Below are 52,538 nucleotides of genomic sequence, written 5' to 3'. Positions count from 1 at the left end.
AATAAGCAGAGAGAAACAACAGTCCATCATTACTTTAAGACATGACGGTCATTCAATCATGAAAATGTCAAGAACTTTGAAAGTTTCTTCAAGTGCAGTCGCAAAAACCATCAAGCGCTATGATGAAACTGGCTCTCATGAGGACCTCCACAGGAAAGGAAGACCCAGAGTTACCTCTGCTGCAGAGGATAAGTTCATTAGAGTTACCAGCCTCAGAAATTGCAGCCCAAATAAATGCTTCACAGAGTTCAAGTCACAGACATAAACATCAACAAACATCAACGGTTCAGAGGGGACTGTGTGAATCAGGCCTTCATGGTCGAATTGCTGCAAAGAAACCACTACTAAAGGACACCAATAATAATAAGAGACCTGCTTGGGCAAAGAAACACGAGCAATGGACATTAGATCGGTGGAAATTTGTCCTTTGGTCTGATGAGTCCAAATTTGAGATTTTTGGTTCAAACCGCTGTGTCTTTGTGAGATGCGGTGTGGGTGAACGGATGATCTCCGCATGTGTATTTCCCACCGTAAAGCATGGAGGAGGAGGTGTTATGGTGCTTTGCTTGTGACACTGTCAGTGATTTATTTAGAATTCAAGGCACACTTAACCAGCATGGCTACCACAGCATTCTGCAGCGATACCCCATCCCATCTGGTTTGGGCTTAGTGGGACTATCATTTGTTTTTCAACAGGACAATGACCCAACACACCTCCAGGCTGTGTAAGGGCTATTTTACCAAGAAGGAGAGTGATGGAGTGCTGCATCAGATGACATGGCCTCCACAATCCCCGACTTCAACCCAATTGAGATAGTTTGGGATGAATCGAACGGCGGAGTGAAGGAAAAGCAGCCAACAAGTGCTCAGCCTATGTGGGAACTCCTTCAAGACTGTTGGAAAAGCATTCCAGGTGAAGCTGGTTGAGAGAATGCCAAGAGTGTGCAAAGCTGTCATCAAGGCAAATGGTGGCTATTTGAAGAATCTCAAATGTAAAATATATTTTGATTTGTTTAACACTTTTTTGGCTACCACATTATTCCAAATGTGTTATTTCATAGTTTTGATGTCTTCACTATTATTCTACAATGTAGAAAATAGTACAAATAAAGAAAAACCCTTGAATGAGTAGGTGTGTTCAAACTTTTGACTGGTACTGTATATACAGTTGAAGTCGGAAGTTTACATACCCTTAGGTTGGAGTCATTAAAATTCGTTTTTCAACCACTCCACAAATGTCTTGTTAACAAACTATAGTTTTGGCAAGTCGGTTAGGACATCTACTTTGTGCATGACACATGTAATTTTTCCAACAATTGTTTACAGACAGATTATTTCACTTATAATTCACTGTATCACAATTCCAGTGGGTCAGAAGTTTACATACACTAAGTTGACTGACTTTAAACAGCTTGGAAAATTTCAGAAAATGTCATGGCTTTAGAAGCTTCTGATAGGCTAATTGACATAATTTGAGTCAATTGGAGGTGTACCTGTGGATGTATTTCAAGGCCTACCTTCAAACTCAGTGCCTCTTTGCTTGACATCATGGGAAAATCAAAAGAAATCAAAAAATTGTAGACCTCCACAAGTCTGGTTCATCCTTGGGAGCAATTTCCAAACGCCTGAAGGTACCACGTTCATCTGTACAAACAATAGTACGCAAGTATAAACACCATGAGACCACGCAGCCGTCATACCGCTCAGGAAGGAGACGCGCTCGGTCTCCTAGAGATTAACGTACTTTGGTGCGAAAAGTGCAAATCAATCCCAGAACAACAGCAAAGGACCTTGTGAAGATGCTGGAGGAAACAGGTACAAAAGTATCTATATCACCGGGTAAAACAAGTCCTATATCGGCATAACCCAAAAGGCTGCTCAGCAAGGAAGAAGCCACTGCTCCAAAACCGCCATAAAAAAGGCAGACTACGGTTTGCAACTGCACATGGGGACAAAGATCGTACTTTTTGGAGAAATGTCCTCTGGTCTGATTAAACAAAAGTAGAACTGTTTGGCCATAATGACCAATCGTTATGTTTGGAGGAAAAAGGGGGTGCTTGCAAGCTGAAGAACACAATCCCAACCGTGAAGCACGGGGGTGGCAGCATCATGCTGTGGGGGTGCTTTGCTGCAGGAGGGACTGGTGCACTTCACAAAAGGAAGAGGAAGGAAAATTATGTGGATATATTGAAGCAACATCTCAAGATATCAGTCAGGAAGTTAAAGCTTGGTCGCAAATGGATCTTCCAAATAGACAATGACCCCAAGCATACTTTCAAAGTTGTGGCAAAATGGCTTAAGGACAACAAAGTCAAGGTATTGGAGTGGCCATCACAAAGCCCTGACCTCAATCCTATAGAAAATGTGTGGGCAGAACTGAAAAAGCGTGTGCGAGCAAGGAGGCCTACAAACCTAACTCAGTTACACCAGCTCTGTCAGGAGGAATGGGCCAAAATTCACCCAACTTATTGTGGGAAGCTTGTTGAAGGCTACCCGAAACATTTGACCCAAGTTAAACAATTTAAAGGCAATGCTACCAAATATTAATTGAGTGTATGTAAACTTCTGACAAACTGGGAATTTGATGAAAGAAAAAAAAGCTGAAATAAATCACTCTACTATTATTCTGACATTTCACATTCTTAAAATAAAGTGTCAGGAATTGAGTTTAAATGTATTTGGCTAAGGTGTATGTAAACTTCCGACTTCAACTGTGTGAGTGTGTGTATATACACACTGCTCAAAAAAATAAAGGGAACACTTAAACAACACAATGTAACTCCAAGTCAATCACACTTCTGTGAAATCAAACTGTCCACTTAGGAAGCAACACTGATTGACAATAAATGTCACATGCTGTTGTGCTAATGGAATAGACAACAGGTGGAAATTATAGGCAATTAGCAAGACACACCCAATAAAGGACTGGTTTTGCAGTTGGTGACCACAGACCACTTCTCAGTTCCTATGCTTCCTGGCTGATGTTTTGGTCACTTTTGAATGCTGGCGGTGCTTTCACTCTAGTGGTAGCATGAAACGGAGTCTACAACCCACACAAGTGGCTCAGGTAGTGCAGCTCATCCAGGATGGCACATCAATGCGAGCTGTGGCAAGAAGGTTTGCTGTGTCTGTCAGCGTAGTGTCCAGAGCATGGAGGCGCTACCAGGAGACAGGCCAGTACATCAGGAGACGTGGAGGAGGCCGTAGGAGGGCAACAACCCAGCAGCAGGACTGCTACCTCCGCCTTTGTGCAAGGAGGAGCAGGAGGAGCACTGCCAGAGCCCTGCAAAATGACCTCCAGCAGGCCACAAATGTGCATGTGTCTACTCAAACGGTCAGAAACAGACTCCATGAGGGTGGTATGAGGGGCCGACGTCCACAGGTGGGGATTGTGCTTACAGCCCAACACCGTGCAGGACGTTTGGCATTTGCCAGAGAACACCAAGATTGGCAAATTCGCCACTGGCGCCCTGTGCTCTTCACAGATTAAAGCAGGTTCACACTGAGCACATGTGACAGACGTGACAGAGTCTGGAGACGCCATGGAGAACGTTCTGCTGCCTGCAACATCCTCCAGCATGACCGGTTTGGCGGTGGGTCAGTCATGGTGTGGGGTGGCATTTCTTAGGGGGGCCGCACAGCCCTCCATGTGCTCGCCAGAGGTAGCCTGACTGCCATTAGGTACCGAGATGACATCCTCAGACCCCTTGTGAGACCATATGCTGGTGCGGTTGGCCCTGGGTTCCTCCTAATGCAAGACAATGCTAGACCTCATGTGGCTGGAGTGTGTCAGCAGTTCCTGCAAGAGGAAGGCATTGATGCTATGGACTGGCCCGCCCGTTCCCCAGACCTGAATCCAATTGAGCACATCTGGGATATCATGTCTCGCTCCATCCAACAATGCCACGTTGCACCACAGACTGTCCAGGAGTTGGCGGATGCTTTAGTCCAGGTCTGGGAGGAGATCCCTCAGGAGACCATCCGCCACCTCATCAGGAGCATGCCCAGGCATTGTAGGGAGGTCATACAGGCACATGGAGGCCACATACACTACTGAGCCTCATTTTGACTTGTTTTAAGGACATTACATCAAAGTTGGATCAGCCTGTAGTGTGGTTTTCCACTTTAAATTTTGAGGGTGACTCCAAATCCAGACCTCCATGGGTTGATACATTTGATTTCCATTGATAATTTGTGTGTGATTTTGTCAGCACATTCAACTATGTAAAGAAAAAAGTATTTAATAAGATTATTTCATTCATTCAGATCTAGGATGTGTTATTTTAGTGTTCCCTTTATTTTTTTGAGCAGTGTATATATATATATATATATGATGCAGACAATTACATTGTGGCTTCTATCAGTCTATCTGCAATATTAAAGCTGATCTACCCCCTATTTTTATTTATTTTGAATTAATACAAAGTTCAGCCTGCCGGCCAGATAGGATACGTTTAGCTGGATGGACAGATTTTACAAGTTCGGCCTGCCAGACAGGACAAGCCGGATAGATTGGATATGTTCTGGCGGCCCAACAGATGGGTCAAGTATGCTTTCTGTCCGGCCAGCTGAACTTGTCCTATTTGTCCGGCTGGCCATACTTACAGTGCATTCGGAAAGTATGCAGACCTCTTCCCCTTTTCCACATTTTGTTACATTACAACCGTTTTATAAAATTGATTAAATTATTTTTCCCCCCTCATCAAGCTACACACAATACCCCATAATGAGAAAGCGAAAACTTTTTTTTTTTTTTTTTTACATTTTCTAATTTATTAAAAATAAAATACAGAAATACCTTATTTACATAATATTCAGACCCTTCGCTATGAGACTCGAAATTGAGCTCAGGTGCATCCTGTTTCCATTGATCATCCTTGAGATGTTTCTATAACTTGGAGTCCACCTGTGGCAAATGCAATTGATTGGACATGATTTGCCTTTATTAATTGCGTCACCCCAGAAATAACCCCATTGATAGGCGCCCTGCTACAAAAATCCATACAGGAAACATTCCATGCCGATATCTTTTTGAGTCTTAAAACACGCTTCTTCTGCTCCGCAGACACACAAACATCTAAATAAGACCGCTTCTTGTGACTCACCAACTCCACAATTTCCTTCAACACATTCCAGATTTTCCTTGAGACGTTAAACAGATTTCCCAAGTAGCATTGATCCAAAACCCTTACTCCGACTAAAAACGAGTCTAGTGGTTTCCTATTTTCCACCACAGCTTTAATGCTCGTTTCCCTTTTTCTTCGCAGCAGTAACCCACTTATTCTCACTTGCTGTACTATTATCTTCACCCGACTCACTAGCAGTTAACAAAACCTCAGTTTCTTCCGAGTTTTTTTTGGCAGTCTACACTCATAACGGTGTATTGCCGCCACCTACTGTACAGGGTAGTAAAAAATACCCCAAAAACTAAAAAAGTTTTGGATGAACAAGTCGTACTAATTACCTAGAAATAACTAAAATAAACACGAACCAAATTCACGCTACTACACTGAATTTCAAACAAAAACTGTACTATTCAGGTCCCTGCTCAGGAACCTCTTCATTCAGTACTCCCTGTATCATTTCGGCTGTAAAGTCCTTGTTACAATTGTAACACTGCAACCGCTTCTGTACATACGGTCTCATCCCCAAGTTTGACATAAATTGGGAGAACCACTTCACCAAATGACAGTAAAACCGATTAGACTTTGCTCCTTCCGTCCAGCATTCGATTCAATCGACGTCAGTCTACCACTCCTGGAATGATATCCCTAAACCACACAGCCTCTACGTCCAACGAAACACCTGAGATGACACCTTTAACCGGTGCCCTACTCTAAAAATCATAACTTTCCACATCATACGTCGACATCTTGTTGAGCCACAGAGCTTTCTCCTTTTACGCTGTTGGCACACACGAAACCAGCATCATACCGCTCCTGGTCACTCGAACCGATTCCACTTTACCCAATTCATCCTTCACCATCTTTGAGACCGCAAACGGGTCACCAAAAAAACATAATTGCTCGTGAATCGCACTCCAACCATAAACTGCTTTTTCATTTCCAACTTTAGCCCTTTTCACTCCATTCTTCTTCATATTCCGCCATCTTCCTCACCTATCAAAGTTGTTCAAGATGTATGTAGTTTTAACAAAGATGTTATATCTGTGGATGTGCTGCTAGCGCCGTCTCTGGCCCACACTCCAGCACAGTAAGTGACGTTAATGCGCCAACGTTGGATGCCAATTGCCGAAAAACACCCCCGAAGCAGGCTGCTAGCTTAGTAGGCTAGGGGAAACTGGTACACAGTGTCCTTCTCCCCCGCCTGCCGAGTACTGCAATCCCGCAGTTATGTTAACTTTTCAATAAGGATACAGCTAAACATCTAGGACCTGTAATGTTGCTATGCACACTCCAGAATGTAACAGTTGACGGTAGTAAACAGGGTGGGAAATTAACACCAGCCAGCCACATGCTGGTAGATTTTGGCATTGGCTGGTAGAATGTCTGTTCTTAATAGCCACATTTGCGGGTAGTCGTACTGAGCATTTGGGAGCAGTTTCTTCTTTCTCAACCCAAAACCCACATGTAAAAAATAAAATAAAAAATGGTGTGCGTGTCAGCTCTGGAAGAGCGCATCTCAACACTGCAGTGTTGAAAGTGGGGTACAATGTTTTCTGTGGTTTATCTTAATTATTATTATTATTATTATTTTTATTTTTTTGGGGGGGGGGGGGTGCGGATATGGCTCTTAAAATATTTGAATGGCTGGTAAAATTAGGGCATCCGGTTTTGGTCAGGACTGTGTTCCACTGTGGCAACACAGGCAGCCCAATTCTGATATTATTTTCACTAAATTGGTCTTTTGACCAATCAGATCAGCTATGGAAAAGCTCTGATGTGAAAAGATCTGATTTGAGGGTGAAATGACCCAATTAGTGGAAAAAAATATCAGAATTGGGCTGCCTGTCTAAACACAGCCTGTGAGGTGTAAGTCATGCAACAGAGGAATCCGGTTGTTATTGCCCCAAGTCCTCTGGGTTTATTCCCCATTCTTCATGTCTTAGCAATACTTATGAAAGGTCTGCAACTTTTGGTTTTAGTATGGCTGCGTTTACACAGGCAGCCCAATTCTGGTCTTTTGACCAATCACATCAGATATTTTTCAGAGCTCATCTGATTGTTCAAAAGACCAATTAGTGAAAAAATGAACATAATTGGGCTGCATGTGTAAACGTAGCCTAAAGGCCTCCAAGGCTGGCACAGAGCAGCCCGAGACAAGCCAAAAAAACAGCAACGTCTTCCTCCAACCTTATTCGTCTAGTAGGTCATATCCAACATTCAATCCACTTGTTCTTGTTCTCACGCCGCCTCACATTTGCTTGATGAACTTCCAAGTATTTATAGTTGTCATGCAGCCAGTAGGTCTTGTGAAACAGACAATGTGGTTATTTGGGCCTGAAATGGTACACAAGTAGAGCAATGCAGAAAGCGTGGGTTATAGGAGTGAATAGGTGGTTTATGTCAGCAGTGAGGTACTTTAACATTTGGAGGAGCATAAGGACAAATGGCTTTCTAACAGCGGCATTGGCTTTGAATCGTTACTGTAAATGCAACAATATCATTAGAAATGTGGCAGGAAAATGTGTATATACACACACCCCATTTTCATTAAACTGCAAAAGTATTTTTTAAATTGTATTTATGTGCAATATAGTGAATGATAAACATTCCTACATGAAGAGTTTCTTTACAGGAGCATTCAATTCCTACAAGAGATCTTCCCTAACAGTTCCTTGTCATCCTGGGTGATGACACACAACCCCAGGTGTCCCAATCAGCTTGTCCCACTTCTCCCAAAGCGAGAAGAGGAAAAGAAGGGGAGAGACACGAGGAGCATGTTGCTGGCTCACATAGCCGGTGGGCAGTGCCCAGCTGGTACGCAACCAAAGTGTTGCCGGGTGGTCTGGTAAATCCCAGGCCTCACAAAGAAGCCTTTCTCCAATTTCTCTCAGGAGGATGGCTCTGGTCACGTGACGCGTCTGTTCTCCTGGCATGGTGAGCCTGCCAAACCTGCAGTCGATGACCAGGGTTGCGTGCAGGGCAGGAAGAAATCCTTGTTGCAGCGTTGGACAATGGTGCTATTGTGATGGTTGTAAAAGCAGAGAGGGAGGGATCTTATGAAGAACATGAGGAATTAGGGTTTGGTTTAGGCAAATTATCTTTGATAGTAAAGGAAACTGGTTGATGGACATGACAGTGGTGGGTTAGTTGTGTTCTTTTAAGGCCTGTTTCTAACATGAGACCTTTGTCCTGATCTTCTCCACATTCCGATTGTGTCCACATTTTTGGACAGGTGTAGATGATTGATGCTTTAAAACAAAGAGCTAGGGAATCGATTCAATCTGTAGTGCTGAAGATCCACGCTACAGAACGATATAAACTTAAAAGGCAATGTTCCCGCATTCGCGGAGACTGCATATGATTGACTCAATCTGAAATGACCTTAATTGCAAAACGTGCTACTGTATAACACACAACTCCCGCGAAACGGATTGGAATCGAGACCCTACTTCTGTAACAGTAGTTTGACAAGGGCCGGGATTCAATCCAATTGCGGGTTATAGGCATTGTAGCTTTTAAAGGCAATTTCCGATTGAGCTGACATATGCAGCATTTACCGTAAACGGGATCTCCGCGAACGCGGGAACATTGCCTATAATCCACCATCTGATTGAATCCCAGCCAAGGCATGGCACCTGTTGTATACAAAAATCCTCTTTGGCCTTAAAAAGGGAAATTTCACTCAAATGATCTTTTGGCATTTTTTTTCCATTAGTCCACTGTTGATAGACTCCCAACATGTTTTGCATGTTAGAAGTCAAGTTGTCAAGATAATAGACTTTTAAGAAGAAAAGTATCTCTAGCCACATCACAATGATGCATTTTTCTTCTTAAAAGTCCAATATCGTGACTGCTGACATGCAAAACATGTTGGGACTGTATCAACAGTGGACTAATGAAACAAATACTAAAAGATCGTTTGAGTGAAATTCCCTTTAAGTCCTGAGAGATCTGTTCCAGAGCCTCAGTCCCCATCCCTCCTTCACTCCCTCCCCCAGTCCCCATCCCTCCTTCACTCCCTCAGTCCCCATCCCTCCTTCACTCCCTCCCTCAGTCCCCATCCCTCCTTCACTCCCCATCCCTCCTTCACTCCCTCAGTCCCCATCCCTCCTTCAGTCCCCATCCCTCCTTCACTCCCTCAGTCCCCATCCCTCCTTCACTCCCTCAGTCCCCATCCCTCCTTCACTCCCTCAGTCCCCATCCCTCCTTCACTCCCTCCCCTCTACACACAAACCAAAACGCCTACAAGTTTTAGTGCCTGCTTTTTATTTCATTTCATTTAATGTTGAGAAAGGTAAAACAGAACAAAATTGTATCACAATTCTATTCATGATCTTTGATCAAAATGGAAAAAGGTTGCTAGAGATATGTACAGATAGGGTATAAGGAAGGGAAGGGGGACGGGCCAAGCAAAAAAGGAGAATGGAAGGGGTGGGGTATGGGGTCGCAGTATTTTATTCTCAGGTTAAAATACCCCGTTTCAAGTGAGTGTGTGCTGACCTTTTACAATTGGATATCTCTCTGCTTCCTTAAACGCTGCAAACAGCCATAATATTAATAAAAAATACAAGTTATTTTTCATTGACAACAGGACCCCCCCTGCATGCCAGGGGGTGGCCCTCTGTCTATGGGTACAACAATGTGCTGCACTAGAGTTAAAACAATGGAGGCGGGAGCCCTGTATCCCAAACCGTGCCTTTCCCACCGACAGCTCCCCACTGCCAGGCTGCGATAGTACAGATTATTTTTTAAATATGCAGCATAAGTAATTTATACAGTATCAAAAAAGGAGAAAAGCAATTACAGAAATTTTGTTTAAACGTTTTGAGTTCGATAGAGTCGTCCTGTTACGTGCTTCCATAAAGCTTGTGAGATACTGGCTTTTCCGCTAAGTCTGGGGAGGATTCTATCGAGAGAGAAACCGAGGGGGAGAAATGGTCCTTATAGGTCAGTTTCCTGTGCGTTTTTTTCATTCGTTGTGTTGTTCACCGAATCCACTCCAGACATTCAAGTATTTTTTGCGTTTAAGGAAGACACTTAAGGCTTCTGTGGCAAAAAATATATAATTAAACCACAAAATAAAATCTGTTGTAGTGAGTCGAGTTGTGATGCACTGCATTGGGCGAGTTGTGTTGTTGCGCAGGTCTTCCACTTGTGGTTGTGTATGTATGGAAGTCTAAGTGCCCGTAGAAGAGGGCTACCTCAAGCCCTCGGCCCCCTACCTGGCTTGTGTTCAGTAGAGCAGATGGAGGAGTGTGTGTGTTTAGAGGGAGGGGTGGGAGTGCTCTGGGCTCAGTAGGTCGAGGAGGTGGTGCTCATGGCGTCCTCACTGATGCGTGTACTCCCAGGATGCACGCTGGCAAAGTACTTGACGTCCTTGTCCAGGTCCATCTGCAGAGCCACCAGGGTCTGCTCCAGCGCCTCCTGGTGGAAGTTGGCAGAATGCAGGAAGTACTCTGCAGGGGAGGACAGAAGAACATGGCGGACAGATGTGATGAGGGTTCAGCTGCCGATATCTGGAAGAACATAAGCATGTTGTAACACTACAGATTTAAGCAGTCTTTGTCGTGTTTCCTCATTGGGGATTAATAAAGTGGCTTGTAAAATAAAATATTATTCCTGGGCTACAGCAATCAGACAGATCTGAGTTGAGAAAATCTTATTGTGCATTTGGGATCAACATAGAATCATCTATAATACCAGTGGTCCTTTGTAGCTCAGTTGGTAGAGCATGGCACTTCTAACGCTAGGGTAGTGGTTTCAATTCCCGGGACCACCCATACGTAAAATGTATGCACGCATGACTATGTTGCTTTGGATAAAAGTGTCTGCTAAATAGCATATCATCATCTTCAGCTTTATCGTATGTTTATTTTAGCTTTATCTAATACTATGCTTTTTGAGGGCCTCAAACTGTAGACATTTTTAAGAAAGATCTTAAGACACCTTTTTAGCTGTGCTTTTACAGTGAGGGAAAATTTTATTTGATCCCCTGCTGATTTTGTACGTTTGCCCACTGACAAAGAAATGATCAGTCTATAATTTTAATGGTAGGTTTATTTGAACAGTGAGAGACAGAATAACAACAAAAAAATCCAGAAAAACGCATGTCAAAAATGTTATAAATTGATTTGCATTTTAATGAGGGAAATAAGTATTTGACCCCCTATCAATCAGAAAGATTTCTGGCTCCCAGGTGTCTTTTATACAGGTAACGAGCTGAGATTAGGAGCACACTCTTAAAGGGAGTGCTCCTAATCTCAGCTTGTTACCTGTATAAAAGACACCTGTCCACAGAAGCAATCAGATTCCAAACTCTCCACCATGGCCAAGACCAAAGAGCTCTCCAAGGATGTCAGGGACAAGATTGTAGACCTACACAAGGCTGGAATCAGCCCAGAACTACACGGGAGGATCTTGTCAATGATCTCAAGGCAGCTGGGACCATAGTCACCAAGAAAACAATTGGTAACACACTACGCCGTGAAGGACTGAAATCCTGCAGCGCCCGCAAGGTCCCCCTGCTCAAGAAAGCACATATACAGGCCCGTCTGAAGTTTGCCAATGAACATCTGAATGATTCAGAGGAGAACTGGGTGAAAGTGTTGTGGTCAGATGAGACCAAAATGGAGCTCTTTGGCATCAACTCAACTCGCCGTGTTTGGAGGAGGAATGCTGCCTATGACCCCAAGAACACCATCCCCACTGTCAAACATGTAGGTGGAAACATTATGCTTTGAGGTGTTTTTCTGCTAAGGGGACAGGACAACTTCACCGCGTCAAAGAGACGATGGACGGGGCCATGTACCGTCAAATCTTGGGTGAGAACCTCCTTCCCTCAGCCAGGGCATTGAAAATGGGTCGTGGATGGGTACTCCAGCATGACAATGACCCAAAACACACGGCCAAGGCAACAAAGGAGTGGCTCAAGAAGAAGCACATTAAGGTCCTGGAGTGGCCTAGCCAGTCTCCAGACCTTAATCCCATAGAAAATCTGTGGAGGGAGCTGAAGGTTCGAGTTGCCAAACATCAGCCTCGAAACCTTAATGACTTGGAGAAGATCTGCAAAGAGGAGTGGGACAAAATCCCTCCTGAGATGTGTGCAAATCTGGTGGCCAACTACAAGAAACGTCTGACCTCTGATTGCCAACAGGGGTTTTGCCACCAAGTACTAAGTCATGTTTTGCAGAGGGGTCAAATACTTATTTCCCTCATTAAAATGCAAATCAATTTATAAAAATTTTGACATGCGTTTTTCTGGATTTTTTTGTTGTTATTCTGTCTCTCACTGTTCAAATAAACCTACCATTCAATTTAGACTGATCATGTCTTTGTCAGTGGGCAAACATAAAATCAGCAGGGGATCAAATACTTTTTTCCCCTCACATAAGGTGGTTTTAGTCTATTTTATCCCACTCTATATACAAAAGTATGTGGACACCCCTTCAAATTGGTGGATTAGGCTATTTCAGCCACACCCGTTGCTGACAGGTGTATAAAATCGAGCACACAGCCATGCAATCTCCATAGACAAACATTGGCAGTAGAATGGCATTTACTGAAGAGCTCAGTGACTTTCAACATGGCACCGTCATAGGATGCGACCTTTCCAACAAGTGACTTCACCAAATATCTGCCCTGCTAGAGCTGCCCCAGTCAACTGTAAGTGCTGTTATTGTGAAGTGGAAACGTTTAGGAGCAACAACGGCTCAGCCGCGAAGTGGTACGCCACACAATCTCACAGAACGGGACCACCAAGTACTGAAGCGCGTATCACGTACAAATCGTCTGTCTTTGGTTGCAACACTCACTACAGAGTTACAAACTGCCTCTGGAAGCTACGTCAGCACAATAACTGTTAGTCTGGAGCTTCATGAAATGGGTTTCCATGGCCGAGCAGCTGCACACAAGCCTAAGATCAACATGCGCAATGCCAAGCATCGGCTGGAGTGGTGTAAAGCTTGCCGCCATTGGACTCTGGAGCAGCGGAAACGCGTTCTCTGGAGTGATAAATCACACTTCACCATCTGGCAGTCCGACTGATGAATCTGGGTTTGGCGGATGCCAGGAGAACGCTACCTGCCCCAATGCATAGTGCCAACTGTAAAGTTTTGTGGAGGAGGAATAATGGTCTGGGGCTGTTTTTCATGGTTAGGGCTAGGTCCCTTAGTTCCAGTGAAGCGAAATCTTAACGCTACAGCATACAATAACATTCTAGATGATTCTGTGCTCCCAACTTTGTGGCAACAGTTTGGGGAAGTCCCTTTCCTGTTTCAGCATGACAATGCCACCGTGCACAAAGCGAGGTCCATACAGAAATGGTTTGTCGAGATTGGTGTGGAAGAACTTGACTGGCCTGCACAGAACCCTGATCTCAACCCCATCAAACACCTTTGGGATGAATTGGAAGGCCGACTGCGAGCCAGTCCTAATCGCCCAACCGCATTGCCCGACCTCACTAATGCCCGTGGTTGAATGGAAGCAAGTCCCCGCAGCAATGTTCCAACATCTAGTGGAAAGACTTCTCAGAAGAGTGGAGGATGTTATAGCAGCAAAGGGGGAACCAACTCCATATTAATGCCCATGATTTTGGAATGAGATGTTCGACAAGCAGGTGTCCACATACACTACATTACCAAAAGTATCTTATTTATTTTTAATAACTTAAATGCATTAGTCTCTCAGGTCCAATGTTAATCCATTTAAAATTTGTCCCATTTAGGAAAAGTATTGTTCATCTTTCTCACCTTTTATAATTGTATTTGTTAAGCAATTTGAAATACATCCCCTATAAGAAATGTACTCTAAATAAAGTTTGATTTGTGAGCGACGAGTGTAAAACAAATATTTTGATAAAAAAATGTATTACACAATATAACAAAATAAGCCATAAGTGCTTGTTGTCCTTGTACTAACTATGGAATTGGTCAGCTCAACATGCCGGTGTGTGTCTGCATGTACCTCTCTCCATCAGGCTCTGGCGGATAGTCTTGGCCAGCAGCACCCTGACGTTGGCCACGGGGTCGGAGGCCAGCTGTAACAGAGGGGCCAGCAGGTGCTCCGAGAACTGCTCCAACGACACACAGTCATCCTCAATTACCAGCTGACAGAGACAGAAAAGGAGGATGGTCAGAGTGTGTGTTTGTGTGTGTTGAGAGCAAGAGAGGCGGAAGGTAAGTGTGTGTGTGTGTGTGTGTTTGTTTGAGACATTCAGGGAGCATGTGACCATGTGTGTGAGCATGCATGAGGGAGTGTATGAGCATACATGAGGGAGTGTATGAGCATACATGAGACTGAACAAAAGAAAGCGCAAGTGTGCATGCACACAAGTTAACACATTTGACCTCTCTGTCTCACACACTTAAGAGTCATCATAATCTCATGGTCCTCCCACACAAGAAACATTGTGGGACAGAGAATGGAAACAGTGTCCTCTTAGCTACCATAGCCACTCCACTCACTGTGTAATATTGTAGGATGGAAACTAAAGGCTCTTCAATAAAACTGACCTTAATTAAAAATCGTAATTAAATCTTGGCAGATATCCCAGCAATCTTACTTTATGTGAAATAAACACAGGCAAAAACTCATTTGATAGGATTTTTACAAAAAATAGACCACTAGTAGAAGTAGTGTTTTAATGTGGTTAATGGATTATTATTTTTGTGTTTGAGATGACGAGAACAATAATGATGAACATGAAGAGAAGCTGTCCTCACCTGACAGACGAAGGTGAAGGCCTGTCGTCCCGACCACTTGTGGGAGTGGCAGAACTTCTCCACCAGCTCACTCAGGAAGTCTGCCAACAGCACCTGGCACGACGCCACCTTCCTGATGATCTCACTCACCTGACAACACACAAAAGGAATACCGACTTTGCTGATAGCTACTTTGAGGAAAAATGTACTAGCTATGACTGTGATACGTAGTTGTCCCACCGAGCAATCTTAAGATGAATGCACTAAGTCGCTCTGGATAGGAGCGTCTGCTGAATGACTAAAGTTATATGTGTGTGTGTGTGTGTGTGTGTGTGTTAATATATATGTACAGTTTAAGTCGGAAGTTTACATACACCTTAGCCAAATACATTTAAACTCAGTTCTTCACAATTCCTGACATTTAATCCTAGTAAAAATTCCCTGTCTTAGGTCAGTTAGGATCACCACTTTATTTGAAGAATGTGAAATGTCAGAATAATAGTAGAGAGAATGATTTCAGCTTTTATTTCTTTCATCACATTCCCAGTGGGTCAGAAATTTACATACACTCAATTAGTATTTGGTAGCATTGCCTTTAAATTGTTTAACTTGGGTCAAACGTTTTAGGTAGCCTTCCACAAGCTTCCCACAATAAGTTGGGTGAATTTTGGCCCATTCCTCCTGACAGAGCTGGTTTAACTGAGTCAGGTTTGTAGGCCTCCTTGCTCGCACACGCATTTTCAGTTCTGCCCACAAATTTACTATTGGATTGAGGTCAGGGCTTTGTGATGGCCACTCCAATACCTTGACTTTATTGTCGTTAAGCCATTTTGCCACAACTTTGGAAGTATGCTTGGGGTCATTGTCTATTTGGAAGATCCATTTGCGACCAAGCTTTAACTTCCTGACTGATATCTTGAGATGTTGCTTCAATATATCCACATAATTTTCCTTCCTCTTCCTTTTGTGAAGTGCACCAGACCCTCCTGCAGCAAAGCACCCCCACAGCATGATGCTGCCACCCCCGTGCTTCACGGTTGGGATTGTGTTCTTCGGCTTGCAAGCACCCCCTTTTTCCTCCAAACATAACGATGGTCATTATGGCCAAACAGTTCTACTTTTGTTTCATCAGACCAGAGGACATTTCTCCAAAAAGTACGATCTTTGTCCCCATGTGCAGTTGCAAACCGTAGTCTGGCTTTTTTATGGCGGTTTTGGAGCAGTGGCTTCTTCCTTGCTGAGCTGCCTTTTGGGTTATGCCGATATAGGACTTGTTTTACTGTGGATATAGATACTTTTGTACCTGTTTCCTCCAGCATCTTCACAAGGTCCTTTGCTGTTGTTCTGGGATTGATTTGCACTTTTCGCACCAAAGTACGTTCATCTCTAGGAGACAGAGCGCGTCTCCTTCCTGAGCCGTATGACGGCTGCATGGTCTCATGGTGTTTATACTTGCGTACTTTTGTTTGTACAGATGAACGTGGTACCTTCAGGCATTTGGAAATTGCTCCCAAGGATGAACCAGACTTGTGGAGGTCTACAATTTTTTGATTTCTTTTGATTTTCCCATGATGTCAAGCAAAGAGGCACTGAGTTTGAAGGTAGGCCTTGAAATACATCCACAGGTACACCTCCAATTGACTCAAATGATGTCAATTAGCCTATCAGAAGCTTCTAAAGCCATGACATCATTTTCTGGAATTGTCCAAGCTGTTTAAAGTCAGTCAACTTAGTGTATGTAAACTTCTGACCCACTGGAATTGTGATACAGTGAATTATAAGTGAAATAATCTGTCTGTAAACAATTGTTGGAAAAATTACTTGTGTCATGCACAAAGTAGATGTCCTAACCGACTTGCCAAAACTATAGTTTGTTAACAAGAAATTTGTGGAGTGGTTGAAAAACAAGTTTTAATGACTCCAACCTAAGTGTATGTAAACTTCCGACTTCAACTGTATATACAGTACCAGTCAAAAGTTTGGACAAACCTACTCATTCAAGGGTTTTTCTTTATTTGTACTATTTTCTACATTGTAGAATAATAGTGAAGACATCAAAACTATGAAATAACACATATGCAATAATGTATTAGCCAAAAAAGTGTTAAACAAATCAAAATATATTTTACATTTGAGATTCTTCAAATAGCCACCCTTTGCCTTGATGACAGCTTTGCACACTCTTGGTATTCTCTCAACCAGCTTCACCTGGAATGCTTTTCCAACAGTCTTGAAGGAGTTCCCACATAGGCTGAGCACTTGTTGGCTGCTTTTCCTTCACTCCACCGTTCGATTCATCCCAAACTATCTCAATTGGGTTGAAGTCGAGGGATTGTGGAGGCCAGGTCATCTGATGCAGCACTCCATCACTCTCCTTCTTGGTAAAATAGCCCTTACACAGCCTGGAGGTGTGTTGGGTCATTGTCATGTTGAAAAACAAATGATAGTCCCACTAAGCCCAAACCAGATGGGATGGCGTATTGCTGCAGAATGCTGTGGTAGCCATGCTGGTTAAGTGTGCCTTGAATTCTAAATAAATCCCTGACAGTGTCACAAGCAACGCACCATAACACCTCCTCCTCCATGCTTTACGGTGGGAAATACACATGCGGAGATCATCCGTTCACCCACACCGCATCTCACAAAGACACAGCGGTTTGAACCAAACATTTGGACTCATCAGACCAAAGGACAAATTTCCACCGGTCTAATGTCCATTGCTCGTGTTTCTTGGCCCAAGCAGGTCTCTTTTTATTATTGGTGTCCTTTAGTAGTGGTTTCTTTGCAGCAATGTAGGCTTGATTCACACAGTCCCCTCTGAACCGTTGATGTTTATGTCTGTGACTTGAACTCTGTGAAGCATTTATTTGGGCTGGTAACTCTAATGAACTTATCCTCTGCAGCAGAGGTAACTCTGGGTCTTCCTTTCCTGTGGCGGTCCTCATGAGAGCCAGTTTCATCATAGCGCTTGATGGTTTTTGCAACTGCACTTGAAAACTTTCAAAGTTCTTCACATTTTCATGATTGAATGACCGTCATGTCTTAAAGTAATGATGGACTGTTGTTTCTCTTTGCTTATTTTAGATGTTCTTGCCATAATATGGACTTGGTCTTTTACCAAATAGGGCCATCTTCTGTATACCCCCCCTACCTTGTCACAACACAACTGATTGGCTCAAACGCATTAAGAAGGAAAGAAATTCCACAAATGAACTTTTAAGAAGGCACACCTTTTAATTGAAATGCATTCAAGGTGACTACCTCATGAAACTGGTTGAGAGAATGCCAAGAATGTGCAAAGCTGTCATCAAGGTAAAGGGTGGCTATTTGAAGAATCTCAAATGTAAAATACATTTTGATTTGTTTAACACTTTTTTGGTTACTACATGATTCCATATGTGTTATTTCATAGTTTTGATGTCTTCACTATTATTCTACAATGTACAAAAATAGTAAAGACATTTTTTTTTGTAAACATACACACTGTGGAGGTCCTTAGCTGGCATGGTTACACGTGGTCTGCGGTTGTGAGGCCGGTTGGACGTACTGCCAAATTCTCAAAAACGACGTTGGAGGCGGCTTATGGTAGAGAAATGAACATTCAATCCTCTGGCAACAGCTCTGGTGGAAATTCCTGCAATCACCATGCCAATTGCATGATCTCTCAATTTGAGACATCTGTGGCATTGTGTTGTGTTATCATGCTGTTTCATCAGCTTCTTGATATGCCACGCCTGTCAGGTGGATGGATTATATTGGCAAAGGAGAAATGCTCACTAACAGGGATGTAAACTAATTTGTACACAAACTTTTGAGAGAAACAAGCTTTTTGTGCATATGGAAAATTCTGGAATCTTTTATTTCAGCTCATGAAACATGGGACTAACACGATGTTGCGTTTAGATTTTTGTTCAGTGTATAAAAGAGATCAAAACATGAGATGTTCATGCGTGGAATTGGTAGGGAGACGTAAAATATTCATCACAGATATAATGGCCCAACATGAAAAAAAGTCCAAAAATCTGCTGAGGCCAGAAAAAGATACAGAAAGTCAGAAAAACAGGGCTGAGCCGATGTTGGAGGGGGCTGTCTGGGTGACATACCAGTTTGTAGGAGGTCCAGCGTACAGAGGACACTCTGTCCGTACACAGGCTGAAGGACAGGGGACGAAGGTAGTCATATACATCCTGACCACTGTACAACTCCAGTAGAAGCACCAGCTGTCTGAGAACACACACACACACAGAGGGGATGGTCAGTCACTGGTCAGCTTTCAGAAGAGAGATTATCCTGACCCATAGAACCAAATGTCACCAAAAGAGTAAATATTTTAAAAGGCTATCTCTATGTTTAACTCCCTCACCCACACACAGTAAAGGAATGTAAAGGCAATGGCACCATTTACATTTACGTCATTTAGCAGACGCTCTTATCCAGAGCGACTTACAGTTAGTGCATACATTATTTTTTATTTTTCATACCGGCCCCCCGTGGGAATCGAACCCACAACCCTGGCGTTGCAAACGCCATGCTCTACCAACTGAGCTACATCCCTGCCGGCCATTCCCTCCCCTACCCTGGACGACGCTGGGCCAATTGTGCGCCGCCCCATGGGTCTCCCGGTCGCGGCCGGCTACGACAGAGCCTGGATTCGCACCACTTACACTCCTCATATTTACTGTAGGTCTGAGAGCGCAAACAATACCTAGGGCTACCACCACTTGTCTGGGTGGTAATGGTGTGTGTGTGACAACTAAGTTCACAGGGGAAATCAATTGATTAATAAAGTGTGGTAGCAGAGTAGACAGGGTAACCTACTCTGCCAGCTCTGATCGGAAGCGCCAGTTGCGGCTGTTGTCTGTGACCAGGAACTCCTGGAGCTGGTACAGGTATTTACACCGCGTCTCCTGGTGCAGCAGCTAGAGGGAGAGAGGGGGGGGGGACAGGGTGAGTGTGGACAGAGAGTGCAAGCGAAGGAATATGAGAGCTGGAGGATGAATGGAGAGAAGATTGAGGAAAGGGGGGAGGTGAAAGAGGTTATTTGATCCCCTTTCACCACACAGCAGAACAGTGAAATTCTACACTGCATAACAGAAGACACTGCAGGTGTCCTTGGATACCATCATCGCACACTGCAGCACTATTGTAAATATGAGCCATTTGGAACAGTAGAAACATTTCTGCTGCAGTCAACTAATTGATAAAACAGAAAGCAGGGATGTGAAAGGGACAACAGATGGGCAATGACAGGCTAGCTATCCATTCTAATGATAACACAAAGATTTAAGAAGAGATGGTACTCTTGAGAAATATAAATTCTTTATCAAGTCTCTTTATACTCGTTTGCTGACCTTGAGGAAGTCGTAGAGGTGTTTGAGGACCCCTACCCGCACCTCGTCCAGGTCCTTGAGGAAGCTGTTGAAGATGGGCACCAGGTCGGCCGCTGTCAGCTGGTCCCCCAGGATCAGGGCCAGTTCGTGGATGGAGAACGCCAGCGTCCGACGCACCTTCCACTGGGGGAGGGAGAGGGACAGAGAGAGATATTAGAGCCCAGGCAGGCCCAGAGGTGTTAAAGGGTGTGTATGAGTCAGGGTTTCCGTTAGCCCATAAAACTGGTCATGCTTATCGGTCTATAGGTTAATTTGCATAATTTAGTTACATTAAATTGACGCGTGTACAGTATATTCGTTATGCATCTTATTTATCACACAGATACAGAGCCTTTGAGCAGAAAATCGGTCAGACAGCACGAGAGCTGCTGCTACAGTAAATGCATAAGCAACGGAAGGCCACCTTCATCAGCGCGTCACACACCACTTTGCAATGAGCTAGAGGCAGTATGCATTTTGAAAACATATACTTACATTGTATGAAACCTGAATGGTTTTACTACATGAGGCATGTCTTACCTTGCTTCTAAGTAGCCTAGCCAAAATCAGACCATATTCGTGGAGGCAATTTTATCAACTTTCTTTCATTATCCTGTAGCTAAAGGCACAATCCTAGTAATATTAGCAACCCATGCTAGCTGTTGCATATTAGATCTCCCCTCTTTCTACATTTCTAATGGATATTTTCATCTGTCACATGAAACCGCTGCGCTTTTGAAGTGTTTTCCCGCTAATTGAATTACAGAACGAACATTTGCGCATAGCATACTGCCTTGTGCGCATTGCTGCGCTTATAACGTGAATAAATAATAGATTATCAACAATTTAAGCTAAACGTTCTGATCTGTTGCATCAGACTCATAGCTTTTTAACGTTTTTAATTATTTATGTAGCCTAGGCCTACTGGTTGTATGAATTTGGGATCTATCGTCCCACAACTGTCCCAGGGTCTGTTAGGAATGGGCTATTTCTTTCTCAACAAGCTGACCAATGGAATAGGTCAACTTTTCTACTATGGGGGATAGTAGATTGACATAGGCTAGTGATTTTGTTGTTCATTACTCGTCTTGTTGGCTGAGGAAAAGTAAATGTGGACAGTTATTCTAACGTCTTCAAAGTGCGCATCAGAATTAGGTAAGAAGGACTGCACATCATTGCATCCTTGACATGTTCTGTTAATATGATTGACCATAGTCTAAATGTGATTTCTGTAATTCTGAGCACCATGGGTGGACGCCCTAATCGGGTTACGCACCCAATGCATATGGGTCCAGTAAATTTCTTGAATGTCCGGTAAATTAAAATGCTGCCGGTCAAATGTCCAGCGCCACATTTTCCTAACGGAAACCCTGGTATGAGTGTGTGTGGGACACAGGGAGCTGCCGGGGGGGGGACACAGTAGCAGACGCATACACAGGCCTTACATGGGGGGCAGGTCAACTCCAGTCCTCATGCTTCCTGCCTCCAGCTAGCTGATTGGGGGTTGAGTCTGACCAGAGCCTAAAGGTGACAAGCCCTTTGGGCTGTGGCGCCTGAGGTAAAAGGTGACAAGCCCTTTGGGCTGTGGCGCCTGAGGTAAAAGGTGACAAGCCCTTTGGGCTGTGGCGCCTGAGGTAAAAGGTGACAAGCCCTTTGGGCTGTGGCGCCTGAGGCAAAAGGTGTTCCTTTGCAGACAGGCAAACTCTGTGGTTGAGGACTGAATGGTGAGGGGACAGGAATTTATTTTTGAGGACTGCAGTTGGGAACCCAACAAACAAACAAAAATAACCACACATTGGGCTTTGGAGAAACACAAATGAATAAAAAAGGTGCTCGAGGAGGAGCAGAAATAAAAGTAAACCTGCCCCATGCTCCAGTCTAGGCCCTGTCTCTATCAAGGCACCCCCCGACAATAACCAGCTGGCGGAGGAAGAAATAGACCACAGTGAGAGAGAGCGCAGAGCACCACACTTCTAGGCTGCATGCTAACCACACTGCTAGGCTACATGCTAACCACACCGCTAGGCTACATGCTAACCACACCAGGGGTACGTTGAGGAGGGTGCAACGTTGTGGAACGTTGAGATACTGTAGAAACGTTGCCATTAGAGCTGATGTGAATAGAGCCAACTCTACAAGTGGGCAAGGTTCTACACAATCTATTTAGATCTAAAAAGTTCCACGTTGCTTTACATTTACGTAATTTAGCAGACGCTCTTATCCAGAGCGACTTACAAATTGCTTTCTACTGAATGTGTTCATCACCTTGGAAGGTCAAACACTTTCCCTCCAAAACATGTACAGTAGAATTGACAGAGGGCGTGTGTATGGGAGATGCATATAGAAATAGAGTGTAGACCCACCTGCATGTCGGAGGCCAGGGTCTCGTAGGTATCCCGGAGGCAGTGCCAGTTCTGTCTGCCCAGGGTCATGGCCACACCGGGCAGGCTGTAGGCACAGTGCTTGGCGATCTCCATGTCCACCGTCTGGGCTCTGGAAGGGTCTGTCATGGACAGGTACTGGTCCAGCAGGGCCTGGGGGATCACATCCTGATGCTTGGATTTCTTCTCATCCTCTGGACTGAAGCTGCTGTCGCTCAGCTCAGAGTCATCGCCGTGGCTCATCTGCAGGGTCGAGGTTCGGCTCTACACAGATACACACCAAGAGTAACTACGGTCAAACATGACAACCCAACAACCCTGCACCTTTTTCTCTAAAGGCGTGACATCATCCCCCACCCCAAAAAAAGGTAGGCCTTCACCACCCATTCCCCCTCACCTCCATGTCGGAGTAGTCTCCTATGAGGGGCATTTGGTGCACTCCAAAGGGGTTGTGGTGGTGGTGTACACCCTGGCTGTCCCGGGGCTCCAGGAAGGCATCCTCTAGGTGAGAGTCTATGGTGGTGGCTCTCAGAGCAGCCGTCAGGACATCGACTTGTGCTGCAGGGAGAGGAGGAAAGGAGACATGGATGAGCAGGTGAGTTGAGTTCCACATTGCTAGATTCCTCCGTGTGTCATTATCTTGTGTGTATAAACTGTGTGTGTGTGTGTGTGTCTTCGTCAAACAGGCGTTTTCTATGCCGTATTTACACATCCTTCATTAGACAACAGTGGGCCTTTATCTGGGTGTCAGATAGCTCAGCTGTATTGTATTGTGTAAATCAGGTTTCCTGGATACAATATCAACTTGTCTGTAAAAAATTGTAACCTGCACTTGTATGCCGATGATGCTGTTGTGTATGCCATTGCCCCCACGGTTGAGCAGGCTCTATCTGAAATACAGTATGCTTTCATTGTATTACAGAAACACTTTATTGACCTGAAATTAGGTAAATGCAGGTAAACTAAGTACATGTTCTCTAGAGCACATACAAATAACTGGTGACTTAAGCATATGTACTTTGGATGGTGTCCATATTGATCGTGTCCCTGCTTACCCAAATATTTGGGTATCTGGATAGTTGAAAAGCTCTCTTTTAAAATGCATATTGATGAGTTAAGAAGCTGAGAATCAAAATGGGCTTCTTCTATAGCAGGGTTTCCCAAACTCGGTCCTCGGGACCCCAAGTGGAGCACGTTTTAGTTTTTGCCCTAACACTACACAGCTGATTCAAACGAGCAAAGCTTGATTAGTTGATTATTTGAATAAGCTGTGTAGTGTATTACAGAGGATCGAGTTTGGGAAACACTGTTCTATAGCAATAGGTCCTGCCTCTCGCTAAATAGTAGAAAGAAGATTATTCAGTCAACGTTCCTATCGGTCCTAGACTATGGCGACATCTATATGAACACAGCTGCCAATTTTAGTACTCATCACTGCATTCTCTACTAGAAAGTTGGTTGGCCCTCTGATGTCACGTAGGTTGATACATTGCTACGTATTACAAAAAGTCCCACTGTACCTCACATCTTTACTAAACTTTAGACATGAGTTACCACACCCGGTCTCAGGGACAGCTAACTCTGGAAATTCCTTTGGTCTCTACTGATTTAACTAAAAGCTGATTTAGCTTTCTTGCACTTAAATTTGATGTTTTGGTTCCTCTAGGGCAATTCAGAAAGCTGATTGAAGACATTTTTTGCTTGCATTTTGTATTTATATTGATGTGTGTATTTTCTGTAATTTACGCAATTCAGGGCTCATCTGTAAAATACACCTTGGTCTCGGTATGACTCCCTGATAAAATAAAAGGTACAAAAAATAAGTTATAACAACAATCTGGGGCCTGTTCAAGAGGATGTTAGAAGTGATATGATTGTCTGTCAGCTCTTTTCATGCTATTTCTATCTGCAACATTCAGAACATGTCACGTCACTGAATGAATACACACTAGGCTTGTGCGATATACCGTATTACCGGGGTATTTCGAAATACCGACAACATAATTTTCAATATAAAAACAACATACATACATACAGTGGCTTGCGAAAGTATTCACCCCCATTGGCATTTTTCCTATTTTGTTGCCTTACAACCTGGAATTAAAATGGATTTGGGGGGGGGTTGTATCATTTGATTTACACAACATGCCTACCACTTTGAAGATGCAACATATTTATTGTGAGACAAGAAATAAGACAAAAAAAACGAAAACTTGAGCGTGCATAACTATTCACCGCCCCAAAGTCAATACTTTGTAGAGCCACCTTTTGCAGCAATCTTTAAGTCATACCACAGATTCTCAATTGGATTGAGGTCTGGGCTTAGACTAGGCCATTCCAAAATATTTAAATGTTTCCACTTAAACCACTCAAGTGTTGCGTTAACATTATGCTTAGGGTCATTGTCCTGCTGGAAGGTGAACCTCCGTCCCATTCTCAAATCTCTGGAAGACTGAAACAGGTTTCCCTCAAGAATTTCCCTGTTTTTAGCGCCATCCATCATTCCTTCAATTCTGACCAGTTTCCCAGTCCCTGCCGATGAAAAACATCCCCACAGCATGATGCTGCCACCATCATGCTTCACTGTGGGGATGGTGTTCTCGGGGTGATGAGAGGTGTTGGGTTTGCGCCAGACATAGCGTTTTCCTTGATGGCCAAAAAGCTCAATTTTGGTCTCATCTGAACAGAGTACCTTCTTCCATATGTTTGGGGAGTCTCCCACATGCCTTTTGGCGAACACCAAACGTGTTTGCTTATTTTTTTTCTTTAAGCAATGGCTTTTTTCCTGGCCATTCTTCAGTAAAGCCCAGCTCTGTGGAGTGTACGGCTTAAAGTGGTCCTATGGACAGATACTCCAATCTCTGCTGTGGAGCTTTGCAGCTCCTTCAGGGTTATCTTTGGTCTCTATGGATGTATTACAGAGTTTGAGACAGCGCCGGAGAAGATGGCTGCCGTTTTACAGCCCTCTAACCAATTGTACTATTATGTGTGTTTTTCCGCGTTATTTGTAATTTATTTTGTACATAATGTTTCTGCCATCGTCTCTTATAACCAAAGAGAGCTTCTGGATATCAGGACAGCGATTACTCACCTCGCATTGGACGAATAATTTTTCTTCAACGAGGCGTTCGCGAAGGATATCCTACAGACACCCTACAAGGCCCAGATCCCCGTCATTCGCGTGAGGAAGAGACGGAGATATCGTGGACGCAGATCCGGGTGCCTTGTAAGGATCCGACGGCGAGCGAGTAAACTGCCTCTCCCATCAATCCTATTAGCCAACGTTCAATCTTTTGAGAATAAAATTGACGATTTAAGATTACGGTTATCCTACCAACGGGACATTAAAAAATGTAATATCTTATGTTTCACGGAGTCGTGGCTGAACGACAACAATGATAACATTCAGCTAGCAGGCTATACGCTACATCGACAGGACAGAACGGCAGACTCCGGTAAGACAAGGGGCGGCGGTCTGTGTATATTTGTAAACAACAGCTGGTGCACAAAATCAAATACTAAGGAAGTTTCGAGGTTTTGCTCGCCTGAGGTAGAGTATCTTATGATAAGCTGTAGACCACACTATTTACCAAGAGAGTTTTCATCTATATTTTTCATAGCTGTCTATTTACCACCACAAACCAATGCTGGCATTAAGATTGCACTGAATTAGTTGTACAAGGCCATTAATCAACAGGAAAACGCTCATCCAGATGCAGCGCTCCTAGTAGCCGGGGACTTTAATGCAGGGAAACTTAAATCCGTTCTACCTAATTTCTACCAGCATGTTAAATGTGCAACCAGAGGGAAAAAAACTCTAGACCACCTTTACTCCACACACAGAGACGCATACAAAGCTCTCCCTCGCCCTCCATTTGGCAAATCTGACCATAACTCTATCCTCCTGATTCCTGCTTATAAGCAAAAACTGAAGCAGGAAGCACCAGTCTCGGTTAATAAAGAAGTGGTCAGATGACGCAGATGCTAAGCTACAGGACTGTTTTGCTAGCACACACTGGAACATGTTCCGGGATTCTTCAGACAGCATTGAGGAGTACACCACATCAGTCACTGGCTTCATCAATAAGTGCATTGATGATGTCGTCCCCACAGTGACCGTACGTACATACCCCAACCAGAAGCCATGGATTACAGGAAACATCCGCACTGAGCTAAAGGGTAGAGCTGCCGCTTTCAAGGAACGGGACTCTAACCCGGACGCTTATAAGAAATCCCGCTATGACCTCCGACGAACCATCAAACAGGCAAAGAGTCAATACAGGTCTAAGATTGAATCATACTACACTGGCTCTGACGCTCGTCGGATGTGGCAGGGCTTGAAAACTATTACAGACTACAAAGGGAAGCACAGCCGCGAGCTGCCCAGTGACACAAGCCTACCAGACGAGCTAAACCACTTCTATGCTCGCTTCGAGGCAAGCAACACTGAAGCATGCATGAGAGCACCAGCTGTTCCGGACGACTATGTGATCACGCTCTCCGTAGCCGATGTGAGTAAGACTTTTAAGCAGGTCAACATTCACAAGGCCGCAGGGCCAGACGGATTACCAGGACGTGTACTCCGAGCATGTGCTGACCAACTGGCAAGTGTCTTCACTGACATTTTCAACATGTCCCTGACTGAGTCTGTAATACCAACATGTTTCAAGCAGACCACCATAGTCCCTGTGCCCAAGAACACTAAGGTAACCTGCCTAAATGACTACCGACCCGTAGCACTGACGTCTGTAGCCATGAAGTGCTTTGAAAGACTGGTCATGGCTCACATCAACAGCATAATCCCAGAAACCCTAGACCCACTCCAATTTGCATACCGCCCCAACAGATCCACAGATGATGCAATCTCTATCGCACTCCACACTGCCCTTTCCCACCTGGACAAGAGGAACACCTACGTGAGAATGCTATTTATTGACTACAGCTCAGCATTCAACACCATAGTGCCCTCTAAGCTCATCACTAAGCTAAGGATCCTGGGACTAAACACCTCCCTCTGCAACTGGATCCTGGACTTCCTGACGGGCCGCCCCCAGGTGGTAAGGGTAGGTACCAACACATCTGCCACACTGATCCTCAACACGGGGGCCCCTCAGGGGTGCGTGCTCAGTCCCCTCCTGTACTCTCTGTTCACCCATGACTGCATGGCCAGGCACGACTCCAACACCATCATTAAGTTTGCCGAAGACACAACAGTGGTAGGCCTGATCACCGACAACGATGAGACAGCCTATAGGGAGGAGGTCAGAGATCTGGCCGTGGGGTGCCAGGACAACAACCTCTCCCTCAACATGACCAAGACAAAGGAGATGATTGTGGACTACAGGAAAAAAAAGAGGACTGAGCACGCCCCCATTCTCATCGACGGGGCTGTAGTGGAACAGGTTGAGAGCTTCAAGTTCCTTGGTGTCCACATCACCAACGAACTATCATGGTCCAAACACACCAAGACAGTCGTGAAGAGGGCACGACAAAGCCTATTCCCCCTCAGGAGACAAAAAAGATTTGGCATGGGTCCTCAGATCCTCAAATAATTCTACAGCTGCACCATCGAGAGCATCCTGACTGGTTGCATCACCGCCTGGTATGGCAACTGCTTGGCCTCTGACCGCAAGGCACTACAGAGGGTAGTGCGTACGGCCCAGTACATCACTGGGGCAAAGCTCCCTGCCATCCAGGACCTCTATACCAGGCGGTGTCAGAGGAAGGCCCTCAAAATTGTCAAAGACTCCAGCCACCCTAGTCATAGACTGTTCTCTCTGCTACCGCACGGCAAGCGGTACCGGAGTGCCAAGTCTAGGTCCAAAAGACTTCTCAACAGCTTCTACCCCCAAGCCATAAGACTCCTGAACAGCTAATCATGGCTACCCGGACTATTTGCACTGCCCCCCCACCCCATCCTTTTTACGCTGCTGCTACTCTGTTAAGTAAGTATTTATGCATAGTCACTTTAACTCTACCCACATGTACATATTACCTCAACTACCTCAACTAGCCGGTGCCCCCGCACACTGACTCTGCAACGGTACCCCCCTGTATATATAGCCTCCCTACTGTCACTTTATTTTACTGTATATATAGCCTCCCTACTGTCACTTTATTTTACTTCTGCTCTTTTTTTCTCAACACTTTTTTTGTTGTTGTTTTATTCTTACTTTTTTGTTTAAAATAAATGCACTGTTGGTTAAGGGCTGTAAGTAAGCATTTCACTGTAATGTCTGCACCTGTTGTATTCGGCGCATGTGACCAATAAAATTTGATTTGATTTGATTTGATTTTTATGTTGCCTCTGATTAATGCCCTCCTTGCCTGGTCCGTGAGTTTTGGTGGGCGGCCCTCTCTTGGCAAGTTTGTTGTGGTGCCATATTCTTTCCATTTTCTAATAATGAATTTAATGGTGCTCCGTGGGATGTTCTAAGTGTCTGATCTTTTTTTATAACCCAACCCTGATCTGTACTTCTCCACAACTTGGTCCCTGACCTGTTTGGAGCTCCTTGGTCTTCATGGTGCCGCTTGCTTGGTGGTACCGCTTGCTTGGTGGTGTTGCAGACTCTGGGGCCATTCAGAACAGGTGTATATATACACACTAAGATCATGTGACAGATCATGTGACACTTAAAGTCCACCTGTGTGCAATCTATTTAACTAATTATGTGACTTCTGAAGGTAATTGGTTGCACCAGATCTTATTTAGGGGCTTCATAGCAAAGGGGGTGAATACATATGCACGCATCACTTTTCCATTATTTAAGGTTGAAGTTTTTCTTTACATACACTTAGGTTGGAGTCATTAAAACTCGTTTTTCAACCACTCCACAAATGTCTTGTTAACAAACTATAGTTTTGGCAAGTCGGTTAGGACATCTACTTTGTGCATGACACAAGTCATTTTTCCAACAATTGTTTACAGACAGATTATTTCACTGTATCACAATTCCAGTGGGTCAGAAGTTTACACACACTAAGTTGACTGTGCCTTTAAACAGCTTGGAAAATTCCAGAAAATGATGTCATGGCTTTAGAAGCTTCTGATAGGCTAATTGACATCATTTGAGTCAATTGGAGGTGTACCTGTGGATGTATTTCAAGGACTACTTTCAAACTCAGTGCCTCTTTGCTTGACATCATGGGAAAATCAAAAGAAATCAGCCAATACCTCAGAATTTTATTTTTGTAGACCTCCACAAGTCTGGTTCATCCTTGGGAGCAATTTCCAAACGCCTGAAGGTACAATGTTCATCTGTACAAACAATAGTACGCAAGTATAAACACCATGGGACCACGCAGCCGTCATACCGCTCAGGAAGGAGACGTGTTCTGTCTCCTAGAGATGAACGTACTTTGGTGCGAAAAGTGCAAATCAATCCCAGAACAACAGCAAAGGACCTTATGAAGATGCTGGAGGAAACAGGTACAAAAGTATCTATATCCACAGTAAAACAAGTCCTATATCGACATAACCTGAAAGGCCGCTCAGCAAGGAAGAAGCCACTGCTCCAAAACCACCATTAAAAAGCCAGACTACGGTTTGCAACTGCACATGGGGACAAAGATCGTACTTTTTGGAGAAATGTCCTCCGCTCTGATGAAACAAAAATAACTGTTTGGCCATAATGACCATCGTTATGTTTGGAGGAAAAGGGGGGTGCTTGCAAGCCGAAGAACACCATCCAAACCGTGAAGCACGGGGGTGGCATCATCATGCTGTGGGGGTGCTTTGCTGCAGGAGGGACTGGTGCACTTCACAAAATAGATGGCATCATGAGGAAGGAAAATTATGTGGATATATCGAAGCAACATCTCAAGACATCAGTCAGGAAGTTAAAGCTTGGTCGCAAATGGATCTTCCAAATGGACAATGACCCCAAGCATACTTCCAAAGATGTGGCAAAATGGCTTAACGACAACAAAGTCAAGGTATTGGAGTGGCCATCACAAAGCCCTGACCTCAATCCTATAGAACATTTGTGGGCAGAACTGAAAATGCGTGTGCGAGCAAGGAGGCCTACAAACCTGACTCAGTTACACCAGCTCTGTCAGGAGGAATGGGCCAAAATTCAGCCAATTATTATTATTATTTTTTTATTTTTTTTAAGTCATTTAGCAGACACTCTTATCCAGAGCGACTTACATGAGCAATTAGGGTTAAGTGCCTTGCTCATGGGCACATCGACAGATTTTTCACCTAGTTGGCTCGGGGATTAGAACCAGCGACCTTTCGGTTACTGGCACAACGCTCTTAACCACTAAGCTACCTGCCGCCCCAGGTACTTATTGTGGGACGCTTGTGGAAGGCTACCCAAAACAATTTAAAGGCAATGCTACCAAATACTAATTGATTGTATGTAAACTTCTGACCCACTGGAATGTGATGAAAGAAATAAAAGCTGAAATAAATCATTCTCTCTACTATTATTCTGACATTTCACATTCTTAAAAAAAAGTGGTGATCATAACTGACCTAAGACAGGGAATTTTTACTAGGATTAAATGTCAGGAATTGTGAAAAACTGAGTTTAAAATGTATTTAAGGTGTATGTAAACTTCCGACTCGAACTGTATATTTTAGAATTTCTTGAAAATTTTTATTTTTTTCCTTTCACTTCACCAATTTGGACTATTTTGTGTATGTACATTACATGAAATCCAAATAAAAATCAATTTAAATTACAGGTTGTAATACAACAAAATAGGAAAAAACGCCAAGGGGGATGAATACTTTTGCAAGGCACTGTACACAGTACCAGTCAAAAGTTTGGACACACCTACTCAGTAAAGGGTTTTTCTTTATTTTTACAATTTGTTACATTGTAGAATAATAGTGAAGACATCAAAACTATGAAATAACACATATGGAAACATGTAGTAACCAAAAAAATAGTGTTAAACAAAACAAAATATATTTTATAATTGAGAATCTTCAAAATAGCCACCCTTGTTGACAGCTTTGCACTCTCTTGGCATTCTCTCAACCAGCTTCACCTGGAATGCTTTTCCAAAGGTCTTGAAGGAGTTCCCACATATGCTGAGCACTTGTTGGCTGCTTTTCCTTCACTCTGCGGTCCAACTCATCCCAAACCATCTCTATTGGGTTGAGGTCGGGTGATTGTGGAGGCCAGGTCATCTGATGCAGCACGCCATCACTCTCCTTCTTGGTCAAATAGCCCTTACACAGCCTGGAGGTGATATCCCATCTGGTTTGCGCTTAGTAGGACTGGCGTATCGCTGCAGAATGCTGTGGTAGCCATGCTGGTTAAGAGTGCCTTGAATTCTAAATAAATCACAGACAGTGTCACCAGCAAAGCACCCCCACACCATCACACCTCCTCCATGCTTCACGGTGGGAACCACACATGCGGAGATCATCCGTTCACCTACTCTGCGCCTCACAAAGACACAGCGGTTGGAACCAAAAATCTCAAATTTGGACTCATCAGACCAAAGGACATATTGCTCGTGTTTCTTGGCCCAAGCAAGTCTCTTCTTCTTATTGGTGTCATTTAGTAGTGGTTTCTTTGCAGCAATTCGACCACGAAGGCCTGATTCACACAATCTCCTCTGAACAGTTGATGTTACTTGAACTATTAAGCATTTATTTGGCTGCAATTTCTGAGGTGCAGTTAACTCTAAAGAACTTATCCTCTCCAGCAGAGGTAACTCTGGGTCTTCCTTTCCTGTGGCGGTCAGCATGAGAGCCAGTTTCATCATAGCGCTTGATGGTTTTACGACTGCACTTGAAGAAACTTTCAAAGTTCTTTACATTTTCTGGATTGACTGACCTTGTCTTAAAGTAATGATGGACTGTCGTTTCTCTTTGCTTATTTGAGCTGTTCTTGCCATAATATGGACTTGGTCTTTTACCAAATAGGGCTATCTTCTGTATACCACACCTACCTTGTCACAACACAACTGATTGGCTCAAACGCATTAAGGAAAGAAATTCCACAAATGAACTTTTAACAAGGCACACCTGTTAATTGAAATGCATTCCAGGTGACTACCACATGAAGCTGGTTGTCACCTGGAATGCAAAGCTGTCATCAAGGCAAATGGTGGCTACTTTGAAGAATCTAAAATATTAAATATATTTTGATTTGTTTAACACTTTTTTGGTTACTACATGATTCCATATGTGTTCTTTCATCGTTTTGATGTCTTCACTATTATTCTACAATGCAGAAAATAATAAAAAATAAAGAAAAACCCTGGAATGAGTAGGTATTTTCAAACTTTTGACTGGTACTGTATAAACCTGTTTTACGACAAAAACAGCTTTAGTTTTAAGCTTCTTTCTGGTGCTTTTTGGTAACCTCTGACAACGCCCTTAGTTTCATTGTGCGATTTATGACATTGATATACCGGTACACACCTCTCACGATTTTTCTATTTACTGCCTCTGTCCCTTTCAAGTCGGGCCCAAATATAACCTCCCTTTTGTATTGCATAGAATGGCCAGGCCCCAGCAGGCTGCTAACCGCACATGCCGAGGCGACATCAAGGGTTTCCTTCCACCGATAACACAGTGGACTGGACTCAAAGTCTAACCTCTCACAGCGTTGGCCTATAGTGCTAGCCTCTGAGCTCTACCACCCAACACTACCTGTGAAACATTACAGCTGAGCTTCTGCTGTCCATTCACGGCAGAGGAATCTTAACAGTCAACAACACTGTATTGCTGGGGTTAGCTTGGAAAAAACAGGTTGTCACTTTATTGCCCAAGGGAATTCACCCTCCATGACAACTTCTTCCTAACGGAATTATATACAGCCTACAACACACTATGAGTCACTGTCTCTATGAATGGACACACAACCCCATGTATTTCAACAGTGACCAAAATAACCACCTCTTGAGTTAAATTCCAATGTATGGTGTTTAAGTAAGCAGCTTATCTTGACCCCAGCTGTAGTGTAGACCTCTAATAGTATAGTAAAGCTGAAGCTTCATAGACACACACACAGCTCACCTTTCACGTCAGGGTCATCAATATGAGGCTCCAGGTTTTCAATCAGCTCTTCCAGCTGTTTCCGGTCCAGGATGGGTGCCGAGGCCTTAGTCTTGCCCTGACTGGAGGAGCCATAGCTGGGGGGCTCCTCCTGGCCACTTTCACCCTGCTGGAGCAGTTCCAGGTCCAGGTCCATCTCAGCGATGGGCGTCCTCCAGAAGTGGAAGGAGTTGTAGAGCTCCTGCTCAGGGATACTGTCCTGAGGACTGACAGAGGGGGACTCGTCTGCTGGCTCAGGCAAGGATGAGGGCTCAGATATGTCTGCTGGTGAGTCATCCTTCTCGTTAGAGGTTGTGTGCTTCTCAGGTGGCTCTGGCTCGTTCTCAGTATGCCCTGAAGGGGCTTCCTCCTCCTCCCGAGCCCCTGCTGTGTCGAAGGAGTCAGGGATTAGCGAGGAAGGCTCCTTCTTGCTCTTCTCGCCACAGAGGCACTCAGGACCTATGTCGGCATCCTCGCAGCACGATCCACCGTCCGAGGCGTCCGTCAAGGCCTCCGCCGCCTGCTCCCCACCCCCCTCCTCCGCCACATCCACACCTCCTACCTCCTCTGTCCGGCACAACACCCCCTCCCCCAGGTCGCCTGTCAAAATGCAGTCCTGTTGTGGACAACCCTCCTCTTGGTTGCCATTTGTGCATGCAGGCAAGTGCCTCTGAGAGTAATTCTCTGTGTTAGCCCTTAGGGAGGGGTCTGTAGTGTCCGAGTTCAGTGGTTTCTCTTCAATACTGTGGGAGAGAAAGGAAGCTAGTTACAAACAAAGCAGTTCAAATCTCAATACAAGCTTGGTGGATTTTCTTCAGAAAGAAAGGATCCAGCCATTCACGTAAATTCCCTTTTAGATGCCTGCTCAAAAGGCCCAAAATGGTTGCACCTGTTCTGTGGATGGACACAGTTGCACTCGCCCTCCTCCCCCTCTCTGAAGTACTGGCCCACACTGTTGGGGCTGGCGAACGTGGAGATGAACTGGCCCAGAGACTGGAAGGCAGCCTGACGCACCTGAGAGAGACACACAGTACGAGACAAGCGGTCCAGGAACAAATGAGTATGACATGACAATTACTTACACTCATTGTAAAGAGTAGGCAAGTTGTGCATTAAAATAAGGAAGCAGAGAAAAGCATGTGTCATGACATGTCCTAAGTCGCATGTCAGCCGTGCTTTTAAAAGATGTAATGTCAATTTTCCATAATGGTGGGCTAACTATTGGGGAAAAAAACACTACTACTACCAGGCCCTGCAGTAAAAAACATTTTCTCTAAAAAGTTATTTTCAAACTGGAAAAGTGAGTTACCTACAGCAAACTACCTAGAGCATGAACTAGCCCCAGGTCAATGTTTAATGCCTATGCTAAAGTATTTACCAATGGAGGGGTATCCTACAAAGCAGGTTTGAGGAGTTAGCGAGGTAACTTTGGTCAACTGAGTTGAACTCGGGATAACCAGTCATACGAAAGTGGCTCACTTTTTAGTCAGGTAAATTTCTATGGTAACGAATCCTTCAGAACTAATGTGCTCTGGGGAAGGCTAACTCTACTTAGCCTGAATGAAATGACTGCGCCATAAGTTGCAAAGATTGCGTCATCATCCCCTTCATTTGAGGAAGACGGCTGATTAAATATTTTATTAAATCAAAATGTATTTTTGTGTGTGTTACAAAAATACATCACATTACACATTTAGTAATGACAGAATGCATTTTAAACTTCACGCACAGTATGACTTTTTTTTATTCCTTAATACAAAACCTTTATCGATAGGAATGGGGGAAAAAAGGTAGTTGTACATTACTAAGCACACCAAAGTCGGCACTTCAACACCATAGCTTGCTGAATTTGCAAGATGACTTTCACATCGATTTTGGCAAAAATGAAAGTGTGGCACTGACTTGCCCATGGATTGACGTTTCAGCATTGTCTCAATGAAGAATTCAGTGTTTGACTAGCCATGTGCGACATGCACGCGCAGTTAAAAGCCTGCTAGAGTTAACGGCAGGCGGACGAGCAATATCCACCGTCGTAGTGCGGATGAAACCTGAAGTGGAATGCTAAGTTAACAAGCTGGTTAGCTTTGGAAAACCCAGAGTAGATCTAGCTTGCTTCGTAGGATACCCCTCGGGTCAGGTTGTGGATGTGGGTTGCCAAATGGTAGAAAATCCATCTTTCTGTCGAGTGCTCACCCAGCGGGAGGGGTCACTGATGAGGCTGATGAAGAGCGAGGAGAGCTTGGTCCTGCGCACTTCCTGCGAGGTGGACGAGGAAACGGTCATGAAGCACTCGGCACAAGCCTTCCTCACCCCCCACACGTTGTCCGAGCAGAGCTGGAAAAAGCGGGGCAGCTGGACAGGAAAGGAGAGAGGTGGGAGAGAAAGGGAAGGCAGAAAACAAAATAACAATTTCAGTTAGTCAGAGCTTGGAATGCCTTTTCCTTGTCGCACGGGGCCAAGCTACTGAGTGGAGTCACACAGAGAGAGAGCGTGTCAATGGGTCACCCGTTACAATCTCAAGGTCACAACACAGTTGCAACAGAACAATACACTGAGTGCAGAGAAACTGACAATACAGTGGCAGTTGGGAACGACATTAGGCACAATAGTAGCTTCTGGCTGTCAGATGACTCATTTGAGTAAACCTTGGTGTGACAAAGCTAACAAGTCAGTTGGCTGAGAATGAAACCAAAAGAGGTCAACATGTACCAGGAGTTTCTCTGTCGCCTCTCCTCCGACAACACTGCAAATGTCGCCAAAGTTTGCTGCACAAACCTGCCATAAACACACAGAAAACAAAACATCTAAAACATTGACTCAAAGCCCACGCAGATATAACAATACGTTAAACAAAAAAGCTGAAAAGACCAATACTACATGTGAGAAAGTCTGATTGAGTGTGTTCAGTCCCCATTACCCATAGACAGTGGGACAACCACTGCCTGTGAGTGGTCTAATCCAGGGTCGTGTTCATTACGGCACACAACAGAAAACATTTTTTAAAATTGCAACGGATAACAATTTCAGGTATTCCCTCCCGTTTCAGTCCGTTTTCATCCATTTGGTGCCGAATGAACACAACCCTAGTCTAGATCCTACTGACCTTGCGCACGTGGAACATCCTGCAGTCGCAACACATCTCACAGAAGCGGGGCAGGAAGAGGCGCTCTGTGATGTCCTTGCCCACCATGGGGGCCATCTTACAGATGATCTACAGACACAAACACAGAGTCAAAATAAAGTCTGTCAGCATCCTCCTCACATCACATGGAGGTTTGGCCACATCACAAAAACACTACCTGCATCCTATGGACAACTTTGAAATACTCTTGCCTTGCACTATCTGCAGAAGGACAAACATTAATTTGAATGCTGGCTGCAGCCTACCTCTGTATATCACAGCTATGGTAAATAGCAAGCCAGATAAAACAAAGTGGTCAACCTCATGACATAAAATGCTAATGTTTTAAAGTAGCATATCTTAAAGTGGCACACTGGCTGCCTGGTAATATAACAATGTGGTGTGAGCATCATGTCATGAATAAACTGCTCCATACTACATCTCACACTCGTGCTTCTGAGATAGCACCCTAATCCCTATGTAGTGCACTACTTTTGACCAGAACCCATCAAACCAACTTAAGAAGTGCACTATATAGGGAATAGGGTGCCATTTCAGACATCTCCTTGGTCACGTGACTCACGGCCATGGCTTCCGTCTTGACGTCGTCGTTGCTGTCGGGGGCGGTCAGGTCCACCAGGACGGGGCACACCAGGGTCTCAATGTCCCCCCTCTCAATCAGATCCTGCTCCAGCAGCACCAACAGGGCTGCCTGGCTGGTCTTTCTGACCTGGGGAGACATCAGAATCATTATATAGAAGTTATTAATAACATTAGACAAATATTAGAGTTGCGATGAAATGTTTCTTTTCGCAGCTTAATTCATCATCGGAAAAACGTTAAATTGGTGTAAATTTAACATGTGTCAATGGCCATATAGAGGCATTTGAAAAGTAGAAGAAGTATGATTAACAACACACTGAGGGATAATGTAATGAATTGTCACACGCTTGTTACCTGGTTGTTCTGGTCAGCCAGGTATCTCACGACGATCGGTAGCAAGTATTTAGAGAAGGCAAACGGAATGGAAGGTCTGTTCTCTTGACAGAAAATGGCGATGTGAGGAACTTTCTCCATTAGCTCTGCTCTTACAGTGGGCTCTGAAAGAGAAAGGTCATCCATTTAAAAATATTTTATAAAACAGTAGAAAAGGGGCCAATAAAGCCCAAAGATCAAAGGCCTTTTAAAAACAAAATGATCTGATTACATCATAGACAGCAGCACCCTGGCTGGATGATGAAACCAGATCATTTTGCCATTCAAAAGGCCTTTGGGGACACAATCTCTCTGGACAAATATAATGATATCCTCCTCTGTCCATAGGGAGGATATAATTTGTCCAGAGAGATTATCTGCAGAAATACAGTTATATTTTCTTAACTTCAGATGTGAATTTAGTTAGGCCTACATTTGAAAGACATACATCAATCCACTAATAAATAGACTAGAATATTTCCCAGGCAGGCCCAAATGTCCCCAAAGCACACCCACCTTTGAAACGCTATGGGAAAACCTTTTTCATGTGCATTATTATTTACGATATTCATGAAGTTGTTTTAAAACATGCCCACTGCCTGACTAAGGTCCGCTCTGGTCAGTGTACTCCAGGGTTAAGGGACCTGGTTGCTACTCTAATGTATGCATGCACCATTTTCTTTTTCTTTTATTTAACCTTTATTTAACCAGGTAAGCCAGTTGAGAACAAGTTCTCATTTACAACAGCGACCTGGCAAAGATAAAGCAAAGCAGGGCTACTGCATTACGCTATCATGCCCTGCGCTTACAAGGACACTGCTAGTACACTAGCCTACATTCAGAGAATTACAGAGACCTAACCATTGCACAAATAAACTTGAGTTATCCCAGCTAATAATGACCAATCAATTTCCTAATCCCTACCACTTCCCCATGGCCCCAACACTTCGATTTCTGACACCAACAGGCTCCTGAACAGCTTCTATCCCCAAGCCATAAGAGTGCTAAATAGCTAACAAAATGGCTACACGGACTATGTAAAGTATTGGTCCCATGTTTCATGAGCTCAAATGTTGTGTACAAATTTGTTTACATCCCTGTTAGTGAGCATTTCTCCTTTGCCAAGATAATCCATCCACCTGACAGATGTGGCATATCAAGAAGCTGATTAAACAGCATGATCATTACACAGGTGTGCTGGGGACAAAAAAAGGCCACTCAAATTTGCAGTTTTGTCACACAACACAATGCCACAGATGTCAAGTTGAGGGAGCGCGCAATTGGCATGCTGACAAGCCGCCTCCAATGTCGTTTTCTAGAATTTGGCAGCATGTCAAACCAGCCTCACAACCGCAAACCACATGTATGGCGTTATGTGGGCGAGCGGTTTGCTGATGTCAATGTTGTGAACAGAGTTCCCCATTGCGGCGTCGGGTTTATGGTAAGGGCAGGCATAAGCTACGAACAACGAACACAATTGCATTTTATCGATGGCAATTTGAATGCAAATAAATAATGCGACGAGTTCCTGAGGCCCATTGTGAGGCAGATGCATATCTGTATTCCCAGTCATGTGAAATCCATAGATTAGGGCCAAAATGAATTAATTTAATTTCAATTGACTGATTTCCTCATATGAACTGTAACCCAGTAAAATCTTTAAAATTATTGCGTTTATATTTTTTTCAGTATAAATATGGTATTGGAACTGACCCTGTATATAGCTTACTTACTTTCTCGTTTTTGTTCTACCTTGTGTTCTTTTTAGTACTACATTGATTACTGTGTTGTTGGGTTTAGAGCTTGCAAGAAAGACATTTCACTGTACTTGTGCACGTGACATCAAAATTTGAAACTTGGCCGATCTGAACGGCCTGGATAGGTAGAAGCAGTGGTGCACCTTCCACTATATTGCTTAGCCTACCTAACCTTAAAGATCTGCAAACATCGAAGGGTTAGGGCCAAGGGGGGTTGAACAGGGACCGGCTGTAAAAGTCAGGCTAAATGCATTTCACCTGTGTGAAATGGCAGCCAGGTGCAGTTAACAGTCAGTTAAATACACCGCTCCATCAAACATTCATAGGCCTATCTCTGCACTGGTGACCAGCTGAGGAGAACAGGCTGGCTACTTAATGACACAGAAATAGGGGCATGTCCAGAGCATGCAGACATGATGGACAGACAAGTTTGGTGTTTTCAATACAGTCAGCCGTTAAATATGAAACAGCCACGTCTCATTCAGCGATGGGGTCTTACCTGAGTCATCGGCCAGTCGGCCCACTCTCTCCAAGACAGTGATACAGTCCCTGTCATCCTCACTCACAGCTTTAAGTGTGTCCAACAAACTTCGTGCCACCATTTGTCTGGAATTCACACAATAACAACCATGCATAAAATGAACCAATTTGACTATTCTCCAGAATAAATTTAAAAAGTATTTTAAAATGTGTGTTCTAATAATGTTCCATTGGATAGCTACCTGTTAAAAATGTTTTCACTAGCCACGTATTTATCCAATCTTCCAAGAGGAGTCAGCATCTCATCTTGCGATACAAAGTCCAAGGCTGAAGGTATAATAATGATGTCAGACTCTGAGCTGTAGTCATCCACACCAACTAGTAGAGACATTGGAAATATAGTGCATGAGAGGCACCCACCACCACCCAGACAGGCCGGTGAGTGACAGTGATGAGGAACAGTGAGTGAATGACATGACATGCAGTAGTGGCAGAAGCTTGGCACCAATGCTAAATCTATTAGCATTTCAGCAGAAGTTAAAAAAATAAGGTCCAACACAAAAAAGTGCAGAAGCTTGGCACCAATGCTAAATCTATTAGCATATCAGCAGTAGTTAAAATAATAAGGTCCAACACAAAAAAGTGCAGAAGTGAAAATTACAGATTTAATGAGAGGAAAACATATGAATGTCATCAACATAGGCCTACAATGAACACATCTAAACATGGCAAAATGCACATAGCTTAAAAGCAGGTGTGGATCTGTGGGAGGAAGGTAGTTATATGTAGGTGGACTTATTGCATGTTGACTGTTTCATAATGGTATGGGTATGTTGCATGATGCACTATAGAAACAAAGCAATCCACCCTCTTGCAACATAAATAACTAGCTTGTACTGTAACAGTGTCAAGTAACTGCACATCCCAGTTATTGCAATACGGCCAGGCTGGGTGCATCAATTTCCCACTTTTGCCAGTCCCCAAATTGTCTAATATGTATGCTGGATAGTGATATCAATCTATAGTGAAAAAATATATAAAACGCAACATGTAAAGTGTTGGTCCCATGTTTCATGAGCTGAAATAAAAGATCCCAGAAATGTTCCATACGCACAAAACGCTTATTTCTCTCAAATTTTGTGAACACATGTGTTTGCATTCCTGTTAGTGAGCATTTCACCTTTGCCAAGATAATCCATCCACCTTGACGGGTGTGACATATCAAGAAGCGGATTAAACAGCATGATCATTACACAGGTGCACCTAGTGCTGGGGACAATAAAAGGCCAGTTGTGTCACAAAACACAATGCCACAGATGTCTCAAGTTGAGGAAGCGTGCAATTGGCATACTGCCTGCAGATATGTCCACCAGAACTGTTTCCAGAAAATGTAATGTTAATTTCTCTACCATAAACCGCCTCCAACGTCATTTTAGAGAATTTGGCAGTATGTCCAACAGGCATCACAACCGCAGACCACATGTAACCACACCAGCCCAGGACCTCCACATACAGCTTCTTTACCTGGGGGATCGTCTGAGACCAGCCACCCTGACTACTGATGAACCTGAGGAGTATTTCTGTCTGCAATAAAGCCCTTTTGTGGGGATAAACAAATTCTGATTGGTCTGGCCTGGCTCCCCAGTGGGTGGGCCTATGCCCTCCCAGGCCCACCCATGGCTGCACGCCCTGCACAGTCATGTGAAATCCAGAGATTAGTGCCTAGTGAATTTATTTCAATTGACTGACTTCCTTATAATGAACTGTAACTCAGTAAAATCGTTGCATTTATATATTTTTTCAGTATAGCTGGTTATGTTATCAAACTAATTTAGTTTAGCTAGTAAACCAAATAATCCAAACCCATTAACATTCCACATCAGGGAGGTTCAGGTTGAGTGACTAATGGCCCTTAGCGAGTATCATACTGTAGTCGAACAAAACCCAACAACCTCCCTCCACTGATGTAACTAGCTAGGTCGCTAGCTATCCTGCACGCAAGCTTGATGGATTAGGTTTGGAACCTAGCTACCGAGGGGTGCGAGATGTTCATAATCAAATTGAATACAATGCAGTGAATCGAACCGCTTGTTACTGTTAATCTGCTTTAGCTGAGCTAGATAGCTATCTGGCCATTTCAGAGGCTAGCTAGCCAATTAGCTTGCTAGCTAGCTGGTTAGTTTATGACCTAACTGTGCGCGTGACATAGCGTTAGCTGTTACGAAACTACTTTTGCAAGCATTTAAATGTAACATGTGAATATACCTCTTTACACATCGAAGAGGGAAAAGTTCAGTAAGTTGCTAAGAAAGGGGACAGTCCAACACGTATACTCAAGGTCCACACATACGACCCCCCCCCCGTGAACTCCATTGCCGACAGGGCAATTATGTAGCAAGCTAGTCAGTCCCCTAGTAGTAAGAGTTCCACACTGAAAACTTACATCCGTCCAACTCCTCCTGCGAATCCACTTGCAGCAAAGATATATCTGTAAAAACAACCAAAAACGGAATGAAAGGATACTCAATCAATAGCTTAATTGTACTTTCACTTGAAACTTTTTAAATATGGGACGGAAATAAGTCTTAATAACGCATTTCCCCGAAGCTAATGTAAATAAAGGCTACGTACCCGCCATCTTGTCCTGGTCCTACATTTAAAGTGGTATGTGCAGATGAGGCTTCAACTGGAGAGGGAGAAGATAGGAGTCGCGGTTAGAACTGAACAACGAGCGGTCCGGATAGTATAGAATCGGTTAAGAAAATCACCACCCCACCTAGAGGCGTTGATAGTAAAGTACAACGCCCAATGATTTTGAAATCAATTGCTTCAAATTCTGGTCAGTGATTGGATAATAATGTTCTATCTTGTGAAAAAGTCAAAGATGGTGGCTAAATTAAGAAAGTTCACTCAAGCCGTTTACCAGCATCTATGTGTGAATGTAATGTACTGAATGATTCTACTGTTGGAAGTGATCATTTCCCGATTTCGTGTACCATGAACTTTGATGTTACTATTCCAAATAGGGTACCATTCAGAAGATGGTGCTTTCATAAAGCAGACTGGGAAAACTTTGGTGATCATTGCTTAAAGTCTGTTGGAGAGTTGTCTTTAGAGAGGCCGGTTGATGTATGTGCTGCCTCTGACCTCTCTGATTTTGAGTGCTGCGAAGGTGGTTCCTTGGTGGACTGGAGAGTGCACTGCAGCTATTCGAGAAAGAAATAGGGCTTACAGAGAGTTGCATAGGATTAGGAATATGACTCCTGAGAATCTACTTGATTTCCAAGTAGATTCTGTCAAGAGAAATGCATGGAGACAGTTCTGCTCTACAATAGGCAGGGATGCTGAGCTGGGGGATGTATGGTCTATGTTGAAGAAGATGACTGGAAAACGCAAGTCCACTTGTCCGTAACTGATAAAGAAAAAGCTGACTTGTTGGGGTAGACATTTGCTATGGTACATAGGGTTACTTTGGATGAAGTATATAACCAACGCAGGTGTGAGCTTTTAAATGCTCGTGTTAATGTGTATAAGAAAAGGGATACTGTTGACTCTTGGATGTTGTTTTTACCATTCATGAGATGCGTTCAGCCTTAATAGGCTGTGGATATACAGCCCCAGGTCATGATCAGTTGTGCTATGTAATGTTTAAGCATCCACCTGATGAGGTCATACATGTTCTCCTGGGATTTTTGAATAATATTTGGAGTGAGGGGGTTATACCTTCTGGTTGGACACGTGCAGTAATATTACCTTTTGTAAAGCCTGGTAAGGACCCTTCATGTGCTGATAGTTATAGACCAATATCACTGACCTCTAACTTGTGCTAACTGTAAACTGATGGAAAATATGATAGTCAGACAGTCATATTTCCTGGAACATATAGCTTTATTGAGTCGATGTCAAAGTGGATTCCATAAAGGTAGATCTACTTTGGATGCATTAAGGTGAGCAATGAATAAAAAAAAACTCTGGTCATGAAAGAAGTAATGGCTACAGTTTTTTGACATTGAAAAGGCGTATGACACTATGTGGAGAGAAGGCCTACTGATTAAGATGGAAAGACTTGATATTGGTGGGAGATTATATAACTGGGTTTTGGCCTTCTTATTTAATCGCTCTTTTTGAGTTAAAATAGGATCCATTTTATCTGATGCCTGTGGAGTAGACAATGGTATTCCTCAAGGCAGTGCTATCAGTCCTATTTTGTACAACATTATGATTAACGATGTGTTTTCGAATGTAGGTAGGGGTATTGGGGCTTCCCTATATGCTGATGATGGAGCTATTTGGAAGAGGGGAAGGAATGTCTCTCGTGATCAAATCTATTCAACAAGCTATAGTGGATGTTGAAAGATGGTCGATTGACTGGGGTTTGAAATTGTCAGTGGTGAAGTCTTGTATGTTCTTCTCGAATAAAAAAGTTGCTGATAATATATAGTTGTTTCTGTATGGACAGCCTATGGGGAGGGTTTCTAAGTACAAATATTTGGGTCTATGGTTCAGTGAGCGATATATATTGAAAGATCATGTCATAGATGTTGAAACAAAGTGTAAGAAGGTGGTGAATCTTATGCACTCGGTCTCTGGTTATGAATGGGGTGCTGATAGACAATCGTTGATGGATATTTATAGAGCTCTGATCAGAACGACAATTGGTTACGTGTGTATTGTTTATGGAACAGCGGTGAAGACTTGGCTTCAGAGGCTGGACAGAATCCAGTATATAGCTTTAAGGATATGTATTTAAATCAACATCTGTATGTGCCTTACTAGTGGAGGCAGGTGAGATGCCTTTGGATATACAGTGGGGGAAAAAAGTATTTAGTCAGCCACCAATTGTGCAAGTTCTCCCACTTAAAAAGATGAGAGAGGCCTGTAATTTTCATCATAGGTACACGTCAACTATGACAGACAAAATGAGGAAAAAAAATCCAGAAAATCACATTGTAGGATTTTTAATGAATTTATTTGCAAATTATGTTGCATTGCAGTTGTGTGTGGTATTGTTGCCATTCAGCCTCATCTAGCATTGGTATGGAATAACTGATAACTGACTAAGTACCTCAGCCTTAGGAAATATTTGGGGAAAGAAGTCACACTTCCAGTTTGCATGAATCTTTATTTGATTTCAATAAGGAAAGGGCAATACCAGTATTAATGGTAGAAAAGTACTCACTTAAAGACCCTATGGACAGATGGCTTTTCATAAAGTCATTTGGTAAGTAATGAAATACACATTTCTGGGTGTGTGGGGAGTGGGTCAGTGACTTGAGAGGGAGAAAGAATCAGTGGAGGTAGCAACAGGCTGGTAGAGGGGGCAAGGTGGGATTGGGCCAGGCGCATCCAGGTGTCAGGCCATGGTGTCTTCAGTGACAGTCCAAGAGCCTCAGGCCCTCCGGAAGGAGAGACAGAGAAAGATAAAAGATGAGGATTAGTGAGAGCATGGCTAAGATCATAGTACACCACATACACTGGGGGTAGAGAATAATCAATAGTGTTGCTGTGGACACTGGATAATCTGACTAACACACACACACACCTGTTTGACCTCGCTGTGATACTGTAGGCCTACTTATGTACATTTTTTGAGTCAATTCAGGTAGCATTTAATGTCCTGCATTTGTGTTAACCATGGCAGCCATCATTGTAAATAAAAGAGATGTGCAGGAAGATAATCAGCCTCTGTGTCTTTGTATCCCTTCCCCTTAATGTATTTTTTTGTCAACCAAGCCCATCTTTTCAAATAAACGCCATTTCTTTCAATCTTTAGTTGAGTAAGGAGTCTATTGCTTCAGTCCTTGTATAGTTTTCACTTCTTGTTACCTGGTAAATAACCAACAACCATGGATAACCACAAGGAGAATAAGGTGAGGAAACAGTCCATGTCAGCCAGGCCCATCGTTTAAAAAAAACACAATTTATTGCAATGTCTAGTTGAGTAAAATAAGCAGTTTTGTTCTGGTCACAAGTTAATCCATAAAATTGTGGTAAACAGACTCAGGCAGAATCTTTAACATTGATAGGGAAACATGGTACTGGAATGTGTAATGGCTGTATGGTAGAGGAAACGGTTGAACATATTATTATTTTGTGAAATGTATGATGTAGAAAGGGAGAGATTGTTTGACAGGATCAGATAGGTTGGACGGGATTGGGGAATGGGTGGTATTTTGGGTGGGGGTGATGGGAGTAGTGAGGTTTGTAGGTAATCATTTTATTTTATTAGAAATTCAGGGTTAGTGAAGAGAATATAGTGGTATAGATAGGTTGTGACCGGCTTCACACTCCAGTACAGTAGGTGGCGGTGTATGAACCTGTCAATTGGTTGCGATTCGCCAATAAAACTTGAAGAAGAATTCCCACAGGTGGCTATGATGCGCATGCCCCGCCCACCTGAGGATCTGTTTTTTTTTTCAGCCTGTGTTTGAGGGGTGCAAAATCTACTTGTCACTAAATCTCACTGGATTTATTGTTTTTATTTTGCTCTTTCATATTCTTGCTTGTGCCAGTCGTTTTTTCCCGTTAACGTTACGACCGCGGAAATATTTGTAATGACCTGTCAAACACACCCCGGTAATGGCTGAAATAGGGTCAGTGGAATACATTGCCTTTCCGTTGCATCTAAGAATATCTAAGAAAGCTTTGTCAGGGATTTAACACTTAGTCTCGACACTTATGGCGGTTTATGGTAGAGAAATTAAGGTTCAGTTCTCTGGCAAGTCCAGTGTTGCCAATTTTAGATCGACTTTGTCGCTATATTTAGCGAGTTTTCAGACCCCTCTAGCGACACATTTTCAAAAAAGCGACTAGCGACAGATCTAGCGACTTTTTCTGGTGTTATTGGAGACTTTTGGAGACTCTGACGTGAAACCACGTATCGTTCTTACTCTTCTCAACGAGCAGCGGGTGCTGCCGTGCCGTGGGCCCCACCCCCGTCCCAAAGCGCTCACAGGCCACACCCCTGTCACAAAGCGCTCACAGGCCCCACCCCCGTCCCAAAGCGCTCACAGGCGGCCCAGTCCTCACGCAGCAGTCCTTCCCAGCTGCAGTCAGAGCAGGAGATGTTCACCCCTCCCTGTCCAGACTGCAAATGAATCGCGCATGCGGGAAGCCGCTGCTGACTGATCCCGCCTGGTTTACATTCAGGGCGGGATGTAAATGTAGGGTGTTTTTTACTCACTTTTTGTCTCTCCCACAATGTTATTCCTCTCTCCTACAGCGTCCATCACAATTACATGCACATGGCTGTAATATTCATATGTGTCACCATACTGAATTGTAATTGGATGCATCATACTGTGCAATGATTGGTTAAGACCACCCAGGTGGTGAGGTCATTCTAAGATGATCATGGCCAGAGACACATGGACATGCACGTTATAGCTAGTTAATAAAGAGCTACGTTTATAAATATCCTGTCGTCCTGCATTTTATTATTTTGTACAAAGCGTACAAAACAAGACATGGTGTCAGAGTAAAAGGACTAAAAGATGGATTTTGCTGGAGTTCCTTCACCTCGAATGGATTGGGGGTCTACAAATCTACCCGATGCATGGCGTAAGTTCAAACAGCATGTGGAGCTGATGTTCACGGGTCCTCTGAAGGAAAGAGGAGAAGAGGAAAAGTGCAGCTACCTGCTCCTCTGGATCGGTGAAAAAGGGAGAGACATTTACAACACATGGACACTTACCGAGGCTGAATCAAAGGTACTGAAAACATACTACGATCGTTTTGAAGCATATGTTTTGCCAAAGACCAATACAATTTTCGCTAGGTACAAATTCCATGAGAAAGTACAAGGCGCTAGTGAATCGTTTGAACAGTTTGTCACTGAGCTGCGTCTGCTTGTGAAAGACTGTGATTATGCAAACAAGGATGAGATGGTCAGGGACCGTATTGTATTTGGAATACAATCACCGCGAGTGAGAGAGAAACTTTTGAATGTTGGATCAGAGTTAACGCTGGACAAAGCTATCGACATAGCCAGATCTCACGAGCTAGCACAGGTTCAGATGAAAACCATTTCAGGCGGCAGCATGAGCGCATCACGTGAACAAGCAGTGCACGCAGTCAGGCAGACATCAAAGCACACCTCCAGTGCCCAGAGAGCATGTTTCAGAACGGAGACAGACAGAACTCCAAAACAGAGCGACACAGACTCCAAACGCCCCAAAACATGTGGATATTGTGGATACAAAGTGCATGGCGAACAGGGGAATTGCCCAGCTAAAGGCAAACAGTGTACTAAATGTGGAAAATGGAATCACTTTGCAAAAGTGTGCAGAGTTTACCGTGGAAAAACAGTACATACAGTGAGTGAAGATGAAATGTCAATCAAAGAGTCAAATGCTGATGAACTGTTTATTGATTCAGTGACACAGAAAAGTCAGATATCAGAGACAGAGCAAGCCTTTGCTGACATTGAGATAGGAAGACAAGGCACAGAGCTAAAATTCAAACTAGACACTGGTGCACAAGTAAACATTATTCCTCTGAGTAAGTACAGAAGCTTGACATCTGAGTGTGAGCTACAGCCCACCACGCGCAGACTGACTGGTTATGGTGGTGAACAGCTCCCAGTAAAAGGCACATGCACTCTCAAATGCAAATACAAGGAAAGGGACATGATGTTGGACTTTTACGTTGTTGACACTCGAGCACCTGCAGTGCTAGGTCTTAAAGCATGTTTAGACATGGACCTTATCAAGCTAGTTTTATCAGTGACAGCACCAGTAGAGATAGAGAATGTCATGGAGGAGTTTGCTGATGTTTTTACAGGAATAGGACTATTCCCAGGAGAATGTACCATTCACCTTAACCCAGACGCAACCCCTGTGATCTACCCACCGAGAAAGATTCCACTTGCTCTCCGCGCCCGTCTGAAGAAAGAGTTGGAGAGCATGGAGCAATCTGACATCGTCACCAAGGTTACAGAACCGACGGATTGGGTCAACGCGTTAGTGGTGGTGGAGAAACCACGGACAGGCAAGCTCAGAGTATGTCTCGACCCAAGAGACTTGAACAAGGCTATCAAACGCCCCCATTACCCCTTACCGACGCTAGATGGCATCACACACAAGCTAGCGGGCGCACGCTACTTCAGTGTCATGGACGCCAGATCAGGCTACTGGGCTATCAAGCTCACAGAAGAGCCATCTAAGCTCACAACGTTCAACACACCGTTTGGACGCTACAGGTTCCGTCGCCTGCCTTTTGGGATTATCTCAGCCCAAGACGAGTTTCAGCGAAAGATCGACGAGGTGTACGAAGGCCTCGACGGAGTCGTGGCAATTGTGGACGACATCCTTGTCTATGGTCGAACCAAAGAGGAACACGACAGAAACCTCAGCGCGATGCTGCAAAGGTCCCGCGAGAGAGGAGTCCGGCTCAACCCCGAGAAGAGCACAGTCGGCGCTACAGAGGTCAGCTACTTCGGGCATCTTCTCACAGCGAATGGAATCAAGCCAGATCCGCAGAAGATCTCAGCCATAAAGGAAATGGAGCCACCAAAGAACCGCGCAGAGCTGGAAACAGTGCTTGGCATGGTCAACTACTTAGCCAAGTTCGCACCCAGCCTCTCCAATGCTAATGCACCCCTGCGTCAGCTGCTAAAGCAGTCCAGTGAGTTCCTCTGGGACAACCAACACGACATCGCTTTCCAGAAAGTAAAAGACTTGATCACGAGAGAACCAGGACCAATCCTTGCCTACTACGACCCCAACAAAGAGCTCAGACTCCAGGTGGACGCGTCAAAGTATGGACTAGGGGCAGTGCTACTGCAAGAAGGAAAACCCATCGGCTACGCTTCCAAATCTCTCACAGACTGTGAAATCAACTACGCTCAAATCGAAAAGGAGCTGTACGCCATTCTGTTCGGATGTAAGCGTTTCCATCAGTATGTCTATGGACGACAAGTCATTGTGGAATCAGACCACAAGCCCCTCGAGTCAATCATGAGGAAACCGTTAGCCGCAGCCCCGCCAAGGCTACAGAGAATGATCCTTCAACTACAAAAATACGACTTCACAATCACTCACCGTCCAGCCAAAGACATCCCTGTCGCAGACACACTCTCCAGGAAGTTTCTTACCTACAAGGACAGCAGCCTCAGTGAAGGCATGGACATGCAGGTGCACACTGTGTACAGCAACTTACCAGTTAGTGACACAAAACTGAAGGAGATCCGAGCAGAAACAGAAAAAGACACACAACTCACACAGCTGAGGAAAGTCATACAGTCAGGATGGCCTGAGGAGAGGAGAAAATGCCCTCAGAGCGTCTCAGAGTTCTGGAACCATCGTGACGAACTATCACAGATCAACGGAATCATTTTCAAAGGAGAGAAAATCATCATTCCTACCAGTCTCAGAGAAGAGATTTTGACAAAGATCCATGCTGGACACATGGGCATGGAAAAGTGCAAACAGAGAGCACGGGACATTTTGTTTTGGCCCGGAATGTGCAAACAAATAGAGGACATGGTTGGTAAATGCCCCACCTGTCTTGAACGACGCCCCTCGAACACCAAAGAGCCAATGTTACCTCACCGTATCCCAGACCGACCCTGGCAGGTCGTGGCAACCGATCTGTTCACGTGGAACAACGAGGACTACATTATAACAGTGGACTACTACAGCAGATACTTCGAACTCGACAAGCTTCACAGCACCACATCTGCAGCTGTGATACACAAGCTGAAAGCAGCCTTTGCCAGGCATGGCATTGTAGAGACTTTAATATCTGACAATGGGCCCTGTTACAAATCAAATGAGTTTGAATCCTTCACAAAAGCATGGGAGTTCACACACGTCACCACAAGCCCACATTACCCTCAAAGTAATGGCCTTGCTGAAAAATCTGTGCAGATCGCTAAATCACTCATGGACAAAGCAAAAGCAGACAAGAGAGACCCCTACCTCAGTCTCCTTGAATACCGCAACACTCCAGTTGACAACTTCAAATCACCAGCCCAGCTGTTGATGAGCCGCAGACTTCGCTCAATCCTCCCCAGCACCAACCAGCAGCTGCAACCTGAGGTCGTCAGCTACAAGGAAGTGCATGCAAAACGTGCACAGAGACAGCAACAGCAAAAGCGATACTACGACAGGTCAGCCAGACCACTGCCACCACTGAACGACGGAGAGTCAGTTAGAATCCAGGAGCATGGCTACTGGAAGCCAGCAGTCGTCATCCAACCAGCTGACACTGAACGTTCATATCACGTTCGCACCGCAGAAGGAGCGGTGTACCGCCGCAATCGTCGTCACCTACTGAACACAAAAGAACAACACACTGACGAGATGAACTGTTCCCCTGAAAGAGAACGGGATGGACTAAACACAGACACAACACAACATACACCATACTTACCTGCAACACCACAAGAACTGTTGACTGACACAGAAGCATGCTCAGCTTCATATCACACAAGGTCAGGAAGAGAGGTCAAGCCTAGAGCTGTCCTAGACCTGTGAAATGTCAAAGGGTGTAGGCGGATCGCTGCCCTAAAAGAGTTTCCAGACTGTAAACTTGTTATTGAAAGTTAACTTGAAATGCTTTGGTATTGTATTTGTTTGATATGTTGAGATGTCATTGCTACAGTGAAAAGCCGAGTTGCTGAGAAATATTTGTTCTAAAAATAACAATATGCTGAATCATTGTTTGTCTGTTATGTTGATGCAGTTGGTGCAGTTTAAATGGTTACTTACCTCGAGTTCAAACTACAGAGCATATATTCAAAAGAAACGCTTTATTGTTCCACATATTTTTTCTTTTTTTTAAAAGAAGGGGGATGTAATATTCATATGTGTCACCATACTGAATTGTAATTGGATGCATCATACTGTGCAATGATTGGTTAAGACCACCCAGGTGGTGAGGTCATTCTAAGATGATCATGGCCAGAGACACATGGACATGCACGTTATAGCTAGTTAATAAAGAGCTACGTTTATAAATATCCTGTCGTCCTGCATTTTATTATTTTGTACAAAGCGTACAAAACAAGACAATGGCCAATTATGCAAATTATGTGATGATGTCATTTAGCGACTTTTAGGACAGCCAATAGCTACTTTCCTTACTGAGGAGTTGGCAACACTGCTAGCAACAGCTCTGGATGACATTCCTGCAGTCAGCATGCCAATTGCACACTCCCTCAAAACTTGAGACATCTGTGGCATTGTGTTGTGTGACAAAACTGCACATTTTAGAGTGTCCTTTTATTGACCCCAGCACATGGTGTACCTTTTTTTTTCACCTTTATTTAACCAGGTAGGCCAGTTGATAACAAGTTCTCATTTACAACTGCGACCTGGCCAAGATAAAGCAAAGCAGTGTGATAAAAACAACAACAACACAGAGTTACACATGGGATAAACAAAAACATACAGTCAATAACACAATAGAACATCTATATACAGTGTGAGCAAATGTAGTAAGTTATAGAGGTAAGGCAATAAATAGGCCATAGTGCAAAAATAATTACAATTTAGTATTGACACTGGAGTGATAGATGTGCAGAAGATGATGTGAAAATAGAGATACTGTGGTGCAAATGAGCAAAATAAATAACAATATGGGGATGAGGTAGTTGGGTGGGCTAATTACAGATGGGCTGTGTACAG

General features: G+C 43.9%; 1 protein-coding gene across 3 annotated transcripts; it reads right to left on the bottom strand.

The window, feature by feature from the left end:
• Positions 1 to 9,379: 9,379 nt before the first annotated feature.
• On the bottom strand, positions 9,380 to 42,630 carry LOC311102765 (serine/threonine-protein phosphatase 4 regulatory subunit 1-like). 3 transcript variants are annotated; one of them, XM_084144163.1, is made up of 19 exons: positions 42,541 to 42,630; positions 42,353 to 42,397; positions 40,152 to 40,287; positions 39,929 to 40,035; positions 37,655 to 37,797; positions 37,281 to 37,427; positions 36,680 to 36,787; positions 36,286 to 36,351; positions 35,770 to 35,928; positions 34,466 to 34,590; positions 33,559 to 34,319; positions 22,972 to 23,132; positions 22,557 to 22,838; positions 20,176 to 20,337; positions 19,643 to 19,743; positions 18,928 to 19,048; positions 14,846 to 14,974; positions 14,088 to 14,229; positions 9,380 to 10,582 (listed from the first exon to the last, which is right to left on the bottom strand). In XM_084144163.1, exons 1-19 carry the CDS (start codon positions 42,545 to 42,547, stop codon positions 10,419 to 10,421), a joined length of 3,066 nt encoding a protein of 1,021 aa, XP_084000289.1. In that variant the 5' UTR covers positions 42,548 to 42,630; the 3' UTR covers positions 9,380 to 10,418. The 3 variants fall into 3 exon arrangements, with proteins under 3 accessions (XP_084000289.1, XP_084000290.1, XP_084000291.1); XM_084144164.1 differs by having other exon boundaries at positions 40,152 to 40,236; XM_084144165.1 differs by lacking the exon at positions 36,286 to 36,351.
• Positions 42,631 to 52,538: the final 9,908 nt, after the last annotated feature.

This window comes from Coregonus lavaretus (genome assembly GCF_964263955.1).
Source record: "Coregonus lavaretus genome assembly, chromosome: 2".
In the NCBI taxonomy this organism is placed as follows: domain Eukaryota; kingdom Metazoa; phylum Chordata; class Actinopteri; order Salmoniformes; family Salmonidae; genus Coregonus; species Coregonus lavaretus.
Note: the sequence above shows the minus strand (reverse complement) of the source record. Positions and strands in the feature narration are given on the sequence as shown.

Excerpts from the sequence above, each read along its gene's own strand:
- LOC311102765 (XM_084144163.1), bottom strand. Across the intron at positions 35,929-36,285 it reads AGGCGACAGAGAAACTCCTG|CTGCCCCGCTTTTTCCAGCT; the intron begins GTACATGTTGAC and ends TTTCCTGTCCAG. Across the intron at positions 19,049-19,642 it reads TTCCGATCAGAGCTGGCAGA|ACAGCTGGTGCTTCTACTGG; the intron begins GTAGGTTACCCT and ends GTGTGTTCTCAG.